This window comes from Falco cherrug, chromosome 11 (genome assembly GCF_023634085.1).
Source record: "Falco cherrug isolate bFalChe1 chromosome 11, bFalChe1.pri, whole genome shotgun sequence".
Classification (NCBI taxonomy): domain Eukaryota; kingdom Metazoa; phylum Chordata; class Aves; order Falconiformes; family Falconidae; genus Falco; species Falco cherrug.
In genome coordinates this window covers 30,074,487-30,146,575 of record NC_073707.1, presented here as the reverse complement: position 1 = coordinate 30,146,575, position 72,089 = coordinate 30,074,487, and the positions used below count along the sequence as shown (strand labels likewise).

Genomic DNA, 72,089 nt, shown 5'->3' with positions numbered 1-72,089 from the left:
ATCTTAACTTTTTACAGAGTCATCATATTATGAAAATAATATTCTTCATAGATGCTGGAAAGAATATTACAATATATTATGATTTTTATTATATGTATTATACGTTTAAAAAAGGAGTGTCTTTTGTCAAGTAAATAAGTATTTTCCTGTTGACTGCCGAATATGTAAATGCATGTCTCTGTGTGTAAATATTTATCATAATAGTCACATTCTGTATAGATATATGCTATATGTGAATGTGAAAGCTACGTTTCTAGCAGCTGAAAATATTTCCTCTCCAGGGTGTTGTTACTACACACCAACAACAAAAAGCATACCAGGATTCATTACCCAATATGTAAAGAACTTTGAGGCTATATATTTCCAACACAGACTGATTCAAAGTTTGACATTTTCAATGTGCAGTCATTAAAAAAAAGCTTTGTGTGGTTTTGCTCCCCCTTTATTTAAGGAAAAAATAATTTCCTTTTTGACCCATATATGTATCTGTATTCTCATAAATATGCCTTATGATATGGTGGAAAGTATATTCCCTATCTAACATCTATTAGTAATAAATAAAAAAAATCTCATAGGAATTATCTAGCAGTAGGTAGAGAATTCCAGCGTTTGTTCTTTTCTGGCAAGGAAATATTGAATAGAAGGAAAGTATGAATTATCTCTCCAGAACTGAAAGGGAAGACTCAATAAGAAGTACATTAAAATGCATTATGAGCGACAAAACGCCTGACCCAAGATTCTTCTCATAAGATATTAATGAAAGGTTCTATTTTCTAGGTACTGGGAGGCTATTTAAATAATCACTGGTCATGCATGTGCTGCTGCTAGGCACCGGCTGTTGGCAATATTCATTTTTTTTTAAAGTTGTAAAAGCATAAAAATGTCTGAAGAAATACCAAAACCTTAAGCTTGTTGGAGGTGAGTGTAACGGGGCAGGAGGTACATCCAGTAAGGGGAATGCTGGTCTGGAAAGTGTTCTCAGTATACAGGTGAGAACCAACAGGTTTGGGGAACAGTCAGAGTGGTTCACTGCTAGACAACGCATGGGCATCTTGTTCTGGTAGTTTTTTTCAGTGTCATTCCAGCGATTTTGGTGAAGTCTTACCTGACTTACACCCTATGAGAAAATCCAAGTCCAAAACGTGCTGAGCAAACGCAGTGAGGATTTTGCAGCTCTGCTGAGAGGCAAGCATTCGGCCGGTCTTGTGTTAACACCAGGGGATTTCAGTCACTGAGGCTTTGGGGAATCCCGGGGTTGCACGTTTGCTGCCTTTCCCCCGCCACCTTTCTGAGCTCCTCTTTGTGGGGCCAGTCCCGGGGCTCCGCCAGGGCAGCACACCGAGTTCCACAATATTCAGTGCTTTTACCACGGCAGCAGGTGTCTAACGTGCTATCAGCATAGCGGTGTAATACTTGGGTGGAGTAATAATGCTGATATATTTGTGTATCAGCGTGGGGTATGTGTGTGTATGTATATATGCATAATGTTTTTAAATTATGTGCAAATCAGTTTTTTAATGAAATGGTCAAAGCCAAAGAAAGTGCGCTGAGAATTACATTGTCTCATTAGTCTGAACTATGCAAATATTTGTTTTCTCTCATGGACATAATATCCAGTGCTATAAATTATTCTAATATGTTGAATGTTTCTGTGCTGCAGGTTTATTTGGTGGTTAGTCAGTTATCCAAGGGCAGAGGATCTGCTCTTTACTGGTTTGGCTGCCTCATACAAGAGCCGCACGTGATGCTCTGTGGCCGCTCTCTGATATGCATCGCAGCAAGGGGACACGCTGGTACCTCGTGGCCCAGAGGGCACCTCTTGGGTGCATCGGCACCAGCCCATGGCCCTGCCAGCACATGCGTGTGATGCCAGTGTAAGGCAGATCCCCCTTCTCAACATTCTTGTCCTGCCCTGTTCCTGGGGCATTCACGTAACTGGGAGAAAAAGCATTAAATAGCTTACTTTTCATCTTAGAGAATAAAGAAAAAAAAAATCTGAGGTATTCTTCATGCTCCCTGTTATAAACAAATATACAGGGACTCACAGCCTGGCTCATCTTAGCACATAACTTTTGTTTGAAACGAGCCTGGCTAAATTGTGTTTACAAGCATATCTGCAGGTGTAAAAATCACTGGGTCAGGTAAAATATTTTAATATTTTTATAACTGCAAATCCACATTCCTTACACTCTCACGTGCTTTTTACAGCCTTCAGTTCTATAGGCAGGTTCTTCTGACTGAGCTGTCACCCAGCGCTACCGTAGTTGGGCAGTGTTAGTATACTCGGTTCCTATTTAAAGCAGGCTGCAAAACATGCCTGAGCACAGAGGTGTTGTCCCAGTGAAATAAGGCACGTGAACAAGCAGCCTCTCGAGTCTCTGATGCGCAATAGAGCCAGCATAAAGATGCTCAAAGTAAAAGGATTTATCTGAACCTTGCGGTCCCAGGATCTCCCGAGTCTCACCTCACTTACCCCCTCAGCAGTATTATTTATCACAGGGTTTTAGTTTGGGTGAGGTGATTCATCTTTATGGTCATCTTGGTCATATTCTTTGGTTTCAGAAGTCATTTCATTTCAGATTATTTTATTCAAACCATTTCTTTTTGCTTTATTTGTTAGGTGCTGCCATGCGGAACATGCTGAGCCGAAGAGAGCCTGCCAGAAGCTGAGCATCCCCAGGACCCCAGTGGCGAGGACCCAGCGCAGCTTTCCTCGATGGCGAGTAACCTCTCCCACCGCTCATTAACGTTAGGTTTCCTTGTGAGCTTGCCACTCAGTAGAGGGAAATGTAGGTTAATCTGTGGGGAAACAGATCTCAAAGCGAACCAGGCTGTTGGGTTATTCCAGTAGCGAAACTTTTCCTCTGTGTTCCTGTTTTAAGGTTTGGAAACTTTGAAGTAAGGCTCTGTGGGTTAGTGCTGCATTAAGGAAGCGCTGCAGGGGGAATCCGTTGTCCTTGGGAGCGTTTCAGAGGCTGATACACATTTGTGTAAGTGAGGGAAAAGATACGCACTGAGAGAATGGTGCTGTCTCCAGCTATAGTCGGTGTACCTTTTGAAATTAAATATTTAGCTTTGCCTGTAAGAAAGTCAATGTCAAAAATACACGGTAACTTTTAACCAGTAGTTTCATTCCACATCATGCCATCCTTCCAGGTGTCGTGCCCTTCTGTGCAGCTCTACTCTGATTTTCTGAGACCACCCCCAATGTGGAAGGATTCCTGTGTAATTTTTAACCAGCTCTTTACTTAGTTCTATATGCACACTACGTAAGAAAATACTTACTCTTCATTTGGGATATGATAGTGAGAGAAGTGGGGTAGGATGTGTGATAAAAAATATTTCGAAAGGAAAAGAAACCCTTTGTACTTGTGCCAATTCTGCAAGTGCCATCTGCATTATAAATCGCTTGGATGTGTATAGTTCAAAACCGTTTGGGGAAAAGGGATTGATAACTGCTTGCTAGGCTGTGCATTATGGGTACAGAAATTCAATTCTCTCTTCTGAATTCATTCAGAGACAAGTATTAATAAGGAAGATCGTTACCTGCATCTATCCTGAAGCAAAACATTATTTAATGCAAACACTTTAAACAAGGTAATTAATAGTTTAGAACATTCTAAGTCATACACTGCTGATATTCAAAACCAAAACAGAACAATTGAAACCATGCCATGATTTTTAACAAGTTAATTTTTTGTTTATGTTATTTTTTTTAAAAAAAATATTATTTGTGTAACCACATATTCTTTTGAGTGCTACTATTAACTTGGGAGGATTTGACGGTATGTTTGCAAGTATATAAATTCAGAACTACGATATTTAAAATGTGCTAACAGAACCTCTTTTTAAGTGTCAGACGGGTAGTTTAGGTACCTACATCAAAAGTTGGGTGACTAAATGACCAAGTTGCATGTTGCCTTACTCCAGCTGTTTGAGCTGCATCAAAGCTGAGGTTCCCCCTCTCTGCAAGAGCAGTCAGTGCGCAGGAGCAGCTTGCCTCAGCTCTGTACGTAAAGGCTGCTGCAATCCAAAGGAACCCGCCTGGCACTTGCTTCCCTCCTGCATCACCGGAGATCATCTGCGTGATCAGAGGGAGGCAGAAAAGAGAGACACCAGCAGGTGTAATTCTGAAAAGAGTGCCAATCAAATTAAACAGAATGCAATTGCTTTCTTTGCACTTGTTATTGTTTATTTGTTTATTTTATCTTGACATTTCAGAACCCCAGCAGAAAAGTGGAGCATCCTGAAGGTTGTCTGTCACCTGGTGGGAGTAAGCTGCTCGCCCACAGAAAGCCATCCCTCTTGCCCCTTCCCAACCTCCTGCCCCAACTCCGAGGGGGAATCCCGTAAGTGACCATGGACTAGGTGGGGCAAAGGCCACCACAAAGATGACTTTTCAGATGTAATCTGGAATATCGGTATTAGATTCAAAGGGGGGTTTTGGTGGTTTTTTTTATATATATGTATAAAATATAATGTAAAACTGTACAAACATCCTACAGTATTATATCCCAGCTCTCTATAGTGGTTATATTCAAAACCAAAAGGACAAAGTGACTGAAACCATTCCTGTAGGGGAAAAAGAGAAAGAAAACAAAAAAAAAGCTATTTCACCAAAGAGAATTCTGTTTTGATTTATAGGGTGCAGTTACACAAGAGTTACAGGAGAAATGGGACGAGGATAACAAGAAGAGGGTGGCTCTCTGAGAGTTCAAAGGTAGGCAGCTGATCAAAGGTTAACTACAAGAAAAGGAATTATTCTATTCAAGTTAAAGATAGGACATTGTAACCTAAATAGATGTTTAGCTTCAATTAAAAGTCTTGGAAAAGGCTTTTGTGCTGTGTTTAAGTTCTCAAAGTCAGGCAAACTTTCTTTCTTTCTTTTTTTTTTTTTTTATATATATATATTGCTTGAAACATTTTGTGAGAAGAGAGAGAGATTAGGCTATCACTGAAGGATGGAATATCTCAATTTTCATTTGAAAATGTTTCTAGTTATAAAAGGTAGAGGGCAGAACCGATTAGATCCATTTAAAATTGCAGGCTGTAGAGGTGGCATGAAAATATTTCGTTTTCTAAAGTTAGAGATGGAATAGGTAGAACCCGTAAAAGCATTTTCTCGAGCCTGATAGCAGCACAGAGTGCTGAACAGAAGGCAAAGGGTGGCAGTGAAAATGAGAAAAGGAGTAGCTGAGGGGGAGATTAGCTCAATTGTGAGAGGTATTTCATTAAAGGAATCAGATGGAAACTTGTAGAGGAAGCAAGAGCTGCCTGGGATGAAAAATAACAAAACATGCTTCCCCAGCATCACTGCCTGCTGCAACGGAAAATTAATCCAGGAATATTGGATAGCAACAAATTAATCTGAGAGTTTGTATATGCAGTGCAGGAAATCCTATTTTCTTTTCATTCATTATTTAATACAAGGGAAATGTATCATTTTGAAATATCAAAAACTCCTTTGACTGGTGCCCCGCTGTAAGAAAGCGTGTAGCTGGGTTGCAGCTTTTGAATGTCAGGGCTTCTGCCAGCCCATGGACGGGGCTGCCTGTGTATCTGGACACGAGGCACCGGCCGAACCCATGTCTCACTCGGTCTCTGGAGATGTGGGGGGAGCCAGGGAAGCACGCGGCCATGGGGGTGAGGGCTGGGGAGTGGGGGACCACGGGGAATTGAGAGGAAGAGTTAGCAGGGGTGAGATGGGACAGAGGGAGGCGAGGGCAAAGCTCTCCCGCTGCTTGCCAGCAAAGGGGCTCTGGTTAGAGTGGGCCATGGGTTGCTTTCCACTTTTAAAGATTGAATCATCAGCAAGCAACTGAAGAACATCCCACTCTGCAGCCCCAAGACATGACTCTGGGGAATCTGGAGCCTGCTGCTGCCCGAAGCCAACAACCAGAACATGCCATAAGCCAAGAGGCAGAAAGAAACAGGAGTGGCGCAGGCAGGCACCCGCGCCCCTGCCACAGCGAAGGGCAGAAAAACGTGCGCATCAAAGGTGGCTCCTGTACTCATGGGGAGTTGTTTTAATGAGGGCTCCTGTTTCTCTTAGCATTGCAAACATTGTCAGAAAGTTGTTACCCGAGGAGATGTTATTTACTGGTATTAGCACAGAAGGCAAACCTTGCTTTGCCCTTCAGCAGTGTCTGGCCAGGTCCTTCGTCAGCTTCGCCTGTCTCCAGCAAGTGGCACCGGGCAGGGAGTGGAGCAGTATTAATCCCAACACGGCAGATAACAGTGTCATGATTAAACAGCAAACCCAACTGTATTTCCTAACAGGACAATCCTCCTGGAGCTTTCTTTTCTGTCTGTTGTAATCCAAACGTCCTAGCACAAATGATAAGATATAGGTGTCAGGATGCTGCGAGGAACTGTATAGATCAAATAGGAGACAACAGAGAGGAGAAAAGAGATTCTGCAGCTGTTATTTTAAGTGAATGCACTGGGTCGTGCAGTCTTTTCAGAGGAGGCAGACAGTGTCATTGCAGATAACATTTATTAAATACATATCTGACAGTGTAACTATTGTTAAGGAATGCTGTTTATTTTCTCACGAATCTATTAAAAATAATAACCACTAGAGTTACATATATTAGCAAAAGCAATAATGAAATGAACAGAGCAAAATGGTTGGGCTTGAGAAAGAGCACAGCTCTTTCTCAAATTTCCATTTGCTGGCTTCATTTCAAACACCACAATCTCAAGTCACAGCATGTTACTCCCCGTTACAGTCATATTCACGAGAAAATAACACAAGTCATCAAAGTTCTGTAAGGTTTAGTGCAGCAGCTCTTCTGGATTCCAAACATCAGACTGTACTCCTCAGTCTTAGACTTCTATCCAGCTATCAAAAGCAGATAGGAGGTTATTTTTTTAACAGGCTGTTTCAAAGTGAATTGAACTGTCCTCGTGACACCTTGTACAGGAACAGTCCACAAACACAGGGAATGGGAAGGCTGTTGGATCAACTCCTGTACACGTCTGATTTAACTCCAACTGCCGTGGCTGTGTCCTGCTGAGCCAAATTCAGATCTACATAGAATTTGAATATTTTCTCTGTTATGCAGCATATTCTCCAGCTCAGGTCTTTCCATGCTGCCAAAGCAAGCCACGGACCTGGAAGGACTCATCTAGACCAGATCCTTTGCTCTCCTCCATCCTCTTGGTATTTTTAAGAGGTAATTTATGACAAAAAATGTTTTTAACAGATACTTTTGGGCTATCCTGCTTGACCGTCGCTTTTATTTGCCTTTCTCACACTGAGTGCTCAATGCAAATTGCTTCAATTTTTAAAACAAGCTGGAATATATTACTATCAGCTACTTTATGGCCTGGCCCTGAATATAGGGTTTATATCAGTGGGAGTAAACGGTGCACTAATCTGCCTGAAAGGTCTCGTGACATTATTAAAAGGGAACCACTGGTCAGGGAGCATTTCTAAATTGCTTATTACATAATTACTGTAATGTGCATAATGCCTCACGTGCATTAAACATTCAACTGAATTGGCTTTGAATTTGAGAATAACCATATACTGTTGCCACACCCCTTGTTTTACATACTAAAATTTAAACTATATGTATAGTGTATGTATAAGTAAGTGTATACATGCACCTATGAATTACATATATTTAGCATATACCAAATACGTATTTAAACACTTAACCTTCCCACACAGGACAATCTGAAGTGTAATATTGCATTGGATTAATTTTTAATGTTTCAGTTTCAATTCATCAGCATTCATTATTAATATTCAAAAATTCATATTGCAATATAGCACTGGAAAAACCATGAATCTTGACTTAATTCTCAGAACGATATGAGGTTAGCATTTTCAGTAAATGTAAACAGGAACATACAAACTCTTCATTACCGGTGTAGCTTCTTACCACAATTTCCTGGTGTAGCTAAAGAAACCCCCAAAATTTTATCAACTGATAATAAAAAAAAAAAAAAGTATACAAAAAAGCAAGGTTTTTTAAAATTATTTTTATTAAGTAGAATTAATATGTTAGTCCTCGTGCCTATCACTGGAGTTGGCACAAGCTTTAAAATATATGGCCATGCTAGTTTGCTCACCACCTCAGGATAAACAAAACGGAAGGAAGGGATAACTTCTCATAAAGTGAAGACACCCTCCCCATGCTGTCCTGAATGGTGACATACTACTTGCTTTTCACAAGCCAGACCACAGTCCTGCGGTGTTGCCAGATGTTGCCATCCAGCTGCTACTTCCAGGCTCCAAGGAAAAAAAACCAATCCAATTAACCGTGCATGTGTGGCAGCTTCATTAGAACAAGCACAGCCAAGTGAGACAAGGTTTTGTCTTTTACATTAGCAGAATAGTAATTTCAGGGCCATCAGTGTCTAGCACAACAGTATATGCTCCTGCTCAACAGAGACACTCCACCCCCAGACAACCCATCCACCTACTCGTATACGTGGTACCAGAAGAAGTCCTTCAGAGTAAGTGCGAGCATCGTTTGGAAATCCTTTAGAGTCATGCTGAAGGCAAACGTGAGTTGATGCTTTAAAATTTCCTTCCCACACCAATTAGTGGCGGTTTTCTTTTAAGTTGGCATAAAAGGGCACTTCTTTTTAGTGGTGAAAGAACTGCTTTCAAAATTCAGTAGTTTCCTGGAGGAAAAGCTAAGCTAAAGGAGATCTTATATTGAAGAGCTCACTGTGAATATCCTTCAGCTGCAACATGAGACCGGAGGAAGGACAATCAAACAAGAGCATCTTCCTAAAAGGCAAGTAATGTAAGCATCCCAACTACTTTTTAGTCTGTGAGAACCAGAAATATTTATAAAATCTTCTATTTATGTAGCATATGCTATAACAAACCTACCACTGAAATCTGTAGCTTCTGTCATCCTCCCATAAAGCTGTAATATTAGGTGTGGGACAACAGGAATTCACCTTGCAGCCTGGGGAGCCGGGTGCTGACCCAAAAGCATGGTGGGAACCCCGCTATGTCATTATTGTTTCCATAGGTTTGGAGTCAGAATCTTTTTAAGGTAAGTCACTCTCTGGGTATTACAGGGCACTGCTCTGAAAACGTCCTCCAGCTGTGCGTCTGGCAATGATGTAATCTGCAGAGCTGTCATCTCGATAGTGCTCATCACGTTATGGTCCCTAGAAAGAAAGCTCCCAGCTATTTCCAGGCTTGCGTTTCACATGTTCTATTATTGAAGGATTCTTGGATCTTTCCACTTTTGAAGCATGAGAAAGTTAATTAGATCTAAATATTACACATTGCTACAGCCACATAACCATATTTGAAATACAAACGATTAAACGGCGCAGGAGCCTGCAGAGAGGTCTGGTGTACTCACTATTTGAGAAATAGGAAGGAAAAGGATTGAAGTGAAAACCCAGTTTTGCAGGTTTTCTGCTTTCTCTCTTTTTAAAATGAAAAGCAGAACTTTCTTAGCAGAGGCCAGGTGGGAAGTCACCCACCCCCTTGGCATTGCAACCCAAACAAGCCACATCCCATCAGAGCGTGTTCTCCTTCGGGTCGACTGCGTGGGCTCAGTGCATGAGGGCAAACACGGTGGTTGCCAGGCTGGCTGGTGAATTAATAATAATTGGATGTGAAATGCTTCTGTCTTGCAAGGTACTGAAGGTCATGCTACCTGTCATGGGAAATGTAATTTCCTCTTGATTTGTCGTGGAGATACAGATCTGGCCTCCAGCAGTCCCGTCACTGGCCTTGCTCTCAGGCTGATTTGGGGAGCTGGAGCGCAGCTCCAGCGTGTAACTACAATATTAACTGTTTGTTACATGGAAAAAAAAATATATTTTATATTCTTTAAAAGGGTCAGGGTTATCTGCTAGTACTTGAAAAGTTGTCATCATCTGGGAGGCGATTCATTGGGCATTTTCTCTGTATCCGCTGTTCTCTTACAGAAGTACGTTAGCCAGAGCCGGAGGGCTCTGCACAACCAACATTAGCTTTAAGTGCAGTTGCTGTACTATGATAACTTTCTCAAGTCCTTTGCATACCGAGGTTAGAGCAACTGGAATGACAAAGTTCTTGTTTGGTTGCAACTCCTAATTAGGTAGCTAGGCGAGACAGTTTTGTGAAGTTCATTAACCTGTTACTTGACCTTGATTTAATGTCTAGGCTGTGGTTTTGGTCTGCAACAATAGATTCAAAGGCCATTTTTGCTCTGGTGAATGAAGCTGCACCCGTGCCAGCAGCAGGAGGCACAGGTTTTAAAAAAAACAGACCTAAGCTTTCAGGAGTAGATCCAAAGCCAACAGAAAAAAACCCTCACCAGATGCCCATGAGGTTTGGATCAGCTCTGGAATGAGCTACTTAAACATTTCTTGAAGGAAAAAAAAGTATACTCATCAGGTCCTGTTTCCATCTGGCTGTTCACTGGTATAGGTCCCCTGAAACCTGAACATCATTAATATTTTTACAAAGTCTCAGTAAAGTAGAACATTTAATGGTGAAACAAACCACATGTATTTACATGTGCATATATATGTTTATGTATATATCAGAGATAAAGGTGTATATACATATTCCTGCATACTTATGTGTATATGTATATATATAGTGGTGTGTGTATATATTTATATAAAATACTCATATATATATACACACACGCGCATATACTGATGTATAAACACACACTTCTCAGTATATCCACCTGTCTCAAAGGCAGATTTCAGCTGTACATATGACATGAAGAACCCTGCTCAAAATGGTTGGGGTTAAACTTCCAGTTTGTTAAGGAATTAAAAACACAAGACATGGCATTAAGAAGTGGACTTTCCTTTTGTTCATCTGTCCAGATCACGATGCAGAACAGATGCTGGCTCAGCACAAAGAGCTACATCACCCAGCATCCTGCCACTGGCCATGCTTGGTACCAGTTTCAGACCAGGATGCATGTTTTCACCCTCCTGATTTCCAGCAGCCTCTTGGGTCTTTGACCCTATGTAGCTGCCTACCAGGGCTGACCCACAACAATATGCATAATGTAATTGGTAACTTCATACTAGGAAAAAAATAGCTGAAAATTTTAATATACCAAACAAATTTCTGACTTTTCACAAGTACTGGTTGTATGTTGTTTTTCCCTTTTTTTTTTATTTTTTCCCCTCAATTGCTGCCCAGGACAGTGGCCAATGAAGTTCAGGAAAAAAAGAATATTGAAAGCAGAACTTTATGGCTTTCAGGGAAGGTATTGTGTCTTCAGTGAGTATTTTCTGGTGCAATGGGCAGCAGGATTGCATCAAACCTCTGGATGTTGTTACACTATTTTACAAGTAATTTTTTTAAGTGCTAGAAAGTTAAACTGTGCAGAAAGCAATAGTCATAAAGTCCCATCCTCAACACAAGCAGTCTATTTTGCTGCTCAATTCTGTTGAAACTACTCAGGACAGCTCATGGACTTTGATGGGACTTCCTGCAGGAGTTTTTCACAACATATATGCATACTTGAACTAAAGAAAAGCATTGCATGAAGAGCTGCTACCAACCTGCAAAAAACAGCACCCAAGTTCAGCATATAGCTTCTTCTGTCTCCACCTAAGGATGTGATGCTGCACAGATGTTTCAGGAGTAAGCTGTGGGCCAGGCTCTGCTGGGTTGCACATGCGAACTGCAGGATGGAAGAGATATCTCCTAAAGATCAGTACCTCCCCAAGGTGGCCGATGTCTGTGCCAAAGCTCTGATTCTTAGTCTGTATGAGTTCCTCATATGTTATAATCTTGGGGACGTAGTAAAAGCCTTCCCCCATGGCTGAAATGCAGTTCCTTCAGCTGATGTGCTGAGCTTTTCAAAGCCAAGGAAACAGAACCATGAGATTCCCAAAATAAATCTAATAAGAAAAAATTATTAAAATAATCATTTGGAAGCCTTGGGCTGTGCCTAAGGTTTCACACGTCAGTCAGGCAGGTACAAAGCAGTAGGACATAATGTTGGAGGGAATGGTTGAAGGCTCGGAAACCCTCACCTCCCCTCGGCAGCGACAGGACGCGTCATTGCATCTGCTTACCTATGTAGCTGGTCATCACAGGCTCTGCAGAAACTGTTGTTTCTTCCTTCAGGCAAAAACTTTTGTCAAAATCAAATGTTTAGTTGTAAATGATCATTTTCTCTGGATTGTCAATTTAATTATTATTTTACAGGGAAGTTTCATTAAATTTAGCCCTGTAAATACATTGATCCACCTATGAGATGTTGGGTACTTAGCTGTTTTACCAGAAAATTTTAAAGCAGAGAGGAATCCTTTAAATGAACCTTAAGCATAGTCACTAGAGATTACTACCACCTTTGGACAGCCGTTTATTCCCATCAAATTTAATTATATACATTCTTTACCAATCTGTTTAGATCATATGCTGCACTCTTGGGATACAAAGAGTCTTTACTATAATAGTAAACATACAATAACATTTCCTTCAGTGAAATAAACACTCAGAGACCAACATTCATTAGTTAACCTTGAAACTTCAGGCTTAATTTTACAACTTCAGATCAAACCACTGGGGAACACAAATGTCTGGCTAAAGTCATAGACAAAAAGAACTTCAAATTTATTTTGCACATATCTTAGTATTTTATAGATCAACAACTTGAAACATTGTTTCATGCTAAAATCACGAATCTGAAAACATTTACTTTGGCTTAAATACTTCTCAGGATAGTGACTTACATAGGCATAATTAAAAATAAGATGAAAGTTAAATATAGGCAGAATTACAGCCCCAAATCCATGCAGGTAGCGCCAACCCTATCTTTTCAACAAAATCTGTCATGCATTAAGGCAGCCAGAAATTCTACTCTGAGAAAACACGGAGTTTTACATTGCTTTCTCAGTTTTGAAAGATGAAGTTACACTGAAGTGCCATACTGTTTAAAATACAGGTGTTTACAACATGCGGAGACGTCATATTTACTCTTCAAAAATACTGAAATGTGACTCCTTTATATGCATAATGCCTGAATATTAACTGACTGTAAGTCTTATGTTTTGATAGAAAAAAGTATTCAAGATGACAAAGAGGCACCTGGAAAACTGAAAGATTGTTTTAAAACAATGAGAAAATTCTTCAGTGTGGCCAATGCTATTCTGCAGGCAGTTTAGCTCCATTGCACAGTGTAGTTTTTGCCTAATTCAAGCTGAAGCTTCGTGATTATCAGCAACTGTGAATAGAACAGACAAAATGAACAATTAGTAACTCTGCCCTGAAGATACATTACTTTTTCTGTCTTCAACAGAGATAGTGGCTTCTCGGTTTAGGTTACAAGAATTTATTCCTCCTCTTTTACTTTTCTGTTTGTATCACTATAAACACAGTTCAAGCAGCATAAATTTTTGCATTTCTGATCATGAGGCTCTGATGCCTTCCCTGCATTCAGAAGCCCTTTTAGAGTTGATATTCTTCTTAAAAATAAAATAAAATAACAAAGGCAACAAAACATGAAACATACTCTAATTCAACTGTGCATATGAATTCCCATTCTTCTATCAAAAAGTGAACAGCACAATGAAACACTTCCATTCTCTTTTACATTTTTAACTCATCTTTTTGATTATGTACAGAGCTTACACAGTCCTGGCTCCCTACTGAAAGAGAGGAAGAACTAAGACTTAACAGAATACTGAATCTCAAAGGAAGGGTAGCAACACGCCAGCAGCAGGAGAGGTTGGGCAGTCTCCCTCTGCCAGAAGACTGGCTAGATTGAATGCCCCAGCAGCGCTGTTCGTGTTTGAAAGATGCTCCCTAGAAGTGCCATCTCGAAAGGCAGCACACTTTTATACATTTATTGCAGCTGCCTTTAGGAGTGCTTGACTGTATGGTCCGGGGAGGCAGGAGGGGGTAGTGCCCTGGATGGGCACAAACCATGCAGGCAGAAAGCCTGGTGGTCTGAAGCTGGCGGAAGGGGTGCCGGCAACTTTAGAAGAATTGAGATCTGACTTCTACATGTAGGAAGCCTGTGCTGCAATGCCTGCAGCCAAAATATGACATGACAGAATAAGAAATGGTGGTAGGCAAACAGGGCTGGGAAATGAAAATGTTGTCAGACAAGACTGACAACAACAGGGTCATGCAGAGACTATGAAAATACTTGTAGTTACTTTTCCTTCCTTCAAATCTCACAGGTTGCAAGTAAGCTGTTAGGAAGAGTGGAAACCAGACACAATCCGATATCCACCATTTTCTACTATCAGAAGTAGTTTGGGTTCTTTAACAGTAATTTCCAGGCTTAAAAGCTCTACCACACTTATGCACAATATTTACTATATATTAAACAGTGTATTATAGAATCATTACCTGATAGCATTCATTACCTGATGGCAGTTTGTGTACCTTGCTGAAATATATTTTCAATAGGGTATTACAGCTGGGAGCTGAATCGCCAAATGTTTAAGAGCACATATGCAGTTGTGAAAGTGGCATTATCCCCATAAACGGCATCTCACCTTCTTGGCATCGTAGTAGTTTGCAGTGTGAGCTGATGTGATCATCCCACCGTTCTGTGATATTGTCACCTGCTTAATGCTGGTGGGCACCCCCAGGACTTTAATGTCAGTAAATGTTAAGTTGTTTGGATCAGTGTAACCATGATGCAAAACCGTGATATTTAAAACATTCTGAAAGGAAAAGGAAAAAAGTAATATTAGAGATTGTCAGACTGCTACAAATCCACTTGAGCTATTCGCTTGCTGTCCTCTCTTCCTACTTATTTATTTATTTATTTTTAAATACCTGTATGTTGTTACTGATTTTCCAAATGTTGAAGGCTTCAGTTTTCTTCACATTGTTAGTCTGGCTAAATCCTGAGCTCTGCTGTGTCTTTAATTGCCACTCTGCTGATAGATGTCAGGAGGACACAACAGGATACTCTTAACCCCTGACATGAGCAGCCACTGCTGCATGGACAAACCCCCTCCTTCACTGTCACAGCCTTATCTGCTAGCGACCCTAAGGCCTGATCCAGGCTCTGCTCTCTCTGCACTGAGCCCTCCCAGAACAGCTCCTCCACCCCCGCCACCTCCCTCTGCACTCACAGGTCCCCTCCCTTTTCCAGGTGCTATGATTTTAAGATGGTAGGCACGTGGTTTCTTTGGGATGTACCCAGGTCCAGCAGGTCTCCAGGGAGCAAATGCCATGTTAAGCAGCCCAGACACAGTGCCAGCCCAGGTGTCATCCCCTGCAAATATAATTCTACACATTTAGTGTTTAGAAGGTATCACTTTCGGTGTGAGTATTTTTTATTGTTGGTTGATTCAAGACCTCTTCAATTAGGCTTTTCCTTACCAACTTTTTCTAAGAGCAGGAAAAGGTGAATTTATTTTATAATCTCCTTGCAAATACAAATACTGAATGTTAGAAAAATAAACTTCTCTTCCTTAGCAATTAACATTCCACAATTTGACAAAGACAGAATTAAATGACAACGGTGCATGTAAAATTAGAAGACGTTCTGTCACCCTGAAAAACTAATGAAATAAAGTGTGTTTTCTATTACCATAGAATCATATAGTTCATATAACTACAGACTAACTTAATTCCAGATATTTAACTGGTTATGATAAAAATTGAAACCCAACATCCTATAAATGCCAGTACTTAAAATAAACACTCCTGTTCACTGACTTCACTACCCAGGAATGCATGCCAGACGTGAATGGGCAGGCCTTGTGCCCCTCTTTTGCTACTTTAGAGAATGATTTATCTTGTGCTTGCCAATGACCATGTATTCTGCTGCTTCCTCCCAGAGCTCAGACTGCACACAATAAATACATTCTATGGTGAATATGGGCAAATGCATTACTAACATAGATGCCTTCCTGCTGACCGTGTGACCTTTTCCTTCCTTTTGGAGCTATGCCATAGCTTGAACAACAAGGTAGAGAATAGCAAGGAGGACCCTGACCTTGCCAAATGGATTAGGAACAATTTTAGGTGCCAGTTCTTGAGAAGAAACCCAAATTCTTTGCTGGGCAGTGATCTTTCTCTGTAGCTATAAAAGGGTCAAAGCCTTTTGTCCTGAAAGCTTCCCGGCTTCAGCCTCCGGCTACCTTCTCACCAGCAAGGGCTGTTTTTCCTGGCATGGCTGTTCTGGCCCATCTACGTGCTCCAGATATTCTATATTGGTATGTGTTTTCACTTTACAGAATTAATTTATGAAATAAACTTGTACTTTCAGAACTATGTGAGAAATTACAGTGCCATAAATGCACACACTATTTACCAATACAGAATAACTGATAACTTCAGAATGATTCTTAAATTTTTACCTAATAATTTAATCATATTTGTCGTAGTCTATTTGATTCTGAGCACAATTTATTGTTACAGTGGGTTCTCTAGACTTTATGAAGTCCCAAGTTAAAATACCCATAATTAAAAATACAATAATTATCACCCTACATGATGATTCAAAAAATGTGAGTGAAAACTACGTACCTGATTAGCGGTGAATGATGTTAGCAGATATACACTGTCTTCATATGCATCTGTTCAAAAGAAAGAATAAAATAAAATGTATTTACTACTCACCTTATTTAACACATTAACACAATTTCAGTTCAAGAATTGTGTCCATATACTATACACATATATATGGTAAGTATCGATACATAAATTTCTCTATTTCCAGACTTCACATGCTTTTAGGCATAAAGTACCTTCTTGTTGGTATGCGTGCTATTTAAATCAAGACAAAATTTTAAACAAAAAACATTTTAAAGCTAAGATACAAAAGGCGGCAAACAAACAGCATTAGGAAGATCGAGGGTGTTAAGACCAGTAAGAGGAAAACGTTTCTCATTGAAGAAGGCATGGGAATGCTTTCCCACATCCAGCTCGTTCACTGTCCAGTCACACATGGTCACAATAAATGCTGATGCTTCTTTGAAATCGCTGTCATCAATCCTATCCTTCAGCAATAAATGCACGCAAAGTAGTGCTGGTAATCACGGGCACTGCAAGTTCTTGCCTTTCTGCACTACCACAAGCAGATCACAGGCCTCCTGGCAAGATGCACCTTGGAATCTATGCTAATTTCATTTATCACTGGGCTTCCATAAACACAGCCATCATTTCTGAATGCCACTGCTAACAGGCAGCAGCGTATGAGCAGCCCCTCCAAGTACACAAACAGCATCCTGAAAACTTCCCTACACACCATTATGCTAAATGCCACCCTCTTCTGCATTACTTGCAGCCATCTCTGTGATAGCTTATTGCTGTTCCAAGGGTAATACATTCTGGATGGAAAGGATACATGACATTTAAGTATCTCGTACCTGAAGACAATTTAAATGTAGTAATGTTGAAGAAATTAGTTAAAGCTTCCCATATAATCCATGGTTCTGGTTCCCATAGGCTTGAGGAAAAATCTTTGTTATCTCTGTTGCCTTAGGTTCCAGGTCACAATTTCTTTTAAACGGCATATTGATTCTAGAAATCATAGTATTATGCGGTTTAAATTGGGATACTTATTTTTGTTTTACTCTAATGTTAACCTGAAGGTTTAAATTCAGTTTTGCCTCTGAAGGCATGTTCAGGTATGTTCTCCAGAAATGTGATTGCTTTGGCCAGGATCCATCGTTTCCCTGTGCTCCCAAAGCTCCTCCTCCAACACCCCTCGCTACACTGAAAGCTTCTAAGGCAGAAGCAGCCACCAGCGCTTCTTTTCCAAAGCGATGCCTAAGCAATGCACTCTCCTACAGCTTGGAGTTCCCACTCTGAAATTGCTAGACAATCCTCACAGCAAAAAAGGATTTCATGAAGGCTAGAAGCACCATACATACCAATGCGAACCCCATCATCCCAATAAAGCTGTCCTTCTGCAAACAGGGCGTCATTCAAAGCCACAGTGAGTCCCATCGGGTTTTTTCGGCTACGGAAAACACAACGATTCTTCCTCAGTTTCCTTAGTTAATCACATTACATATTCATCCAATGTTAGAATGTTTTTAAAAGTATTGTGTACCACGCAATTGATCTCCCATGGTCAACTTCCCAAATCTACACTATTCAATTTAAAGGAGACCATTAGGAGGAAACTAAAAAGTAAAACCAGCCATAAGGATCCAGTGCTATCATACATATAGGTGATCTGAAGACTGGCAGCATTTATACAGTAATTATTCAAACTTAAATCTAACATTTCAGCTAATCTTACCTGTAAAAAGTTGTATTAGCAGGTCTTTGCCAAGCAAGGATGTATCCACCTCGGATATGCAGGTTGATATGGTCCAAAGGAGCTGGTAAAATTTGGAATTGTCCCCTAAAGCCAATCTCTTCATCCTATGTATGAAAAATAAAATGGCCTTCTACTGAATTACTCTCGCCTTACTGGGTTTTTTTTAGACTGAAATTATTTTGTTTTGCTAGCCAGATTAATTAGGAGTTCCTACTGCTTGAGTAACTACTCAATGCTTTTAAGAGAAACTAACATTCTGGATCTATGAAAGACTGGCTTGATTGTAGGTGACAACAGCAGAACCAAAAGGGCCAGCCAGGTGAAATACATACTTGTGATTAACGAAGTGAGTTTTGATGCCTGCCCTTCTTATTACCAAATCTTTTCTTATTTTCTGTGAAAGATGATGCAGCTAAACCCGTTTTGTCTTTCCGCATTACAGCATTTCATACAAAGGTATTAAGTATATCATTTGAGGTTTAAAAAAGTCAAGAGAAGGACTTCAGATTAAAGGTATTTATTTAACCTTTGACTTTACTGTAAATGTGCTAATTTTGTTTTACATTATTATACCAGAATTTAAAAATTCTTATCAACTAAGTAGATGTTATATTGCTAAGAAGTGATACCGAATGCAGGTTTGTAAAAGGGAGAGAGAGGGTTCACACCTCACCACCACTCTCAGCACCCCCTGCTGCTGTCTGAACTGCACTTTGAAGAAGACATATAAAATAGAATTTTAAAAATTACTTACTGTGTAGTAATCATACCAGCGGGCATTGGGTAAGTAAGCAATCACTGTTACAGCATTCTGGAATTAAACATGCACATTTTAGATACCTTAAATAAAAAACCCGAAGTTTAGCTAAAGTGACTTTGTTATTTCCATAAGTGCTTAAAAATATACCTGTTGCATCACAGGGCTGATGAGCAGTGCAGGTCCCCAAAGGAATTGCTCATATATTTCCCAGGTGGTTCTGTCTTCTACAAACCTGTAAGTTAATAGACTATTGATTAGATATTGGGTGCTGAACTTCTCCAAAGTGTTCCTTCTGAAAGTCATTTTTGTCAGTAATTGAATCCACTATTCCCAGTATCTACTATTTCCTCCTTTTTATTCTGCAATTAATAATTCATAGATCAATTAATGCTTGCCAAAGATGCATAAAGATCCTAATGTGAAACTCATTAGAGAAATACAAGGTAATACTTAACTTTCTATTTTTGCCGTTTCAGGGTATTTAGATCACAAATCTTAGAAGGTCTTTTGAGCTCAGCCAGTATTAGCAATAATAAGATTAGTTAGTGGACAGACTGAGAACAACTTTCTAATTTGTGTTGCTTTGTTCATAGTTGCTTTCAGAAAAGCAAGTCAATATATGCAAACAACTCTGCTCCTCAGCCAAGACATTCAGGTAGATACTAGACCACATCTAATTCCACAACACAAGGAGTTAAAGCTTTTGCAGGTACTGCCCTACCTGACAAGGAACAAAGGCGGCTTTGTGTGTCTAACACTTGTTTTAAAAATCTGCTCTATTAGCTTGGACACACACCAAAAAAGCCATTTTCCCCTGTAAAACTCTCATGATTCCTGGCAGAATTCCCTCTTTTTTTGTTATTTTCATTCTACAGATGCCCAGCATTTTGTTCCTTCACCCCAAAGAGATTTACAATTTAAGTATTACTCCTGGAGAAGAAAATATTCAAATGTTCATAGTGAAAAATGGAGAACTACTGCTATTCAAAGTGAGACTTGATAATGAAAGCTCATAGTCTCAATCTCATGCTTTTTTTGTTGGTAGGAAAATTGCTGTAACTTAGAGAAGACTTGCTAGGAAGGTTGTAACTATAGAAGTTTTAGTGGAAATTCCTGGTAAGGAGACCAAAAGAGTAAGTTCCACTTACTCATGGAGCATGGGGCGGACCACAGTGCTGCCATGGGCATGGGCATCATACATTAACGTGTACAGATAAGGTAACAGGGTATATCTTATATTCAGCACATTCCTGGAAACCTCCTCAAAAGTTGAGTTCCACGAAACAGGATCTTGCCTCTGAAAGAAAAGAGACGGCAGTTAGTCAAACTGGATTGTTTCGTTCAGAAAAAATAAAATAAAATAAAGTTCTCCACCGAACTAGGGCACCTTCATTTATATAGTCTTTAATTAAATGACACAGTGACACAGAAAACAGTAGGTATCACTGTCAGCCCTAAGAGGGGAACGAGAAAGAGGAAAGGAGAGAAAAACCTCGGGGTGGGGGGTGGGGAAGTAGCGTAAAACATGTTTAATGCAAAACGTCCCAGAGGCGTGACACATCCCAGCGTACATAATTTATTACCCTTCTTTTCTGCAGGGCAGCACTCAGGACTTGCAAGAAGAGACCGAAGCATTAATGACTGATTTCAGGGAGCACTTCCAATCTTTATTAAATGTATTGAACAATACCTTGGCAAATTGGGTAAGACTGGAAACAACATGATAACCCTGAATCTGCATTTTTAAAGGCTTTAAAAGTCCTATCGAAAGGTGTGCCGCTGCAAGATAAAGCACACAGTTTTTAAAAAGGAGACTTTAATCCATTAGATAGACGCCATATAAATAGCTCAACTCTGCTAGACCAGAAGCTTTAACTGGAACAGAAGTGCTCGTTCCATTTTTTTTTATTTTTCCAGTTATCTTGTTTTACAGCTTTCTACACTAGGGTCCTTAGCCAGCACAGACCTATATTTAGGCAATTATTTTCCTTTACTCTTAAAAGAAGTACAATATCTGATGGTGGCAAATTTGCAAAGTACAGACATTGCCGAGTCTTACTCCAGAATCTTATTACACTGCTCCATTTTCTCGTCTCTTGTATAATGATGGACAATTAGGACTGAGAGCACCAAGGTCAGTTTTGTTCCTTTAAGTATGCTTGCCGTAAAAGCACTCTATTTTAGTCTTGTCAGTGTAGTGCATTGAAATAAAAATGCCACACTGGGAAAAATACGGAGGAGTTTGATTCAGTCAAAGGAAACTTAGCACATGCTTCCTCCAAGTGGCCCAAATCCCCGAGCAGCCCCTCTGTGGGCACAAAACCTCCCAGGTGAGGGGGAGCCCTACAGCACAGCCAGCCTATGAATAAAGGCAATTTTTGTTTGATAAAGAGCCAAACATGTTTCTGTCTTGTCCATTTTGCTCGGAATGTACATTCTTTTGAGCCAGGCCAGCTTGTGCGATGTTCTGGCTGCTCTATACGTGTGTGTTGCCAAGGCCCAGCTGTTGACAACCATTAAAAAATTGTGACTCACCCGTGTTCCTTTCTGATTGTGATTCCTCGAATATGGATAAAACGCGCCCAGCTGCATCCAGCGAAGACACAGCTCATACTCCGAGTCTTTGAAGAAGCCACAGATATCAGCTCCTGTCTGAAATTTTTAAAATGATCCAATTGGAATAGTATAAAATCATGTACAACATCAAGATAATTAAATGTAGGGTAATAACTCATTAGCTTACATAAGATATTCCAAAGAGACTGAACTCCATCATACCTGAAAGGAAAAACAAGTCAACATTAGCAGCTGGGGTTTCTCCCCCACCTTTGGTGTGCTTATGATTACATAGAATACATATTATAATATTTATTTATTTACATATTATATATGTGTGTATATATGTATTATGTATACATAATACATAATAATGCTGAATGAGAAGGAAAAGAACCACCCAAACACACACAAACCCCATGATTTCTCTACTGTTTCATGGTTTTCTGCTACAGGAGTTGATGGGAGGTGGGTGGTCAGGACTAGAGAAATCAGTGGCAGGACACAGGGCATGAAGGTGCCCAATGGAATGAAAGAGCTCTCAGGACCTGGTGCAGAAGCAAAGAAGATGTAGTGAAAAAGGAATTGACCATGAATTCTGGTTCCTAAACTAAAGTGGTTATTTTAGCTAAAACCACAGGAATGCTAAAAGGAAGTAAATGAAGGAAAAGAAGTAGCTGCACATTGTAAATTGAATACAGATCTTTTTCCTTTTACATACCGATAACAGATTTAGCTAGCTGATCCCAAGCTGCAGTGTTATCACCAAGCCAGTGTCCTGCCCATTTTCCACTACTGGGATATGTGGAACGGGTGATAACGATCCCACGCTCCTTGGTAGCACTCTGCAAACCACTGACATTGAAAATAGACAAACAAACAAAAAAATTACATGAGAAATATTACTTACTTTTTTACATCAGATCCTCTGAAAATAAATTTAAGGGTTTATATTTTCATAGCAAATGAACATGCATACATCCAATGCAGATGTGCTTTTTACAGCAATTCACTACTATTCACACATACACAGAAACTCGGCTGTGTCAGCCAAGCTGTAGTTAGAAAGAAAACTGGCAAACAAGGAGGTGTTAGAATAAAGATTTCCAGCTCAGTCCAATTATTGTGTGGGAAAATACCAATATAACACAACTTGCACATTTTCTAAGGGCTCTAAGATGCGTTCCAGGCATGTCACTCCTTTCTTTACTTACTGTACTTTAAGTACCTGAAAACTTGCACCAACAGTTAAAATAATTCAGCAAAACTCCTACCAGAAAGATCATAAGGGGGAAAAGAGAGGTGCCAGGAATATTCCACCTGTCAGTATAACTAGTTACTGAAAAGGTATTGAAACAAAAAATAAGTCATCTGTAGGCACTTCAGAAACACCGAGATGGCAGGATTCAATATGAAATGAATGACATGGATTTGTCTAGGAACAAACGTATTAAACCAGATGTAGTGTCCTTGGAGCAGGTAATAGGCCTTACAGCTATGGAGTGACTACCAATGTGCGTGTCTACCTTGGCGTTGGCTGACACCTTGGGCTGATCATGTTTGGCTTTCTCATAGGCAGAAGAGATTTCGACCAGAGGTTATTAACCTTTTGAGGATGATGGAACTTATTTGTCTTTTCCAAATTAGAGGCAAAAACCTACAGAGTGGAAAACATACAGATGCTTGGGTTTGTGGTATAGAAGGGAACAGCTAGCACCAGGCGAGAACTGTCACGGACTTCTCGGGATGCTCTGGCACTAAAACCCAGTGGTGTTACTTGGGATCATTATTACAGGGAGCGGAGACTGTGGTTTGGTGATGATACAGGAGCACAACCCCTGTGGCCACAGAGGTGTGGGCATGAATGAGCTGGATGGAGAACCGATTCACCAATTGACCTCATTCCTCAAGTAATAATAAAAATTAAAAATTATCATCATTTTCTTAAATAAAGCCTTGGTCATTGCCACAAAGCACCTGCAAGGCAACCAAGTAAGTTTTAGGGCCAATAAAAAAAAAAAACCTTGCTGAATTCAGGGGGAGTTATGCTTCCTAGCTGCTCCACCAAGGATACAAGCACCGTTCTCTGCAGCGTATGTGGCTGGTCTATCCATGTGACCAGCATGGATGCGTTACTGCTCCGCTTTCTCAGAACAATTCCTTTGCAGCCATGCACACGTACTGTAAATCATTACAGCAAAATCCAAAACCACAATACTAGTTAGAAAGCTCCACTGATTAAATCGCACTCTCTCCAGTGCTGGCTCCACAATAATTGCCTAAACAGCTGCTTCAATAAGGCACGATTTATTTATTTTTCTACAGGATTTGCAGCTTTGGTGACACTGTAATTACAGCAAAAATACACAAGTCACTTAAATTACCGTACTAATTAAACTAGACTAATGTGCTGTAATTATTTCTTCCAAGACAAACAGTAAGTTTTCTAGTATCTTTTATTTCTTTGCCACGTACTATCAAGTATTTTTGGCCTCCGCTTGGTTTACCCTACTTCAACAATGCTTTGGAAATTGCAGCCAAAATTCCAAACGTAAAGCAAGAGCATGAGGGCTCTGCTCCCAGGAGGTGCCAGCTCTCTGCTCCAGGACTGTGCCCATGAAAAGCAACTACTACCGTCACAAAGCCCAAATTTACCTCCCAACGGTCACACTACTCACCACTTTTCAGGTCTGTGCAAAGGCCTCACTACAAAATAAGAGCGTTAAGCCAATATCCAGAAGCTCCCTCTGCCTAACGGATGGAGAAGCTAAATCAAGTTACATTAGAAAATTGCTGTTCACCTAAGTTACAGGCATTTGCCAGTTTTGTGCACAAACGATCTTCCTGTTTGGCTGGATTGACATTAGAATAAAGGATCGCTACAATATGTCTTCAGTTGCACAAGTACTCCCTCACCGAATTCCAAAGAATAAATTGGGAGATGACATACATAAATATTTGTTTACCTAAGCTCTCATTTTTCTGTAAATTGGAACTGCAAGAATATCTGCATAACCCGTGTAATTTATTGTAGTCACTGCTGTTACGGTGCCTCTCAAAACAGAGGAAATATTTCACTACATGTCAGTTCATACTTAATACACAGGAAAGATGGTACTATCCTCCTACTGTCAAACGACTGTCTACTCCCAGCGCCTAGACAGACGTGATTCGGCTGGCAGCAGGGGGATCCAACCTGCCTTCTGCCCTGTCAGCAACTCCGCTCCTGCCTTGACTGGCAGCGCTGCAATGGCCCACTGCCAGATGTAACATCCACTCCATCAGAAATTCAAGCAGCCTTGATATTTTCTTTCTTTATGGTAGTATCAAGGTTACCAAGGGCTTTAAGGTCGTTAAGACCTATAAAGCAACACTCTCCCTTGCTTACTCCTTGAATTGGAAATGAAACAGCACAGATTCATTATCGTTAGATCAGACGTTATCTAAAGCAGGCTGGGGGACTATTCAGAAAGGAACAGATAACGACAGTTGCCTTGGCACTGAAGAAATAAATTCTTAAAAGCAAAGCTTTATGCACAAGGTTTGCATAATAAAAGTCACTGTTTCCCCTTTTCACTACTGCTCATTTCTTTCAAACAGAGGACATAAATGAGCCCTTAAATTTGCGTTGTTAAGAAGCTATGTTCATTTTCCCTCACCGGGTGTATAACGTAAGGCTAAAACAGCAGCGTCAGCCCTGGGAATAAACCAGGCTATCCCAGCAAAGCCTAGCCACAAAAAGTATTCTATAGCTTAATTACAGTAAGTATGGGAGGCTATCATTGAGTAATTACTGTTCCCAAAGGCTGATCAAAACGTTCAGACCTGTTCTCCATTCTGCCTTGCGAGGGAACACCCGCGCGGTGCCTTTGGGTTGACAGCTCTCGGTTACAACGCACAGCATCGCCCTGGGGTGGCCTTGGCGCTGCCTCATGATAGAAATCTCTGCTGAGAAGGCAACATGTTGTGTCTGAAGGTGCTGAGACAAGGAAGCGCTCGATGGTGAGTAATTACATCCAAATTAAACTATATGAGAAACAGCACCGTGGCCACCTCACTTTGTAACACAGGTCACCAGTTCAGCTCGCGCAACAGAACATTTCTATGGATGAAGCCCTCGGGACCAGTGTACCCAGAGCTGCTCCGCAGCTCGGGGAGCAATAAGTTTCTTTAGCACCACGCTTGGGTAAGCTGTCTTTAAATCGTACCTTGAAAATTGTGTCTCTGCTCAGGGTCAGTGGTTTTAAAGCTGCTAAACTCAAGAGACCTTGCCTGCTTGTCCCGAGACAGTCAGTGATGAAGCTGCAGGAGCAGACGTGCCTGGGCAGGTGTGGTTTCCCTTCTAGGTGGCTCCAAGTGCAGAAGGTATTTATGGCAGTGAAGGCAGGGAAGCACAGCTTCAGCTCAGACCTGCGCAGACCCCCCTCCCCTGCAGCAGCTCAGGTTCATGTCACCCTGCTTGTACCACAGGTGAGATCACTGCGCTGAGCAGTAGCGGGACTGAAATGATAACAACTGCCAGAGCTCAGCGCTACTGCTCAAAAGGTTTTGAGTATCCAGCTCCACTTCTGGCTGAGTTGAAGATTCAAAGACATTTGAATAAGAAGAAAGATTTCTCAGGCATATTAGATAAACTGATGAAAGTTTGGGCTCTAAGAATGTAGGCACACAGTATTCATTTGCTACATGTTTTGGAGACAGCAAGAATGCATGCAAACGTCACTTACTCCAGGGTAGGTTTGGTTTGTGACCATCCATAAAGATTGTGCACATCATAGTGTCTAACTGGGGTACCATCTGGCAGATATTGTTGACCTTCCATGCATAGAGTTTTGACATTTAATCCATCTGACCGGTATCCCAAATCTAACAGAGAGGGAACAAAAAAAAAATATTTATATATATATAAATAGCTTTTTAAAAATAGAGTATTTCTAATATTCATATGTAGGCATTTGGGTCTGTAGGTTACAGATGCTTTTACTGAAAAGGCTCAGAGAGTGAACAGACTATATTCAAATTCAGAAGATATTGAGAATCTTTGTAAACCCTGTCATATCATCCATATAAACAGAAAAATGTGTGGGGTGGGCGATATGGTCTGTGTGTGAATATTAACTTCCTGACAATTCCTGAGAAACTATTCATAATAACTAAGACAACTGTAAGAAACAGGAGTATGCTAATAAACCATTAATAAATAATTGCTAATTAGTACTACTTTACACCAATGCTTAAGTAAAGCCAAGCTAAGAAAGTGAAGTATTTTAAGTGTTTGACTGTATAGATAAATGGTAACAAGAGGTATCACAAGAATATTTTCTAAATGTTTAATTAATTGCAGTATTCATCTGAGAAAACTGCAAATCAGAGAGCTACATTCTCTAACATGCCTAAAGCAAAGCACCTAAATATAAAATAGGTATCAAAATCCATATACAGGCAAGGAGCTGAAAATTACTTTATTCTTAAAAACAAGTGCCACGTAGTTACTGCTCCCAATGAAATAGATGACGTTGAAGTGTGCCCATAATCTCAGAAATAAAGGGCCACTTTCAGTTAGGAGTTGTGGGTTTACATACCTAACTTCAGGCATTTATGCCACGTATACCATAGAAGAAATAACATAATAATCAGAATGACCTAAAACTGTTTTAAGGAGTGATCAGACTTACCAGGTATGTATGGTGGCATATTTAGGAGGTCATTTCTACATCCGCCAATGGCACCATTCAGAAAAGCTGCTGGTTCATTCATGTCCTAAAATCATAGAGTAAAACCTGTTCGTATTTGCTTCAAACCTACTAAACACAGTAAACTACAAGCAAGCAGCATTGTAGAAGTTCTCCAGAGCCCTTACAGCTGCAGGCTGTCTGCTGTTCCATGTTTTCCCGACACATTCACATGTGGCACAATGCAGGGACAGGGAGCCATGAAGTGTTTCAAGGGAAGAACAATGACTCTGGGCTCCATTTTCCCAGTGCAAACAGTGTCATAGCGGAGGAAGAAAGTCACAATATACTGAAGCAGTGCAGTGTATAATCTAGAACCAAAGTGGTGTCTTTGGCTGGGGGCTGAGGTTCTGCCTGGTGCTCTGCTTTCCCTCCAGCCTATTTTTTATTTTACTTAATAGTTTAGATACCCTCTGCCTCTACTAGTGTCTGGCAGAGAAAAAAAAAATCCAGTAATCAAATACCTTTCCATACTTACAATCCACAAGCCATCAAACTTGACACTGCTGGAGGGGTTGGTGGGATTGTTGTAGAACTCCAGGATTTCATTCTTCCACCACCCCACAGTGGAATTGCGGAAGAAGTCTGGGAAAGCAACATGTGCTCCATAGATCTGTAAAATAGTAGGAAAACAAAACAGATAGAGGATTGAAAGCATCCTGCTGTTAAAATGTTGGTGTTTGTTTAAAAAAAAAATGGGGAAAAAAATTAAAAATTACTTGTTCACTAACTTTTTTGGCTCTTTCAAAACTAGCCAATTTCTGCACCTTATTCCTCCCGTAAGATTTGTCAACAAGCATACTGCTATTTTCCTTAATTAATGTGCTGGTCTGTCTGTATTTGAGTCCATAACCAAACCATATCAACATTACCTGTATTTGGGTTTGCTCAGGCAGTGACTCATTGATTTGTACATTGGGAAGAAATGGCCAGACCTAACAGGACAAAGAACATTTTAAAATAATCAAACCACACTGAATATAAACTGAGCATAAACAGACAGATATAACAATTCTTCCCTGATACCTATGGGAATGACAGCACAAACCGAAGACATTCCAGTTTGTAGTATTTATTCAGTGTGTCATCTACAGCAGGCATGACTATACCATTAGCAGACTTTCCCACTATGGATAGCATGTAAAGTCAAGCATGCCTCTACTGTCATTAATTTTTAAGAACAGTACCTTGGAATATATAATGTTATCAGTATTGGGCCATTTTATGAAGACATCATTCCGCAGACCTCTTGAGAAAGTAGGATAATTGGTTTCATTTCCAGAGATGGCTGGATCCTACAATGAAAAACAGTTTTACCCTTATGCTTAAAAAAACAAGTTTAGAAATGCTGTTGAATATATTCTGCGTTCTGCAATGATATATGGAAATTTAAAAGCAGTATTCAAAACTGACCAGGATAATTATAAATCGCATTCCTTCTTCTTTTATTCTGTTGATCAGAGCTGGTAATCCAGCAAAGCGTGTGCCTATGGTGAAGTCCAGTTGCCTTTCCATATAGTCAACATCTGCATATTGGACATCCTGCAGTTCACAATAACAATGTAAAATTATTTTTTCTCTTTTTTTTTTTCCCCCAAATATATATTTATTGAAAATCTGCCAAAATAAGTAAACTACTGAACTCTTGAACTGTAAAATTGCAAGCAGATGTGACTTTAAGCTAAAGCTATTAAATGAATATTACACAACCTATCAAAAAGTCCATACAAAATAAACCTTTCACTACTGCATCTAGTCTGAGGGTAGAAATCAATAGATAATAGAGAAAAGAGTCCTGGATTAGTATATATGTGTAGGTACACAGAAACTGCACACGTTACCATATCTATAAGGAAACTGAAAACAGTTCTGTATTGAAATAACAATGTTAATTACATTTAAAATGAAAAGTCACATTTCATTTACAGTATAATTTTGTTAGACCTATGTGCTATTCCAACTTTCCCAACAGCCACCTATGCCAAATCATAGCTGACTTGACACAGGGCAATGTACCATCAAAATAATGCTGCCTCATTTTCTTTCCTGCTTGTTTCTCTTGCTGATCTTTTCTCCTTCATGGCAAGAGCCCATGAATGACTAAAGGCATCTGGTTACCTCTCTGGTATGAACGTTAAAGCAAATGAAGCAGCCTAAGGCCTACATTTAAGATGGTCCAGGGTGTGCAGAGATGTTCAGCTCTGGCATAAAACTGTCTGCTCTGCTCTACCATGGTGGTGGGTTTTTTTGATTAGTTTTTGATTTCTTATTTAAATGGTCTTAGTTAATATGGTGAAGCCAAAAGTTCAGGCATGAGCTCAAATGTTAACTGCTACCAGCGTACATGGGGAATTCCAGCTGCCTTCATGCCCTCCACCAGCTGGGCGATTTCTGAGTCATTCCTGTATCCATAGCGGCACAAGTGGAATCCCAAAGACCAGTAAGGTGGCATGACTGGTCGTCCAATCAGCTAAAAATAAGAAATTTATGGTGAGAAGGTGAAGAAAACCCAAACCAACCAACCAACCAACCAAAACCCAGGATTAGTTTGTCATAGAGTAAGGATCCTACTGCAGTGTACTCCTGAACAACAAGTTCTGGCGTTGGGCCCAAAACCATGTAGAAGTCAAGAATTCCACCAGTGGTGCGATATGTCAGGGCGGGGGTTGGCTGGAATGTCACATCTGGAAATGGAGGAAGTGAAATGAGAAAATGATACCTGGATTTGCCACTATTGTAAAACACTGACCATAAATATAAAACACATTGAGAAAATAAAGTGAAGGATTTCTTACCCATTGCATTGCTGTTAAGCAAAAGAACTCCATGGGCATTGCCATCTTCTTCAAGAGCCATGTAAAATGGCTGATAACCATAGGAATTCAACTTGTACTGCAAACAAAATAAATAAATTTACTGGGGAAATATTGCATGCATTTGCTTATTTAAATTTATTAATAAGTTTAATAAAAGGTGGTTAGTCTTGTTGAGGCTGACCAGACAAGGAAGGAAAGCAAAGGTATTACTGCCTTTAAAACTTCCAAATGAGAAAGTGCTTCCCCCAGAACAAAACTCTCCCTTCTTTTCAAACAGTGGCAGGTGTCTATATGTTCAGAAGATGCTGGTGGCATTCTGTGATCTTTAATTTACTCAAAAATATATTCAGACCTGAACTGGAAATTAGAGTTATAATTAACTGCCACTATTTCGTCGGTCATTCCCTGCAAACTGAATACATTGTGCTATCTCATAGGAAATAACACAAGTTCACACATATACCTAAGATTTCTGATTTACCTCTGTAAGTACTAAATTAATCCCAGAGCAGTAGGAGTTGTCCTGACTCATGTCTAGCTTTCAGAATAATTAGCTGAAAAGAATAATATAAAAAGGAGGAATATGCAGTTATTTCTAAGCCGTTTGTTGTCTTCCAACATCTGGCTCAGGACATGAGCTCCACACCTTAGTCTTGCTGGTCACAAAGAAGAGGTTTAGAGAAACCATTGCCATTGAGACACCATCGAAATTATAAACCACAATAAATACAATCAAAGCCAATAGGTGCGTCCAGTACCAGCAGACATCCACTGTACTTTGAAATCCTGCTGCACATTAGGTTCATTGGTCCAAACCCCACATTTGCTTCTACTTACAGTAGGAGGCTGGTCCCTTGTGAACATTCCCCAGGTATGCCAGCTCATGTTATGTCGAAATGTATTGTGCTCAGTTTCTCCAAATCCATATATATACTGGGATGCTAAGCGGGTAGAAATCTGAATGAACATGTCACTGAATGTGAAGGTGGGCAGCTGTGAATCCCAGCTAAAATGGAAAAGAGAAAATAAAAACAAGAATACAGTGTCTTCAGTGCTGTGTTTAGCCGGCAGACACTTTTTTTAGGCTACTCTCTCTGAAAATCTCACTCTTGAGTAAAGGTGCAATAAAACTGTTATGGTTATTGAGAAAACTTAAAGCATATGAAATGGGAATGTCTAAGAATTTGATACATGATTTAGAGACAGAAAGTCCTCCATATGTCTCAAAGACACAGGCATCATGCCCCGCAAGTTGCATCATATTTCGGCAATTTAGCGAGAAAATGTATTTCAGGAGAGTATGCTTGGATTTTTGTCACAGACTGATCCTTGATGCCACATGAAATACAGAAAATAAGTTGCTTGTTACAATTTTCTGGACTTTTTGTGCAGATTACATTGAAAGTATATTCATAGGTCTCATTTATTTTAAATCACCATCTTTACAGTTGGAAAACAAACTACAACATGATGGTGCTCTGCCAAAGAATTACCTCATTCCAGGAGGCTGAATTGCAGTTTGAATTATTACTCTGCTTGGCAAAAAGGACTTCAGCTTGCAATTAAATTTTAAGTACTTAAAATAATGACCTAAGAATGTGTTTTGAATAACAAATGTAACACAGAGACTGCTAGCATTGTTGTTCTCTGTTTTCTAGCTCTGACTTAGGCTAAATCAAGGAAAGAAATGCGGAAGCTCCTGTCATACTTATTAGCTGTGATGTTACCAAAACCTATCTGGAAGTTAGTTGTGACACTATTTTCGTCTACTTTTTCTTTTTCCTAAATTGAACCAAATGATCAATCCTTAATGATCAGTGCTGTGGTCACACCTAAGGAAAATTTTAGGAAGTGTAGAAAATCATTGTATCTCTCAAAGACTTGGAAACTACACAAAACACTGCCTTTGGAGCTTTCTGTGTTCAACACTTCAAATGTTGCAGAAGGCTTTTTGCAAGTGTCAGACTATGAAGTGACAGCGGAGAAACCTTAGATAATTATGAGAAAAATTCGGACGTTGTTCATGTCAGCTTCTCCACCCTCCCCATGATCAGTGCTTGCATACAATGCAGTGGTGAAGCCACCTCCACTGAAGCAGCACCAGTCATTTCATGGGAAGGATGCAAAAGCCAGTCTTAAGGTATTTACAACATAGTTCACAAGAAAGTACATAGCACACAAGGTTTTACTTGAAAAGAGCTAACAAAGCCAAGTGAAATAAAACAAAGTGGCTATGGCTTACATGACTGTTCCTGTGCTTTTGCGCCAAACTTGTATACCAAATGGTTTTTTCTGAACTGATACTTCATAGAGTCGTTCCGTATCAGTGCTTGTTGGGGAGCTCGGGAGATTTAGTGGTACCGGAACCTCATATCGTGTGTTTTGATAATCATAAATCTGTGAAGTAATAATCAATTAATTTCAATGAATGAGTTGTTTGTATTCTTATCTATAGTGATAGAAAACTGAAACTGATAGAAAAATTGTTGAAAACATTTGCTGAGATGAATATTTTCTTTCAATATATATTATTCAACAAATTCTTTCACAATTTTTGGTTTGAGGGAAAAAAATCCCAAACCTTAAGGATTTATTTTGGATCAGGAATGGATTGTCTAAGTATTTATATGAATTTAAAGTATATACTTATATTTAAAATATAGGCGTATATGTATGTGTATGGCAAATATCCTTCTGATTCATGTTTTAGCAAGCTTTGAGGGATTCTTTTTTAAGCTTTCCATGTTCTGAAAGCTGACAGAAGTTAGTTCTTGATGCCTGAAAATTTTAAAGCATCACATTTATATCACTATTATTAGATGCACAGTAATAAATTATAATCTAAACAATTTTAGAAGTAGAATAATTAACGTAAACATAAGCTGTACCTTCATCATAAAGTTTATCTATAAATTCTATAATTAGATAAATTAACTTGTATGTTAATAACATGTCTTCAGTTCCAGTTTGTAGTTGACATTACACATATACAATGACATTATATCTTTGATTCATATAATTGCATTGTAAAACCAAGCACAAAATTCTAGGACAAAAAAAGATGCAAGATAAACTGCTTGGTTAGAAGGAGAAACATATTTAGGCAAGGGTGCTACTGTCTGTCATATAGAATTGACTATAAAAAGCCCGTGTAATTTCCATGAATAAGACTATTTTTAACAATGGGACATTACGTATACTTATAGATTCTGGAATGGCATTACCTTAAATTGCAGCATGTGGTTGAGATGATATTTCACCTCCAAGCGTAGTGTACTAATCGGTGTAGTGAAATTGTCATTGGCCCTGGTCCTGGCACTGTTTAAGGTGAGGCTGGCTGCCAAACCTGACGAGGTGTATTCTATTTTGTCTACAGAGTAAGCATTGCTGGAGTTGTAATAGCAGGGTGGAATATCCAAGCCTGATGTTACTTGCTGCAAACAGAAATACGTTACAGGTTAGTGAGCTACACTGCCCTGCTGTATTTTGTGTTGGTTATTAGCACAGAATCCAAAGCTCCCATTTTTATCAGATATCTGTCAAATGTATAATTTTGGGGAAAACTTAATGCAACTAGTGAACAATAAAGAAGTAACACCGAACCCATTGATCTCTACACTAAATCAGACATACTCAAACAATCCAGTGAAGGCTGTACAAATAGTTCAGTCAGGAAACTGAATCCTTGCACAGTGAAGGTGGATTTACTTTCCCTATATCTGTGATATTCACCTCAATCCCACAACATAGCTTCGTCTTGGCCTGTTGAAATTCCTAAAGCTTCCCCCCTTTAAATCTTATTACTCTCTGGTCTCTGGCTGCCTTCAAGGGGATGTGTCCAAAACCATTAGATATTCAGGTAACATCAGATGAGACCTTTCCATTGGTTTTATTCACATGTATTACCTTTAAAATATCCACTGAGAATTACATCCTATTTATCGAAGATCTCTTGACAACAAAATTACTTTCAGTTCCCTGCTACAGTGCAGCAGAAACACTCGGACTAGGTGCCCTGAGGTTAGATGAGCTGATGTAGGTTAATGCATTAGCCTCCCACCTCTGGATACTTACCATCAATCCTGCCTAGCTGTTCAGATGAAACCAGGCCTGCTCTGCACATCTTAATTGCTCATGAATATTCATTCAACTGCCGTCACCAAAATCAAAGCGCCTTTTCACTTAGTAAGTGTTCAAAACACACGCAAGTCCAGAACAGGACCAGAGTTCAATTGCACATGAAAAGTCATTTCCAAATGTCCAAAAGTACAGAAAATATTCCTAACTCACCTTAGCTGTAGCTGGCTCAAGAGAAGCTAGCAGAGAATTTGGGTCTTCATGCCTAAGAGATATGTCTAAGTCGCAAATTTTAGACTTAGAGGAGCGTGGAGTCTTTTCAGCTGGAGAGAGCTTCTATCAGTTCAACCTTGCCAAAGCATGCTGCTCCCATTTGGTTACGGCCACGGGAGAGTCATGAATGAATCCAGGTGGTAAAGAACTGCATGTTGGAGACTATGATTTGGAAATACCTCCTCAATATAGGTATAAACAATTGAGTTCACATACGAACCAAAACTTCTGGGGGCTTCAAGGATTTCCTCCCAAACTGAGGTCCAGAGGAATCTGATGCTTCTATGACCACGAGGGCGAAACAAAGGGGTTAAGCCCTTCAGGCCCACGGCGCCAGTGAAGCAGAAGAGGGAGCTGAAGATGCAGATATCTAGCCTACTCTATATTTTCATAACTAACATTATTTCTTTCCATCTTTCAAAAAGACCACATTTTTCCTTGATTTCTGGCATACTTTGGAAGAGCTTACACAGTTGCCAACTACCATGTATTGGTCAGGTAAATAAAACCTGCTAGCACCGGCCAGCTGATGTCTGTGCCTCATTTTCTCAGAGTCTGACAAATCTGCCAGACTACTTTTTACACTATAACAGCTATAAAGAGCAAGCTGTGATTCTGGAAATGTTTCTGTCTCATTAGTTTAGGGAAATTATTTTTGCTTACTTCCCAAGCACAGCCAAGTTGTTCACATTTTTCTTGTGTTGGGTCAGGACTGGGGTAACAATTAAACCTTTCATTGACACTCAGTTGTTGAGTCCATGTTATTGTGTAAGATTTTCCCAGTTCAAGCTGAAGTCCTGTTATATGAGCAACCTATAAATATTAAGAAATCAGCAGTTATTAAATCTCACATCACATCCATCTTTCCTTCAGTCAGCAGAGATGAGAGTCCTCAGGTGTAATACATTTTGCTACATGACAACTCAAAGAAACCCCTGTCCCGTAGGTTTTGATACAGTGTCACTTTTACAAACACACACAACTGATATTCTTGCAGATAAAAATCTGAAAAATCTAAAAAAGTTTTACTTCATCCCATAGCTTCCTTGGAAGCAAACAGAAATAAAGATAAAGGTACAGTTCCTTTGTGTTTTGAAATATGAATGCAAGAGGTAAGAAAAAATTAAAATATTTTGTTTCAGTAACTGAAATAACAGGTAACTCAGCTGCTTGTAATAATAAAAGAGGGTGTACAATGCAAGTTCAAAGCAATGTCAGCACTATCGTTAGTGTTGGAAACTACTTGTATGAAAGCTTCCCACTAGCAGCAGCACGTTTGCTTGCCTTGCACATAAATGCACTGTGTTGCTGCTTTCCTGTATTCATCCTGTGAAAAACTCTGTATAAGTGATAAAGGAGGTTTAAACATTGTGCTTGGTTTTGTTTTACAGATTAGTGCAAAAAGAAACATCTAAAACATAAGTATTTGTTTCCTTCCTCTAATATCAAACAAAATCACAAAGCTAGTCCTCCTCTTAAAAATTACATGTTGCAACATAAATAACTGCTTAACTATATTTTCTGTTGCACTGAGGGTCTGAGAGCAAAACTTAGATGAACTTTCTATGCAGTTGAGATTAATGCAATTGTACTTTTTTCTGTAATAAAATACACAATGTGTTTTGTTGAAACAACATTATTACTGAATACTGTCCTTTGCAACATATAAAATAAAGGTGATGCAATTTCAAAGATGTTTATCTCCCAAAGAAAGATGTTTCCTTTTAATGTTTACCTTTTCTAAAGGATAATAGGTGATATTAAGCAGAGAACTTTCCACAACATTTTTCTGAGATACAGTAACTGCTGTTATTTCCTGGAGCGCTCCCAGTATCTTGATTTCTTCAAATTTCAGATTGTTTGGATCAGTATAATTGCTGTTTATAGCATCCATTTGTAGAACATTCTGAAAAATAAGGCATTGATCACATTCTTATTAAAAAATCTACCTAAAATCCTCCTGATTTAACTTTTTCTAATTAGAACTTCTTACTGTAGCATAAGGTAAGCCAATACCTTGTTCATAATATTAATTATTGTTTGTTATTACAATAATACTTCTCCACCATGTATGTAATATGCTTCCTAGTTGTGTTTCATCTCCATATTTTTTTTTTTTTTGCTTGTTTTAGAAATAGCAAAAGTCTGACACATGTCTGCAACAAGGCAGATAACCTCTACTTGACTGGGATCTTGCCAGGTGCTAACAAGTGACGGTTCATATTCACTTTTCCTGATATAAAAATGCCAGTTCTAGTTCAATCACATTACTTACATTAAGAGTTCAAACAGTGGAAGTGTACCATGGCTGTCACATATGCCAGTGTATAACTTCCTTATTACTCTTATTATATTTCCTTATACTTCTTAAATTTCTTCCTTATTAATTTTTAATTCAACATCATTACAGTCAGCTGACGATTTGGCTACAAGGGTTCCAAACTCCAACAGTAACTGAGGTTTCTTATCTGTATATGAATATATGATTACATATGATTACAAAAAAACCCACAAAACCTAATGTGTGTGCTTCCGATTTTTATTCCTTTGCTTTCACTCCCACGTTCCTACACATTCTCTCTCAGTTCCTGCCCTGCTGTTTCACCATGGCAAAGGAAATTAGCAGACATTATTATTGTTGTACTAAAAATATGATATTATTTTTCTTGGAAACCTTGTCATAGGATAGCTCTGGTTAATATTGAACAGGAATGCTATCTGGACTCCAGCTTGACATAAATTCACTTTGCCAAAGCACTTTAAAAAAAAATTAAAAAGTAAACAGTCATGAAGTAGATTTGTTGGGTTCAGACTAGGCATAGATTTTCATCACTCTTTGGAAGCATTTAGCTATATTTTTGTAGCATACAAAGATTTTTTCAAATTCTCAGTATTTTGAGTATCACAAACATTACATTCACCTCCTCTCTGACTCGGTTTTAACTGCCACTGATGTTTTATAGCTGTCTTGCTCAATAAACATTGCTCCTGAGTTTGTTATGTGAAAGGAAACAGGACAACAGGACACTTATATTAACTAGGAGGTTAAGAACAGGTGTTCTTCAGACACTTATATTAACTAGGAGAAGAAAAGACAAACACCAGATTTTCACTTCTGTTAAATTACTGTAATTTGAACATGACTCCGCTTTGACTTTGCAGTCAAATATATTGCTTCGTAGCAAATCTTTTAGGAGAATAAGGAGGGACAAAAGAATGTTCTTTTGAAGATATGATTGATAAAAATAATAAATCAAAATATGATTGTTAGAAATAAAAAAACTTACATTGGAAACTGTAAACTTGTAGTAAATGTAGGCTTTACTCTCAACTGTACCTAAAAGGTAAAGAAAGAAGTTACACTTGCAGTGCAGAAGCAGCATTAAAAACAGGATGTGCCACTGCTGGGCACCAATAAATTGTTAATTATTATCATTAATGCATTCAGAGACTTCACGGAACATCTCAAATTTTTACTAATGTTTCTTTGAGGAACTGAAATTTCTGTTTTTTCCATAGCCCAGTCTCCCAGGAGACCTATCTCTCCAACTTTTTCAATTTTTTTTTTAAATCAGCTCTTCTAAAACGTGCAAATTTTTACTGTTATTTTTTCTTATCTTCTCTTACATATGGATGTATGGCTTAAAGTTAATCCTTTAAAATACCCTAAATAAGCACTTTTCATGCAAAAATGACAACAATATTAATAATCTTTGCTACAGAACCATAAGAGAGGAAATAACATGCATCTGGGGAGAAGAAATACAAAAGTTGAGTCAATCTAACATTTTTTCCCATGTACAAAAAGAAAAATACTGTCATTGCAAGCAAATTGTAAAGTTTCCCTGAAAAGACTGCAACCTATACGTTTTGAACAGGAAATAAAATCACAAGATGTTTTATTGTTTTGTTTCTTAACAGAAGTGAGTACAATGATATAGCTTCATTATTTTAGGCCTTGACAAAGGAGTGCATATAGCTGTCACCCATACGTATTGCAACCACCCAAGGCCTTCAAAATTTATGGCAGCAATAATCAGCTGAATCACAGCTCTGTTTCTTAAAAGCATCCCTAACATCCATAAAATTTAGAAAAAGTAAAGGCTTGAAAGTTTTTCTGGAAGATATGTTTGGTGTAATTCAAAGACCAGAAGAGAGTTCGACAGTTGGATGCATGGTGTGGAGGACAAGGTAGCTATGCAATTAGGAAAGGTGGAGGCAATTTTGAACACCAAAAGTTGTTTGCTTTTGTGGAAGTTGTGGCAGAGACCTGGCCCCTGCCCAAGTGAAACAAATAGATTGTGACCAAGGATAAAGGCAGCTTTTAGGAACTGGAGGATAAGCCAGAGAAACTGGACACTTTGGTATCTAGAAGAGGTGATTAGCTGTATTAGAAGACAGAGGTAAGAACGCACTAATTCAGATACCGGTCTGTGGACCTGCATGGCTAGACAAAATATGTCCATAAACAACTGCCTGAAGGATTTGGACCTAACTGTCAAGATCATATATTAATCTTGTGCAAAATATGGTAGCATTATTTATTTTTACCTCAATCGTAATACCACTCTGACTTCATTCTCATCTGTCCATTCTTAAGGTTGCAGTTTTTCCTGTTTTCTAACCTACATTCTGTTCCAGTGTAGCTAAAGAAAGCTCTGACGCTTTTGCCACTGACAGCAGTCTACAGATACGGTAGGACATGAATCAGAGATCAGGTCTACTTGAAATGTAACGATAGAAGCTGGCATACGCCATAAACCAAAGTCCTTAGCTCTGAACGTTATGGCTCACTGCAAATAAAACAATAACATCTGCAAAATACAAGCCCTTAAATCATTTTAACGCAAGCTTGAGTATTTGGTAGAAGTTCTTCCAAAAATCATTTCAGAATAACCCTTTGAACGGCTTGCTGACTTTCAGAAACACACGTAAGGAGGACAAAGGCTAGTAAAGCAGCCTAAAGGATTTAAAGTTCCCCAAATACTTTTAGTTTAATGGAAACAGGGTGCCTAACTAAAGCTTCAGAAACCTCACAGAAAATCCCACAGTTCAAGATACTTCATCTTTCAAAACTTCCTTCATCTCAAGATTAAAATAAACAATGTATCTATGGATATATAATGGAAAGGTTCTTTCCATTGCTCTAGAACAAACTCTGCTTTCCTTAGTCATACATGTATTCCAAAATTATTAACTTTACAGAATGCCTGAACAACCTTAACCTTATATTAAGGTTTGTGTTGTGGTTGTTTTGTTGTTATTGTTAGCTTTGGGGTTTTGGTTTGGTTTGGTTTGGTTGTTTTTCTTTTTTTAATTTTAACTTCAGTTGAACAGTGCCTTTAATCTTACCCTAAGCAAAAGAGGTACGTGGTGATATAAATTGTTTGACAGAAAAAACTGGTGAGGTAAGTAGTATCGATGCCAGTTTGTTGCAAGAGATGAGGTTGACAGGCCTGGGCATAATCATAGGGACTGTCCCAGGGGAAACAAGTTCTCCAGAAGCTTTGCTAACAGCGAGGTTGGCAATGTGACAAATGTATCCCATACGCGCTTACTCACGTGCTCGTGCACCAGAATGCTGTGGAAACCCACATGGCATAAAAAATGTTGGCTCCAATATCATATGTTTGACTTAACAACATTCCTACTGTTTTCACGAGCAATTTCGATAAACCCAGAGAGTTAATAACAGGGCTAGTTATTCCTCTTCTACCAATTCTTAGTATCAATCACCAACCATGTGCATTCTTGCACCCAAGGCAACCAATTTGGGTATGTGTAACAGAATATATATCAGTCTTGACAGCATGGTTGACAGTCAGCGCACTAACATACCAAACCTTTGCAGCTTTAAGGCTATAATGAAACCTGATCAAGAAAAACCTCTAAGTTAAAATCACTACAGATTTCCACCTAAAAGCGATGAAAACCAACTGACATACAAGCAAGTATTAGTATCACATTACAACAATGCCGCCTTCTTGCTCCGTGAGAGCGGCAGGAAGAGCAACACTTGTACGTATTGATGCTTTGCTAACCCTGCTTATTTCAGTACTGGTAACTGCGCACCTGTAGATTCTCCATCATCCCAGAACAAGTCCCCAGAAGCTGCACTGTTGTCATCCAGGGCAATTATCAGTCCCATGGGATTCTTGCGGCTGTGGAAAGAGAGACTTTCCGTCTGACACGTGTAACAACTACCGAAGCAGGCCCACTAAAGCCTTCCTCTTCATGGTAAGAACGTGACACTCAACAGGGTTGCAATACTCTGAGAATTGCCTTAGATGTGCCCTTGGTTGCCTTTCATTTTCATGCAAACAGAGGAAAATACATGGCAAATTTACAACACGCTATGCAAATAAACCTGTGATTAATCACTGAACCTGTAATGTAAGCAGTTGGGGAAGTGAGGTGTGGCTCACAGTTATTCCCAGACTTCTTCAAGGTGAAAATGTTAAATACAAGGGGCTGCTACTGATTTGGAACGTGAAAGTCCTCAGCCCGGTCTTGAAAAAAAGCCACCATAAAAGCATCCCCTTTTGAAGCTTACCTTGCAACTGTTGTGTTAGCTGGTTGTTGAGTAGGGTAAATATAGCCACCTCTCAGGTGGAGTCCCAGTTTGTCGGCTGGCAGGAACATACTGGTCCATTGTTTTCTCATTGGGATTTTTGCCCCCTTATTGACAGGGATGTAAAAGGGAACGGGCATGTTGCATTACTCACTTTTGTCCTTTTTCACCAATCAAACTTATTACCACAGTAGCGGGAAACTTATTTGTGGAAAAGAGATTTGTAACTTATACTTTTATTATTAATTACTAGAATTATAATTTACCACTTTTGTGTAGCATAATTGCAATTATTCTATTTCATTTGATTTCAAATATGGTCTTTGTTAAAGTTTCCACTCAATCTGTCTTCCCATCTCCTGTGCTTTATTCCATAGCTGTGTCCGCTCTTGCTTCAGGCACTTACCCCACCACCCTTCACCCCTGGCCTCGCTGTTTCCTTCCTGTGGGCTTTACTTTAGGTCTCTGTCACCAGAGCAAGCTGGAAAGTTCATCACAGAGCCATTTAGAAAATCCCCCCAAAGTATCCTATGCATTTACATACCTTATCATACTCATACCACACAGCATCAGGAATATATGCTTGAATTCTGTCCACACCCTGAAAGGTGAACAAAGAATCAATGTCCATATTTGAAGACAATCTGTTCCAAGAAACTGAATTTTCCAGTAAAATTCACACTTTAAAGATAATTGATACTCCCCCTCTTTGCTGCTTTCTTTCATGGTTTTCATGAGGATGCTGACAGAAAGGAAGAGAACAACCCAAACACAATTCCTGCAAAGCTACTGGGAGACAACTGAATCCCCACTCCACAATGTGGCAGCTCGTTGTACGCAGCCAAGAGTCAGAAGGCAGTGCTTCAAATCCACTGGCTCAGATCGTGGCCTCAAGTATCTTCTTGATTTTCAAATTTTTCCTGGCTGGCATCTTCCAGATTCTTACTTTCTTTTGATGTATTTAACAAGTGTTTTGTGTTTCTCCATGGCATGTGTTGCTGGCATGAACTATTATTTACATGATTCTGCCACAGAATAAGCCATGATCTACCTGCTTTCTTGTTGCACCACAGACAAGCTGAAACGCAGCAAGAGAAGCCAATTCTGAAGAAAATCCAGAGATGGTACACAGGTGAAGTGAATCACAATATCGGACTACATGACCCTGACTCCCAAGGGGACTGGAAAATACCAGTGGGATTTAATAGCACAAAGGGCAAGATTTTCCATTTCAACCCTGATAAAAATATTCTGTGGGCTCTCCCACTGGAAGCAATCAAGGAAAGGAGGGGGGAAAACCCAATCAAACCCTAGGCTTCTTAGAAATCCATCTTCAGCCACAAGCCAGTAATGTGGGGAACCCATGCAAAAATAAATATGATCTAAGGATCTAACAACAACATCATCAACAAAAGATATTTGCACTGGAGATAGATCTGTGTTGATGCTAATTAACAAGGCCCTCTGCAATTGCTTTGCCAATAGAGCTGACAGGTCTGGTCAAGACAGAAACATCCTGACAAGAACGGGGCCAGAGCAGATTTCCTGGGAGCCGCAGGGAAACGGCAGAGCCTGCTTCTGCACCTCAGCACATTCAGCATAAAAAAGCAGCAGTGGGTCGGGGGTGTGTGTGTGTGATTTCAGCAGGAAACACATGCATAGGAGAGGAGCTATAACCTCCAGCCGGAATAATAGAATTGTCACAAGGCTGAACAGCAAAGCCTCAGAAGTGGAAGGTGGTGTCTAATCAGAGCAATAAAGGAGTGACAGGAATGGTGTCACCTGGGCATTTCAGGCTGCACTTCCCTGCCAGAGAAAAGAGTTGGAAATGGTGTCTCAGCGTGTCCCTGCACCCCCCCCCCCCCCAAGGGTTATGAGATAGGTACTCAACCAGCCAAACCTACCGGGTCAAGTACAGGGGAAATAAGCAGCCCAGGACCCCACAGGAACTGCCTGTCAACACTCCACGTCACTTCATCGGAGTAGAACCTGAGCAAGTGTGAAGGATATAGCAGTAAACTGGTTAGTTTAGGAACTACACCATCACCAGCAATCCCAATATTTCAGGGTACGGGTTCTCTAGAAACACGATTGAAGAGTGTCATCTCTCATCTCAAAAGTCCCCTTTTTTTTTTTTTCTCTCCTATGTTGTTTTTTTTTGTTAAATGTGAGGCAACCTGAAGAAGGTAAGGTCTTACTAGTTTAGGTAGCGTTCTCTACATGTGTCTGAAAGTGTAGGTGTGCATGTGCTCTTAACACAGTTTATTCAAGAGTTTCCAGGCAAGGAAGCATATATTCTTACATAAATATATATATATATACACACACACAGAGGATGATTCTTACACACACACACACATATATATGATGATGGTGGAGAATAATTTGATTAGCTGACAATAACATCTCATAGCAACTCTTAAGAGTGACTGACAATAATATATGCGTACATGCAGAAATTACAGATGGTTTCTGATTGCTCTTCTGATTGCTCCAAAATGGTATTTCATGAATTGAGAAGTTGTCTATATATATTCCAACGTACATTTCCACAGACTACATCAGTGTTTAGAAAGCCCCTAACAACATTCAAGTGTCTGATTTTTTTGTTCCTCATAAAACTCACCAAAGGCAATGACTAAACTTACTCATGCAAAACCGGCCGCACAACTGTATCTCCTTGAGTATGAGCTTTATAGAAGAGTGTATACAGGTAGGGCAGCAAAGTGTAGCGAATGTTCAAGTAATGCTTGGAGCTTTTCACCAAGATGGAATCAGGTCCAAACACAGCTGGATCCTGAGGCTGAAAAGAAATATCAGATAATAATAATAATAATTATTATTTTCACCATGCAGAAACCGCTCTGCCAAACATGGGAAAAGTGGCTGCATTTTCAGAGAGGCTGAAATTCAGTGGTGGACATCTGTGTGGTGTTGGCCTTTCAGAGGTGTGACCTGAGGTCCTGCTCCTCCAGGCTCACCATATGTTGCACTCCACATCCCTCCTTGCCCATCTTCAAGGAGAGTGCATCAGGGTCAGCCTGGGTTTCATCCTGGCATGCAGTCAGGTGCATGTTAAAGGGCTGCCAGGAGTCAGTCTGGTGGGTCACATAACAGTTAGTATTTGCCCTTAGTGGTATGCACAACCAATGGTGATGAAACTGTTGGCAAAAATGTGTAGTCTGAATTAACCCTTATGGAGCCTAACCTCTCAAATCTAAGATTTCATAAAGAGAGCTTAAAGTTCTGCTGTTTTCAAACTGGTCATCTGTATAACTGTCAGTGACAGTAATGACTATTAGTGATACTAGTAAAGGCAATATGGTAGTGTAACAAAACATGTGGTAAGAGAAAGCACAACTTACTATGAGATCTTTAGAGTTGTGATTCCTGGAGAATGGGTAAAATGCTCCTACTTGCATCCATCTTCTACAAAGTTCTTCTGTGGTGTGGTCAAAGAAACCACAAATATCTGCTCCAACCTTTAAATAAAAACAGAATGTGTTGTATGTACAGTATGCTGCACCTCTAATCTGTACATAAAACTTCTCGTTTTCAGATATACATTAATTCAAACTTAATTGCTAGCCAGAGTGACTGAGCCATTCAACATATTTGTACCTCTTTTCTTTCAAATTTAGCTATGTTGTACAAAAAATTATACCGAGTAGTAACTAACACTGCTCATTGTTCTATTATTCCAAACCTTTACCTTCCTGTTTGATGCCAATATGCCTACATTAGGAAAAAAGCTCCAGAGTCATACAAATTTAAATCATGGAAAGGAGATTGGCTATTTCCCTTATAAACAGATGCCTCTATTTAATCAGAAAAGGTAAGAAAAACAGCAAGTGCTTCTTATCTATCACTAGTGTTTAAAAATTACTAGAAGTAACAGGTAATTTGGGATATATAAGATAATATGTTACCCATATTTATCTCACCATACAGACACAGCAATCAAAATAAGTGGCCTAAACTCAAAATCAATGATTAGGGAAAAAAAGTCTAAATCAAATTCCTAAAGGGGATTAATCTGGAGTTGAAAATATAAGATGGTTATCTAGATAGCACTTGATTAGATAATTTGTTATCACAGAGATGGAGATACTGTTCATCCATATATTTTGAAAGGATGTCACAAAGTAATGTGATACATAGGGAATTCCAAAGAGGTTGAAGTCCAGCATTCCAGGTATCGCCCACTTTATGTGATCCCATGTTGCTGCATTATCTCCCAGCCAGTGTCCTGTGTGCTTTCCTGATCCAGCAAAAGTAGACCGTGAAATAAGGAAGCTTCGTTTTCCAGGAAACAGTGTATTGATGACTCTTGAAAGGAAATAAGACTGGAATTATGTAAACTGAAAAAGACAATTTGGACATCAATGTTTTTTTATACGGCAGATTTACACTGACTGATTTACAATAATTACTCGTACCAGATATGTGAACTCCTTTACAGTTAAGCAGGTGTATTTTAGCGAAGTTCAATACATTAATGTTAAATAATCCTTCCATACAGATTTTACAAGCAATATGTAGCTTTTAAAAGCAACATGTGGCTTTTACTATCAGCTTTAGTTAGTAGATTTTGCCTTAGCTGCATTGTCTTAAATATAATACAGTGTTTTCTAGGAACTGGTTCCCTTTAGAAGTGAAGTCTCTTGCTGTTTTTCAAAACGCAGGCCATGCACTGTTCTGAAACCTTTTTGTAAAGATTTTAGGATACATTCCTTACTTCTGTGTTGATATGGCCATGGAATATCCATAAAGATTGTGGACATCATAATGTTTCCCCCACTTCTGTACTGCATCCATACAAAGTGTCTTAGAAAACATGAGATTATCAAGAATACCTTCAATAAAGGAAGACAAATATAATTTTTAAGGTACATTTTCAGTATGAATATTTCCAATCTTTTCTTTAATGCACATTCATGACATTCAAGCCCTTTTCTGTTTGCACTAAGGCCAGTATTACTACTGTAAAAACAAAATGTTATTCTTGGCTGCTGGTTTGATTTGTCTGTGACCTTTTCCACCCATACAAAGAACAACTGAGACCTACATTCTACAATTGTGAATCATCATCTGAGAACATGTTGGCAATGGTTACATAAACCTACTATTTAATACAAACTGTGAGTTCCATTTTAGCTCTGCCTACATCTCAAAAAGTACTGATAGTGAAAGAAGATCATTATATTATCCGACATAATTAAGGCAAGGACAATATTAAGTAATACTTTGAAAATGGAACAAAGCCAGTTATATGAACTACAGCTTCAGTATATTGGTGTTTTCTATCACTAGTAATGTTCAAACCTCACCCGTAAGAATGAAACTAAAATCACTTTACATCCTTGTAGCCAATTGCACAGTAATTCATACATTTTTTGATATTTTGCTTTCTAATTAAAGTAAATGGACTTACGGGGAGTGAAAGGAGGATAGTTTAAGTCATTCTGCGCACAACCATTTTTTGAGCCTTTAACAAAGTTGGCTACTTCATTCATATCCTGAAAAGGTAAGACACAGAATGTAAAATTTTTTCCTCAAGTACATTTTCTTAACAAAGTCTTACATTCTATTCTCTTAGCCTTTAATGAATAATTACTTAGAACTAGTACCATACAACTAGGCAAGAATAATATAACTCAGATAGTGACCTGGTTCATTCCTGTATTAACATAGCTCTCTGTTGGACAGACTTCTATATGCAGGCGAACATTATGTCGCAAGAGCTACATCTTATCCCTCCACCGAAAGAAACTGCAAGAGATGCTTATGTATACGTTGTCCCTGCCTATGACCTACTCCACACATCTCTCAAGGCAATATCTTTGGTATGGAGGGCTTGTTTAGAGAGAAATGCTGAACCAGTAAATGTACATTGATGCTTCCTCTCAAAATACACAAGATACCTAGATATTCTTAAACATCTCTTTTATAATACTTTCCAAGCCATTATACTTTCAAACTTTGCTGCCTCCTTCCATGAATATTTTATTTGGCAATTCTGTCAGTGTATTTCTACGTGCATCCCTGAATATGCTACAGGAAAAGCATGTATGGAAGAAGAGAGCAAATTCATCATGGAGGCACCACAGTCTAGTGACCAATTTGCTTCACTCAAAGTACTTGCTCTCCGTAAAGAGCGCTGTGCAGTCTTAACACTTAATAGCTTGACTTGATGGAACACAGAATCAGCAAAAATAAGTGAGAAAAATTCATTTTATCAAATTGTATTGGGTTTGCACGGCCAGTGTTTGGTGCCGGGTGTGAAGGTGCCTGTAAAGCTGTCCCCGTGCCCGGTGGAGCCCGTGCCAGCCAGTGCCACCGGGCCCAGCACTGCCCATGGCCCAGCCCGGCCACAATGGGGGTAATGTGCGGGGGTTTTCTCCCTTCTGAAGTACAACTGCAGCGGGGGAGAGGAGTGAGGGTATGTGACAGCAGCAGCCCTGCGGGCACCAGGGCAGCACAGGAGGAGGCGGGGAGGCTCCAGGCATAGAGCAGAGATGCCCCCCCAGCCCGTGGCGAAGCCTCTGGCTGGGCAGGCTGTGCCCCCAGCCCATGGAGCCCATAGGGGAGCAGATCCCCCCCCCACAGCCCAGGGAAAGGCCCAAGCTGGGGCAGGGGGTGCCTGCTGGGGCAGGACTGGAGGCAGGCTGGGGACCCCGAAGGGACCCCTCGTGGCGGGCTGTGCCCGAGGGGTGCCCCCATGGGGGGAGCCCATGCCAGGGCAGGGCAGAGTGGGAGCAGAAAGGAGCAGCAGAGGCAGTATGTGATGGACTGACCATAACCGCCATTCCCCATCCCTGGTACTGCTGGCAGGGAGCAGGGAGGGAAATCAGGAGTGAGGTTGAGCCTCGGAAGAAGGGAGGGGTGGGGGGAAGGTTTTTTGCGAATTGCTTTATTTCTTACTGCCCTACTCTGATTCAATTGGTAATAAATGAAATATTTTTTTTTCCCCAAATCAAGTCCATTTTGCCTGTGATGGTAACTGCTGAGAGAGCTCCCTGTCCTCACCCCAGCCCATGAGCCCTTCGTTATATTTCCTCTGCCCTGCCCAGCTGAGGAGGGGACCGGCAGAGCAGCTCTGGTGGGCACACGTGTCCAGCCAGGGTCAACCCACCACACACACAGCAGCTGAAGGGCTGTATTTTGCCACAAAGATTAATTTAAAATGGTTACAGCTTTTTAAAATGCTTGGCAAAATATTCAGCAGATTCTTGTCTTCTTTCAAAATATTTATTTATTTTTAAATAAAAGGAAGTAGGAAAATGACAAAAAGAATAAAGGGAAGAAGGCACTGAGACAGGGATTGAGAAGTTTAAGTACAGATTTCCTTCAGACACCTTCTTTAAGAAGCTTCATTGCAGTATATTCCTTAAAAAAACTAATCTGGTCAGCCAAAATGGTTCTTAATTTCATCTGATTCCCATGAATTGTATGTGAAATCTGCTTTGCAAGACTGTATTTTAGCCCTTTTGTGGGAGAACCTGTCTAGAGAGCCTGGTTTTTCCAAATCCTTATCTGGAACAGCAACTGGAGATTCACTAACCAGAAAATCCATGAGCTACTTGGAGCTCATAAATATATATTTTACACTATATTCAGAGCCTGTTTAGCACACATTCACTGAGCAGGTATGCAGGTCTGCAAATATTACCATTCTGAGTACAGGAGTGTGCTAGCATTTGCCATTAGCAATGGTTCATCAATTGAAGCATTTTAAAGTGTCACTGAAGATTCAAAAAACAGTACACTGATCATTTAAATGCCATGATTAATGATTCAAATTAAAATTTAAAATTAAAATTTGAATTGCAAATTCAACACCAGAAGACATACACATACTGCACTGATTTCAGGTTCATAATAGTAAACATCCCTTTCAAATTCAATGCAAATTGAATTTGATAAACATCAATGCTTGTCTATTTTTAAAAATAAAAATAAAAATGAAAGTTCTGAATTACTTACAATCCAGATCCCATCGTATGGCACTATGCTATAAAACAGTTTGCATTCTTCCACCCACCAGCTAGTGCAGTCTGGGTTGGTGAAGTCTGGGAACACAGTTTCCCCTGGCCACACCTGAAATATGAAAAGGGAAATAATTAATTTAACTTTTAATGATATTTATAAGAGTTTATAGAATCATAGAACAGACCAGGTTGGAAGGGACATTGACAGATCATCTGGTCCCACCTTTCTTGGCAAAGGGACTGGGATGAGATCATTAGTATCCTGTCCAATTGCAAGTTGAAAACCTCCAGTAATGGGGACTCTACCATGTCCCTGGGGAGGTTGTTCCAGTGATCAGTTGTTCTCAAGTGTGAAAAATTTCTGGTGCAACTTGCACCCGTTATCCCTCCTATTCCCCATGGGGCTCCTTGTGAAGAGACAGCCTTTGCTCTCTCTGTAGCTGATTTTCAAGGACTGGAACACTGTGATGAAGTAACCCCTGAGCCTTCCCTTCTCTAGGGAAGAAAGACCCAATTCCATCCAGTCTTTCCTAGTAGAGCAGGTTCTCCACCCCTTTGATCACCTTCATGACCCTCCTTTGGATCATCTCCAGTCTGTCTGCATGTTTTTTGAATTACTGGGGCCAGAACTGGACATAGCTCTCAGGTGCAGCCTGAAAAGGATTGAGTAGAGTGGGATGATCACATCACCATCATTGCTAGTAATGCCACCGTGGGTGAAGCCCAGAGTCCAATTTGCCTTTGTTGCTGCAGTGGCAAACTGCTGACTCCTGTTCAGCCTGTTGTCCAGCAGGACCCCGTAGTTAGCCATCATGGCCAGTCTCCATACAGAGCTCCGATGAAGACTTTTGAACAACAAACTGCTAAAGTGACAATAGCTTGCATGCAGAAAGAAAGCAGGAAGAATATGAGTTTCTTAACTTTGAGGTTTTCAGTTACTTTTAAGTCATACAAGAAACTATACACACCAGAAAAAATTCTCAACAGAATTTAAAATCATAAATTAAAAGGATAATGTGGGAACTGGCTTTTCAGTCACTACTGAAAATAAATAGGAGCTGGCTGATGAATTGTCCCTTGAGCCTTCAAACTACCTGAGTTTTCCTTTTTGTTTAACGTAAAAAATTGCTAAAAAATAAAATAATCAAGAAAGGTTGAGAAGTATCATATCTTTAGTGAGTCCTTATAAACTTAGTTCTCACTGGCAGGGAATTTTACTGAAAGAAGAAACTTAGAAAATTACACTTCAAGAGGAGCTCTCTGACCTAAAGTAAACCATAACAGTGACAACAGATCAAGTTCAAATGCATAAAAATTCAATTACCTCCCCAAGTAATGCTGTTACTCCATTCGATTCATTAACCCAGACTTTTTTACTCTCTCCTCTGACATAGCTTTCATATGAACTACCGTTCACTAGATTTTTTATGCTAATAGCAGGATCCTAAAAAAAAATAAATTGGAAAACAAAGAATAAGAAACCAGGATACACTCCATCAATTATTAAAGGCCACTAGAATGTTAGGCAATAAATGTAATAATTATGTAGAATAAGCAGAGTATAATAATCAATAGTTATAATGATAGTATTTACAAGGGAAAAAGAAATAGTGAAATGCTTACCAATATGATAATATATTTTTGTCCATAGTCATGCATATAAGATGCAAAATAAGGGAGATCTTGAAACTTCACTTTGTCATATGTAAAATCTTTCTTTTCCTCCATATAGTCAATATCAGTGATCTGAGCATCCTGAAAGAGAAGTGAGTTCAACTTTAAAATTAGAAGCGATATGTAAAGATTTTGTATATTAGTTCCATACAACTTCTGCTGACAATTCCTGTTTATCTTATAGTGAATGTACTGCTGGGACTTTACAGCAACCTGGCAGAAAGTATGCTGTCAGGAGCACTTGCAAACAATGTGCACCTCATCACGTACTTACAGCCCTAATTAATGGTACTGACACGTCTTTTGTCCTATAAAGAGCTGCATTTAACATTAACATGATTTAAATTAATGTGTATATTGGCATCCTTTCAAATAACCCCTGGATGCGTGGCTATTTCATTGCAATTGCCTGACTTCAACATCTATCCCCTTAAATCCTACTCAACTCTTGGTTTACCATTACAGTATTTTTATTCTATTTGAACCAAACCATCAGGCTAATCTAATCTGAAATCTAATTTTTAAAGTTTATTATACTTTACCTTTGGATGTCAATTAAGAGTAACATATGGTTCCCTAAATTTTCACAAGAGAATTAAAAAAAAAAATTCACGGATTAGGTAATATGAGAAGATAAATCAATACAGATGAAAAGTATAACTGAAGAAATGTCAAAGTGCTCAAATAAAACTTACTGTAATTAAGTCCCACCACGTCCCACATTCTGATAATGGGTCTACTGTTAAAATGCACAAAAACCTTTGACACCAGAAGCCTATATATTGGAAATTTGCTAATTTAAATTGATGTGAAATGATCCAGTTGCAGAACACAATGTTCAGGATCTCCTGGTCATTCCTCCTGCAGAAGTCTGCCTTCACAGCGTTGCTTTTTCCTCCTCAGACCCCATACTTACATAAGGGAGCCCAATCGCCCTGTTCCTCTCCACAACTCGCTTCACCTCATCCAGAGACCCATAACCGAAGCGGCTGAGCTGGAAGCCCAGGCTCCAGTAGGATGGCAATGCTGGCAGTCCCACAAGCTGCAAGTTGAGAGCAAAAATCCCATACATCATCAGTGCATACTGTGTGTCACCTTGGTGCCCGTTCCTAGATCCCTACTCCTCAAATCTATTTGAATAATATACGCTAAGCTTGAGTATGTGAAATGAGCAGATCACTCCCAAATGATATATTTTTCTATGGCTTTTGTCGGTTTATTTTAAGAAATACAAATATTTTGGAACACTGCCCATTCTTTAAAATGTCACTGAAACATAAGTGGATCTCAAGAAGTACAAAAGATATCAGCAATATCTTATGACCTTAAAATCATGACATACCTGTAAGCACATTGTCTAGCCTATAATACTACCACGGGAAGAGGAATTTGTCCTTATAACAAGAGAGCCCCAGCAAACAAGTTATTACATGTAGAACATCTCTAGCTCCAGTGTCTGCTGCACATCAGTCAAGCCATACAGACTGAAGAATTTAGCAGCTACAGACTCGAGCCTTGAGCTACTGCATGGTGTCTGCTCCAGCATAGCTAGTACAAGTAGTACTTAAGTTTCAGCTGCCTGTAACAGGGCAGCTAAAAATATCTACACCCCACCTTAACCCCAGCTACCTATTACTAATGACAGCAGTCACATTGGGGACATACTAACAGTTATTCTTAGTTAAATATATATTGAGACATATTTTCAGTTAATAGGTAACATAGAGAAGGCTTCCTGTTGTATAAGGGGGAGGGGGGAGGGGGGAGGGGAGGGGCTGGGGATCACCAATAAATCCCAAGCACTTTAAAAAGTCTGTTCAACACATCACGTCTCTAGCTGAAGGTACCTTCACATACTCCTGGACTACTTGCTCTGGAGTGTTCCCCAAGAAGATATAGAAATCAAGGATCCCACCAATGGTTCTGTAGGTCACTGCTGGAGTGGGCTGCACTGCAAACTCTGACAGACAAGAGTGCACAAAGCCAATTTTGAATAACAGCTAAATCTAAAATAACTGAAATATTCTAAATGATGATTATAAGTTTTACTTATAAAAAAACACAAACCAAAAATACTTCAGGAACCCAAAACCATTAGTTGAACTTACAAAGGGGAAATGTATTCAGATGACACTTATAACTGTCCATATTTCCATTCCTTTACATGCTAGGGAAAAGAATCAAAAGAAATCCAGTGGCTCAATCTTTTATCTTCAAATTTTTAGTACATTTTCCCATCTTCAAGAGATGTGTAGAGCTCTGTAAAGTATACATGTATGCAGGCTTATCTAAAGAGACTAAAGGGCATATACTTTCAAGTATTGCTCACTCCAAATTTAAGCTCTGATTCCAGTGTCCTGCACATCTGCAAAGACCTGCACAGGCTTCAGAGAGGTTTCTGATCCATGAGTTTACAACACAGTCTTCGTGTTAACTGTGTGCTACTTGCTGCTTACGTCATGTATGCTAAACACTACAGTTTTGATCCCAATCCCACAGGTCATCTAAAAAGGCATTTAACTACAATGGTCAGAGCTGCAGAGAAAGCTTTCTTACCCATGGCATTACTGTTCATTAGGAAAACACCAAAGGAGGCTCCGGAGCTGTCTTCCAAGCACAAGAAGAAAGTTTGAACTCCATATAAGTTATGCATTTCCTTCAAGGACAAAAAGAATAAGTCAGCTGAGTAAATTCTAACAAAAGCATCCGTTCTGGGATGTCTCAAAATACATCACAGGTAGAACTTGAAACTTCTCAAAATATAGCAAACAACCAAAATAAAAATCCTAACACCTTCCTACAGTTCTCTTTTCTCTTTCCTGGCATCCTTCTCCTTTATTTTCCATTAAAACAAAAGTTTCTCCAAATATAGAGATAAATAAGCAAGCAGGTATGACGGATCTTCAGGCAAGTCCGCATATATTACGCTACTGTTTCTGGGTAATACGTATGCACAGCAAGCAAAGAAGAGGATTTTAAAGGTGCCTTCGTCACCTTTCACCATAGATTAGGTTTTGCATCTAATCTGTACTTCTATTAACCCCGGAAGGTAATCATACTTATGTCTATCTATGGAAATAACAGAATGCCTTGCTTCTTTTTTATTTCCTTTCTGGTGTTTTCTTCCATTATTATTAGCAACAAAAAGCTTAGAAATTTTAACAATTGCTGTAATAGTTGTGCTTCTTCCCCTGCAAAACAAAATTCAGAACAAATTAACAAGAAACAAAACTTGAGCAATCTAAAATAAAACTAATTAGATTCTTTTCATTGTTGATTTTGCTTAATGAGTCTACACTCAATAGAGCCATTCAGGTAAGAACTAATAAAGAGGACAGTGAGAAGGTGTCTTAAAGTAAGTGATACACATTCAAAATTAATAGTTAATTACATATCGTGATCTCACCCTCTAGTTTCTGTTAGCATAACTCGCATTTCAGCAAGACACTGAGATGCTCTCTCAAAGTAAAGCACGTTGTTTTTTCTTTAGAAAACTGAGGTATTAGCATCAAATAGTCTTACAATTATCACAAAATGGGTGCCCTGGAAATCGTTTCATAAAGAGACAGCCATACCGACTATAGAAACTAATAACAGCTAAGAGACGTATTTTATCTTGGGAAGAGGCAGCTGTTAAAGAAAACGTTTCCATCGTGTCCCAAGCAACAAGGATGTTAACTGGAGAAGCATGTGTCATCTGTACTGAATGCTGCACACAGCAATGCATTAGTACAAACTTTTATTTATTTTCCTTACCAGTAGAAACTGAAAACTAATATATTAGTGTTTAACAACCGGTTTTCAACTGCACATCAGCACAAAAATCAGAAAACTGTGAAAGTTCATCAGTACCATCTACCTTTTAGTAAGGCACCTGCAGTGCCTGAAACATCTTTAGGGAAAACCTCATTGATACTGCTAATGTGTCAGCTGCAGAACACGCTTGGATTTCAGAAATCATCTGCAAAGAATGAAGCGGAAGAAAACCAGTCCTTACTCCAGAGGGGCCAACATCCCTGCTGAACATGGGCCAGGTTTTCCAGTTAACATCGTGTCGGTATTGCTTATGCACGTGCTCTCCCACACCGTAAATGTTGCTGCTAGGTAGTTTGATTGACAGCTGTAAAAACTGGTCAGCGTACTGCAGTGGTCCAATGGTAGTATCAAATCTGATGAAACAGTTTAAAAAACAAAACCAATATTTAACCAAGACTTGTTGTAACAACTGTTGCCACTGCTTTCCGTTAGAGCTGGGAGGCAGGTTCCCGTGTCCATCCAGGGACCTGAAAGGAGAGGGGGGAAGGATGGTGCGGGGCTGGAGCAGAGCGACCCTTGCACTGACGACGAGGTGAGCGGAGCCTGTTGATCCTGCAGAAACGTCTCATACCCACGGCCCATCTACTTTCAGGGGTACATCTGCACTCCCCTCTTCCACCTCAGCTTCCCACCCCACACCTGTTGCGCTGCATCCTGAATCCGCTCCCTGAACAAGCTCACAGTAAGGGGTAGAAATGGGCTCACTCTCAAACAACCTGAGCACAGATGAGCGCAGGTTAAAAGTAATAACATCGTCCTTAGCATGGATCAAGTCCCATTTGAGGGCTATCGCACCTCCTGCAGCAAATTCTGCATAAAGCCACCGCGAGGCTTTTCAAGGAGTGTGAAGTTGCTGGTGTTGAAAATAGACACGGAGACTACTGTGTGTATCTGTACAAACAGAACAAGCCGAGATCAATATTCCTCCTTTACATCCATTAGCAAAGCACACAGGACAAGTCCATTTCAGTAATACAGTTTTTTCTCTTCATTTAGTTTTGCACCTTCCTCTATTCCTTTCATTGCAGACAAACAACTCCTCTTCCAAATAAGGATCATGACAACTTTAAATACTTCAGCAGAACCTAACGTCACTCCCTGTTTCTATGGAAAGGACATGAGAAACGGTGGGGAAGCCTGGTTGTCACTGCTGAGGCAGGGAGGGGCAGGAGGCAGCCCAATTCCTGCCATGGGATGCCCCAAGCAGCAGCTCGCTGCAGGGCAATGGACTCTGTGATTTCCTCTCGTTCCTTTAGCTTGCCGTAACGGTGAACCAGAGCCTCGGCTCCCTTGGCCAGCGAAGCTTCAGGTTTCGCTCCTTCCTGCAGACCCTGATGGTGCCAAAGAGGCTTCATCAGGCATCTGCAAGTAGACACTCAGAGTCAAGCACCGCTGTGATTTTTTTCTTTAGGAGACAGAAGTACAGCCATAAGCATCCTCCCTCCCGATGGACAGAGGAGACCATCCATTGGGATCTTTTTTTACAGGTCTGTGTCCACATCATCACCAAAATGTGGTCCTTTTTTGTCATGTGACAATAATGCTGTTATTTTGGTCATGTTTATCTTAGCAATACAATTAAATATCTCCCTCAGAAACCAGGTGCACCAGGGTGGTTTCCGAAGCTACAGCAAATACCACCCTGGGCGAGTTCATGGATCAGTCAAAACATTAAGGAAAACAGGAATGAAATTCAATCATGTCCACTGTCCTCTTTCATTCCTCTAACATACTGAACATTTCTAACCGGCAAATGTGTCACAACTGACCCCTCCCCAGAACTAGTTGGAGTTTCCACCACTCATCACTTTCTAAATGATACAATCATAAAGAGAATGAAATTGTGAGTTGAACCAGATGTAAAACCGAGAGCATCTGGAATGAAGCTGATTCTCAGATTTGAAGGTTACCTTCAGCTTCATTAAACCAAAAGCTTAGAGGGATATGCAGAAACGCAGTCTTTCCCTGAAATCTGAGAAAGTGACTGGCCTTCAGACAGCAAGCTACCTCGATGTATATTAAAATCATACACAATTCCGAAGGAATATGCTTTTCCCCACTCTATGTAGTTTTAATTAGAAACTCTTTTTACAACTGTATTTTCTGTGGTATCTGTGACATTTGACAGTCATCACATGCATACGGAGTAGAGCAAGGTAACTTTCTCTTGGCTTTACGCAAACACAGCCACATTAATTTTAAGGGACTTCAGGTGTATTAGTGTACTGTAACTACATATATGACTATGTCACCATCAGAAAATCCTTTTATGCATAAAGAGGTCTTCAAACTATTAAATACACAGTGCATTAGCAACTGCAAACACTGCACAAAGAAGCAACCAAACCAGCAGAGTCTAGATTTGCTAAAATTTTAATCTGCTCATTTACATATATATATTTTTTTTAAGTTAAAAATACTAACACATGAGACGGGCTTCATAGGTCAAATCCTCACCTGATTTATTTCTATCCAGTTTTAATAATTCCAAGCCTAGCATGCCCATCTGCTCACAAACTGTACTGAAACCTGCTTTCTTGGAGGGGGGTGGGGGGTGCGCGCGCGCCCCTGTGTTTCCAGTGAAACTATGGCAATCTCAGGGTTTCTTGCAAATGATGACAGTCATAGTTCAGTCAGGACTCTAACTCTTGGCTGGGGGGGGGGTGGGATCTCAAGTGTAACAAACAGTGATGGAGGGTTGAAGGCTTCATAACAACCTGGATAATCAGGACTTTTGTAATGAACTGTAATGACAACTTGGTCCCCACTCTTCCAAAGAGGCCTCCCTTTCCTTTGGTGGTTTAGGAGCTGTGGAAAAGCACTCATCTTGTGTAGACAAACTTGTCAAAGATTCCTCTCCCAGGGGCTGCCTTACCCCACGCTAACAACAGCTTGCTTTCAGATGCTCAGAGTCAAGCACCGCTGTGATTTTTTTCTTTAGGAGACAGAAGTGCAGCCACTTCTACCAAATTAAAGAAAGGCCTAAGGGAAAGACAGACAATCTTCCAGAGCGCTCTTTCAACATGGTTCTATTGGACTAGGCTCTGTATTCCCTCTCCATATACCTGCCTAATCAGTCACGCACTACCGAACACCAAGTCCATCTTTTGTGCTCTCTCTGTAATTGCAAATCAATCATTAGAGAGGATTCTAAGCAAGAAAACAATACTAATAAGAGCACAAAAGTAACCGCTAATTCATTAAACTTGAAGCGTTAATAATCCAACTGCTCTAGCACTCCCACAGGTAATCATTCTTGGACTGATTTAATAAACATGTTTGTCCTGACACTTCCCCTTTCTAATGGTTCTTTAAGCCATGCTGTTAGATTTCTAGGTTTGCTTTATGTATCTCTTTTTAGAACCCAAATGGCACGAAAGCATTCAATGTGGAAGTCCACCAAGTATTTTACTCACAGCAGGACCTGCCTGGCTGATCAGTGGCCTGCACCAGCTGTGCTTGGATATCACACCGGTCTGAAGGGCAACCTGGTTTTGGTGATTCAGAGCTTCAGCATGATTGTGAGAAATAAAAGATGCAATGAAGAGTGTTCCCATGTGATTTGAAGCACTGGAAAGGAATACTTTGGAAAACAGAAATTCCCCAAATTAAAGGAACGAAGAAGCTGTAAAGGTTTCTCTGGTATTGGGAGAAAGTGAACAGAGCACCGGTCCTAAAACCTTTTAGACAGAGCTCTCCATATCACAGAATTCTTTTCCAAAGGCCTTGCAAGAGTCCTTGCAGAATATCCATCACTCAGAAGAGGAAAAATAGATTGCAATCTTTAAGGTCAGTTGCAACCCAAACCTTTCTATGATTCCTTGTCCAAGAGGGCACATTGCACGTGGCATCTTGGACATATATTTTTTGTGTGGCAACGTCGGCTTTCAAAGAAAACCAATGACATCCCTGTCGTTCAGAAAAAGCAGTAGTATTACTTACAGCACTCTACCGTTGCTTATCCTGGTCACCACGATGCCAAAGGGATTCTGCTTGACATCCACTTTGTAGTTTAAATTGGAGGCTGCGGATCCAGTGAAAGGTTGCACATGCTCATGAGGGACTTCAAACCTTTGCGTTTTAGGATCAGTGATCTGCACATGTTTAAACAACAGAAGTGTTGAGCTTTTAAAAATTATTGCCTAATTCAAATATTCTACAATATTAGCATACAGTTCTGGCTAAGGATATTCCTAACCCGTCCCAGACTCCTGCCTTCATCGTTATTCACTTCCAATTTTCATCACTCGTTTTTCAGCCATTACCATCAAAATACTTTACTTTTTTTCCCTGGCTCAGCAGGAGCCCACTTCAAGAAGAAAATCTCCCACAGAAGCCCTGCTTAACACCAGAACCCGTTGCTACTCTACATTCATGCATGGACTGTTGAGTTTTCCATAGTAAACAAATCATTGGAGGTATTAATGTTGTCTGTTAAAATGATTGAGAGATCTGGCCAGGCCATAAATAAAAAGTAAACAAATATATTTATCTGCAAAATTTTCCTAGGATGGGGAAAAAGCATAGATAATATAAAAGCTGAGCTTTTCAAAATTCTCAGTAATTTTTCATGCAGAAATCTGGCTGTGCTAAACGCTCATTAACCTGATGCATTGCAACAGCAGAGGATGAAGAAGAGAGGAGCCAAACACTTCAATGGGAGTCTTAAGACTGTATCAGAGGAATTAGTCCAGCCCTTCTAACCTCACTGCAGAGTTACAACCCACCTAAAATCTTGCACAGAACATGAACCTTAAAACAGCAGAAAAGAAAGATTAACCTTGAACCGGAAGCGATTTGGTGTCTGATACTCTCCTGTGAGGAGAACAGTGTTGATATCATTTCCAAAGAGGGAAGGTGATGGCAGCCTTGTTAACGTAGCCTCGAATCCTTTGGAAAAAAACATGTGTTGCAATGTTACTGTACTGAATTGAACATTGGCACGTACATAAATTGGGGAGCTCAGCCTGAAGCTTACCTGCCTGTGTTGATCTTGTTGACCCATCCACTTTGTACCCATGGTTTGAAGGGAAAAAACACCAGGGCACACTGGTATCACTGCTGGGACTCCAGCAGCAGCCACGCAGGATGCAGGTGAGCTGATTCAAGGAAATGAGGGGCACATGTGAGCTGATTTTAAACCATATAAATATATATATAGCTATACTAAAACATTTAAAATGCACATGGAGTTCATTTTATCCCAAACATCAGAAACCTTAATAATATCTGCAATCAGATCTACTCATTCTCTAAAACTCTATTGAATGAACTCAATGGCACAGAACACACTAAATGGAAAGGATTTTTTTTCTGCATTCAGAGCAGAAATTTGCTTAGTAGCCATTCATTCTTTCTTAAAACCATGAGGTCCACAGGCAACATAAGCATTTTAAAATAATTATATGAAACATTTGAGGTGTGGTAGATACAGTACAGTCTGACCAAAAGTCACTCACTGGAGAGGGGGTGAAAGTTATAGTTGGCTTAATATCTTGTAAACAACTGGTTAAACATATACATAACTGATTGCCATGTATAATATCTACATTTTAGTGTAATATTCCAAAAAGCAGAAATGTTCATATTAATTTTGCAGAACTTCAAATTGAGGTAAATTAACTTCCCCACCCAAAAGAAAAACAAACAAAATCCCAAACAAATAAACCTGTTGTTTAAAGCATGTATCTCAGTGTAGTGGCACCAACCCTTACACTACTTTTCTGTAGTCTAATAAGCTACAAAACGATTCTATCTTTGTTTTTTGTTAGAAATTAATTTATTCATGTGCTGTTTCCTTAAGTTTTATGTTTGAAGATAAGATCTGGGTAATACGATAAGATATGGGTAATACACCCCTAAGATTCCACACATTTTCTCACCTTAAGAACCTCAATTCATTACTTAGGGCAAAGAGCAGTAGTAGTAATACAAATTTCACTGTGGGCAAAGGGCAGTGTCCATAACTAATCTCAGATATCCAATTCCAACATACAGCTCTTCAAGACCTCCCTCCACCTTGCACACTAACAGAAGCTGTTTCTGCCTCTATCTGATCATGCCCAAGTATTTTTGTTGTTTGTGCCATTCTTATTTAAAGTATTCTGCCTCTTGATATGGTCCAAAATCTCTATTGCTGCTGTCTTTGGGAGCACTTGGTTTTGGGTTATAGAGGCCAAACTGGTCCGTACAGGTCAAAAATTTTTAGCAGCCTCTGAACAGAGCAAAGACAAGCCACCTCCAGCCCGAGTCGTGCAAGTGCTGAAGGAAAGCATGGAGCCAGCTCACAGACGCACTGGCTTGGGAGGTCTTAGTGCATTTATTCAGTAGTGATTGCACAGAGCACAGAAATCTCTGCAAACCCACCCAAGATAAAACTCAGATTAATGGAGAAGATATTTGTCTCTCTGTCATGGAATCATCACATCAGAAAACATTTCTGCTGTCATTTTCATTATCTTCCAAGCAAAAACGACAGTTGGAGGAGAGATGTAGTGACTCATTTTCCCCCACATCGATCCACAAATCAATGTGCTTTCTAAGGCTGTGAAAACCCCATGCTCACTTTCCACCTTCCCAACTCTACCATGAGACTCCCTGTTTACCGTTTTATAAACTATTTCAGAGTAAATGACAAAAAGCACTGATCCCTTCCATGACTGCAGAGATCGCAGCTTTACTCCCTTACTTCTTTTCATTCATAGACAGGGGAAGATCCCAAACACATAAGAACTGAGTTGCTGCCTCTGTCCTCTTATCCCTTCCTAGAGTAGTGACTATCCCATGCAATGCAGAATAGCTCAAACACATTTTCCTAAAGCCTGGTAGTTTAAGCATCTGCATTCCCAACTTCATAAGCATGCTTTTCTTTTTCTCCAGTTACTTCTCATGAATACTTGTTGACTGTTTTCAGCAGTTGCTTGCCATTCCAGTGATATTCATCTAGCTAGATCTTGTTCTAGTGGATTTGTAAGCTATAGCTCTGTATTTTCATGGTACATTGAGCATGCTGCATAAGGAAATAAATACAGAAGTGCAAGACTGGTTATACAGCTGACACAGGGAAAGGAGCAGAGTTCATCCCAAGACACCAGAGATGTTGTTATAAAAGCTATCATTTAGTGTAAATAAAGATGTGAGCTGATCACAGCTTCTGAGCTATAAAACCAGCATAACAGATACTAATACCCAAGAAAGCCAAAACTTAATTAGAACTAATCCTGGATATGAGGAAATAATTTATGCTGGGGTACAGTATGAGATAGCTTCTGAACATTGAACTGAGCACCAAGGATTAAAAGAATAGCTTGTCTATGTGCTGAACTAAAATGTCTCTCTTACGTGTATCCAAACAAACCTCTACCAGCAGGCTATTTTGGGAAAAAAACCACACAAATTAGAACAAAAACAATACCCCCTCCCCTAAGCTTTCAGAGGTATGAGTCCAATAATGGACTATTACTAGCTCTGCTCATGGTAGTTCATTTTTTACCGGTGCATTATTGTCTAATCAAACTTCATGGCAATTTTCCACAGCAGTGAACAGCTAATACACATCTACTTTCTTTCAGCATGTCTATCTTCATCAGCCCTGTGATCAGTTAATAAATATCTATTTGCTTTCCATACTTCTATCCCCTGCAATCCTACTTATTTTTTGGCATCATCTAGGACATCTTCAGTGAATAAAGAAATCAAGACAGACGCTAACCTGCCATAAGACCTTAAGCAAATCATAATTTTCCTAGCTGCTGTTTATTCTGAAAACCACTAATGGAAACCACTACAGAAGAGTTATGTTATTCTAAGCAGGTACCTGCAGTTTTGCAGCTCTGCTGGTTGCTGTATTAGAATAGCCTAAAGGACAATCAAAATGCTTCCAGCAGAAAATTTATACAAGAATGAACAGACACACTGGGGTGGGACTGGATTGTGTCAGGCAAGGACCTAACAGCTTTCATCAGGGCACAGGTCAAAGGTGATGTTTGTCTCTAATGCTGTGAAATCTGCTGCCTGGTCTTCACTAATGAAAAAAAACAGATTTAGAAATAATTCAGAACAGAATATTCCAGAGCAAGTACCCCAATGTTCAAACCTGCATCTGGCCTTACATTTCTGCTGTTATCTATCATTTCATTCTTTTTAATTCTTTCTGATCACTGATGGTAAAAAGCAAGGACAGACTTACAATAAGGCTTACACCTGCAACCAGAGCAAAACTACTTCCCTAAGTGCTGCAGTTATCATACAGTGAATGTGGGGTGACTGGTTCAAAGGTAGTAATTCAAGATTAAAGTGATCTGCATGAGTGCTCCTACTGTGGTATGCTTGCTTCTGGGGGTGGGGGTGGGGTAAGGGATGGGGGTGGGGTGAAGGAACAAAAAGAGTAGAGGAACAGACTGTGTTCTGAGCTTTTACAAACCTGTTCACTCACAGGACTTTATTGAACTATATATTGTAACAAAACCCATGGCATGACAGAAGCTTTAACAACTGTCATTTCCAGAATTAGATGGAATTTCCTTAGAGATTGAGACAGCTGGTTAAGAATTTTTTATACCTCTGTGAATGACAAACACCACACATCATAAATATATTCACTGTTTTATCTCCTAAGCTGCACACACACACCCCCCAAAGAAAGATGCCAGGCATTCACCAGCTTCCAACAGAAAATGACAACATCCATCATAAAGATGAAAAATAATTATGATAATACAAATAATAATAGCCTTTCAAGACCAACCACTACACAAATGTTCTGAATGTGAGAGCACTGAAAAATTCAGATGATTCTTTTCACTGGGAATCTTAACTCATAGATCCTTAAGACAAAACGTCATTTCTAAACTCTGCACTCTCCCAAATGAGAGACACCACAACCAAGCAAGATTCCCTGAGATTCAAATGGGTTCTGAAAGGAAACTGCTACAATGTCTCATATTATAAAAGTCTTGTGCATCTGGGTAAAGGGCATCCTCACCTGCTATTTCTGATCTATTATAAATGCTAGTACTTGACCATCAGACAAAAGGAAACTCTTCAGGCAAACTTGTTAAAAGAGTGGCTTTTTTCAGCTGCCTGCTGTCTGATGAATTTTATTCCCACCTATCCCAAAACCACACTGCTAGGGAGTACTTTGCCAGTGGTCTTCAACCTTTGACAGCAAATGGCTACAGTGGCTAGAAAAATGAGACCTGTCAATGGGCTGAAACAGGTTATACAGGAGTTACACTACCCTGCAAAGCATTCAGGCAATCACAGATTAAAAAAATAAAAATAAAAATTAAGTAAACAACTGTTATAGTAGAGACAATTTACATTTTTGCAATTAAGCACAAGGCTTTATGGGATAAGTCTTATTTTCTATTTTTTTCTTAAATGTTTTCAGACCTTTGTTGATATTTGATCTGGGATGCAGTCAATTCTCTCTGCTATTAATATGTTTGGACATTCTGGTGAAAATTCTGTTAGGGAAATAAAATAACAGGTTATTACCAGCATTTCTAAAATGTAGGAATAACTTGATCACCTCTTAACTCAATGACTACTTCTGCTGTTTCTAACCATATTGAAACCCTAACCATTAATATAGATTCAAATGAGTGTAAGTTACAGCTAGTGTGATTCATTTTTACCTTTGAAAAATTGCATGCAATTATTTCAGATAAAGTTAGGACAACTTCACTTTAGGGTTCTTGAACATATGGGTGACTGATAATTTTATTTCTTAAGGTATACCTTAATCCAGTTTTCAGTACATCCTGTAGCTCAATATGCATTGCTTCTCATGAAAACACATGCCAAATAGAAATTGGAAGGACTTTTTTCTTAAGGTGTACTGTGCCACTGCTCTCAGAGGTGTTCCTTCCCCTGAAATACTGCTCTTCACAGGGGCTTGAAGTACAGCATCAGGCCAAAGCACCTTAAAGCTCCATTAGGATGCTCTTTTAGATCTCAGGTTTGTCAGATTGAATTTAAGGTGATCTCTCGGCAACTTTAGCTGCAAAAAGGGCACCTGATGGCTCGTTTCAGTTTCTTCCAACACGGAAAGTCACTTTACATATATGTTGGAACACTGTGTATGTTTGGAATGAGAACTGTGAAGTGTAGAAATCTTGTCTCAGGCCAAGATGCACACAAATACATGGACACACCCGTTTATGTTATCTGCCATATATGCACTTGTGCTTTTTGCTCAGGCAGATTCCTACTTGTCTTGAAACTGAAACAAGCAGAAAAGATGGAGGCATTAGCCTGTATAGGCAGTTTTACTAAAACACCAAAGTGTTTGTTTTGTATAAGCACTTATTTATATTTACTGCCATTTTCACTTTCAAGCTTTTCACTTCAATCCCCATGTGTAAATGGGGTTACTCAGACAAAATGGGACTGTAAGCCGGATGCTCTATATCACATCGCTGTAAGACAAGTGGTTTCTAATGACCAACACATTAGCAGGAAACAGTATATGGTTTCTTCAGTTACAATTTATGTTCCACACAATGTGGCCACTCCCACATAGTCTCCTGATCCTTTTTCTTTTTTTTTTTCAGTGTTCTTTTTTTATATTCAAAAATTATAAACATATAACTAGCATGATAAAAAACAAGTCCAGCCTTGAGAGAAAGGGATAAAAGTTGCTACCATGACGATAAATTCTGGGTTACACTATTTATTATGTTCATAACTGATAACTTCACATATATTATCTGAAGGAAGGAATGACCAATATTCACCTTCGGGTAATGATAAGAACATCATAGTAACACTAAGAGTCATAAATCTACTTTTTTTTTGTTGTTTTACGGTGCTTAGAGTGATTTTTTTTTTTTCCTCACATGAACGTCCATGTACTTGCAAAGTCTGAATCAGTGACAGAAATGATGACAACAGGTAGTTCCTGATCTCTGCAACATTTACAACAACCTCACCAAGCAGAGCTGAGCAGTTCCCACCCAGGGTTTTTGCTCTGGTCCTACACCAGCAGCAGCTACTTACCTGCAGTTTTGACACCGGATTCTCCTGATGCTAAAAGCCCAATGAGGACACAGGCTATGACTGTCACCAGGCAGACGATGACGATCAGTGTGATTTCCAGCCCACTGAACTTCCTCTTGCCCATCTAGACCCAGGGAAACACCGTTAGTCAAAGGAAAACACAAGGAACAGCTTTGAAAACTCATGAATTACAGTACCAATTTATTCAATTAGCAAAATTAATAAATGATTCAGGCTTTAAACCATGCCCCCTAATCCCTGCATTTAAACAAAACACTCCTCAAGGGCTACGTGCAATAAATCTCCTATTTATTCAACCATGTTTAACGATAAATTCAGAATAGTTCACACAGCACAGGTTACTGCAATGTTACACTAGTGGGCAATCACTGTGAAATGTATTTTCTTCCATGTAAACCCACTTTATACACAAAGATCAATTTTCTCCTGAGATTAACTATGGAGTTTCTTACATGCTACTGAAATGCCTGAAACAAAAAACAAACCTCTTTTTCTTTCTTTTATTTTCTTCTTTACAAGAACACAAACTATATTTTGTTTAATAAAGGAGGATGACAAAAGTATGACTTGACAAATACCTCTCATGAGCTTTAATAGCATGCCCATGACATTTGAGAAAAACAAGACATAGGTAACAGGCTAAGTTTCTTATTTGTGAAGAAGCAGAATATATCATGTGTATAAGCCCATGGGATTTCACGGGGGCTTCAGTGCAGTGAAAGCAGAACAAAATGCCATGAGAGCTACACTGATTGCTGCTGGAATCACAACTGAAATGAGGAAGCGTACGTCACTGGAGTCAGTGCCTTAAACTGCTCTGTAAAAGTCGTCTTTTTCCGGTATTACTTCTGTTTGTGAGGCACAGAGGAGCAAGGCACGCTGCGCCAAGGGGCTGCGCTGGCTGCACAGCCAGCTGCTCGGCCCCGTGAGACCAACGCCGTACCACGAACACTGAACTGCACACCAGCAATAAAACTAATTAAAACTAATCTCCAGCATCCAGATCAAGATACATTGACAGCTGCTACTGCATTTTGCATTTGGTTAAGAATATTTAACCTTATAAAACAACCTTAAATACATAGAAACGGTGGGGGTTTTTTAGTTAAAGCAAGAAAGTGTGGGAATACATGTGCATTGCACTGGTTTATCAAAATGCTTCTACATGTTTTAATGATGACCCAAAGGAATGAAAAATACTTTAGAAGAAACTTTTTTTTTTGTTGGTGCATGTGTGAAATAACAGTTTAAGTCTATTGTATATGCTTGCCTCCCATTTCCTCCAGGTGTAACTCATCAACCCACTTGCACCCCCCTGTTCATGGAGATCCCACAGCCACAGGAATGAAGGAAGAGTAAAAGCAACACTGGCTTGTCATGGTTTAACCCAGCAGGCAGCCAAACACGAGGCAGCTGCTCACTCACTTCCCCCACAGTGGGGTGGGGGAGAGAACTGGAAAAAACTCATGGGTTGAGATAGACTGTTTAATAGGACAGAAACGAAAGAACAAATAATAATAATACTGATAAAAGAACACACAAAAAAAGTGATGCATAATGCAGTTGCTCACCACCCACTGACTGATGCCCAGCCAGTCCCTAAGCAACGGGCTGTCACCCCCTAGCTAACTCCCCACAGTTCTATGGTTCGGCATGATGTCATATGGTATGGAATATCCCTTGGTCAGCAGGGGCCAGCTGTCCCAGCTTTTTGTACCCCCCCAGCCTACTCACTGGCAGGGCAGTATGAGAACCTGAAGTGTCCTTGATTTAGTCCAAGCATTGCTCAGCAACAACTAAAACGTTGTGTTAGCAACATCATTCTCATCCTAAATCCAAAACACAGAACTGTACCAGCTACTAGGAAGAAATTAACTCTATCCCAGCTGAAAGCACACCCACCCCTTATTCTATACCATCTAAGTCAAGCCCAGGTACCTCACTTTCCAATACAACCCAATTAATCACCACTGCCTTTCCTGTCTCTTGATATGTACACACAGATATCATTCTCCTAACCTATGGGCCATCCCTCTAAAATGTCTGCTGAGCTCATTTAGACTTTGGGCTCCATTTATCATAACAGTCCTGCAGGGCACAAGAGATGGTGTGCAGTGTTAGATTGTTGCATGCGGAAGCCAGTTGCGATTCCATCACCACTGCATTTATCTGGTTCTATCATTGCCGAACTTGGCTTGCTTTCATCAGAATTCATTCTTCAGCAATCTGGGTAATTCTTACTGTAATACCATAGATATCGTATATAGAAACCATAGTACTAATGGCATACAGTATTATATGGCAATTAACATCATGAATTCACATCATTGGATATTCTCACCCCAAACCAAATCCTCTTAAAGTACACATCAGACTTCCCAATCCTTTTGCATTACATAACAAGTGTGCCCAGGTCCTTGAGCAAAACCAGTCCCATGAATGGGTTTGCCTTTGCCTGATGCAGAAATAACCCACACTATCTTCCCCAGCGTACTTTTTGTGTGCACTGCAGGGGCTTTATCCTCTCCTATAGTATGTAAAGGTTTTGATGGGCAGGGCCAGCTTGATTGGCAGATCCCTTGAAGTACTGCCTAACCAGGTGGCTTTTGCTAAATCTGCACCCTGAGTTCCCAGCACCCATTGCTCTCAGCGCAGTCTTTAACAGTCCATTACATCATTCAATTTTCTCAGAAGCTGGTGCGTGAGAAAGGATGCCACTCAATGCCATGCGCTTTGGCCCCCAGTGCCTAAGGGTTTGATTTGGAAATTAACCCCATTAATTGACTCAAGTCTTTCCGGGGTGCCACGTCACCGTAAGACTTATTTTTCCAAGGCCCAGGATAGTGTTCTAGACAGTGGCATGGGGCACGGTATATATTTCCAGACATTTGGTGGTTGCTTCCACTGTTGTAAGCACACAGTGTTTAACTTGACAGGTCTGTGGGAGTGTGATATAGTCAGCCTGCCCAGCTTCCCCATATTTATGTTGAAGCCTTTGTCCTCCATACCAAAGAGGCTTTAATCACTTGGCTTGTTTGATTGCAGCATGTTTCACATGTGAATAACCTGTGCAATAGTGCCCATGGTTAAGACTGCAATTCAGAATATTCATTCTCCAAAAACCCACACCACCTAAGAAAGTTTGTGTTTCCTTTTTGCTAGTTAGTGGAGACATAGGTGTTATTTTATTGATTACATCCATTGGGATTTGATGACGTCCACATTGCCATTTTATTCCTAAAATATTGGATCTCCTCTGCAGGTCCCTTGACCTTTGCTTGTTTTCTGGCAAAACCAGCTTTCAGAAGGATTTGGACTAATTTTTTTTCCCATTTATCAAAAACCTCTTTGGCTGTGTTGCTTCATATGATGATGTCACCAACGTATTGCAGATGTTTCAGAGCTTCACCCTGTTCCAGTGCAGCCTGGTCCATGGCAAATGGTAGGGCTGTGTTTCCACCCCTGGGGCAGTTAATTCCAGGTGCATCAAGTGAAAGCAAACTGTGTCCTGCAGTCTGCTACCAAAGGGATTGAGAAAAATGCATTAGTGATATCAGCTGTGTCATATCACTTGGCTGCCTTTGACTCCAGTTCATAACAAAGCCTTAGCTTGTCCACTATGGCTGCACTCCATAGCAGCACGGCTTCATTCAGGCCACAGTAATCTACTGTCAGTTTTCACTCTCCATTAGACTTTTGAACTGGCCATATGGGACTGGGTGAGCGAGCCCTGCTGATCACTCCTTGCCTTTCCAGCCGATGAAAGGGTATCAGGGAGTCTCATTCATTGCAATATTGTCACTGATGTACTGTTGTGGTAGCAACCAGCACCTGTTCTTTGACCTTCAGCAACCCCACAACAAGAAGGGTCCTCTGGGAGACCAGACAAGGTAGACAGCTTCTTGATTTCCTCCATCTCCAAGGCCCACCAGTACCCTTTCAGATATCTGAAATGCCCCATCAACTTTCCCCAGAAAAGCGAAGCTAGTACTTCGATAACAGTGCTTTTCAGGCTAGTGATTAATAAAGAAGCTTTTGTACTTTCTCCATTAACATCAAAATTTGTAGCCATTTTTAATACTATGTTTACTGTTACTCCTCCAAGGAGTACTGTACTTAAAGCCTGCAACCACACTGCACATGGAAAAGCATACATCTTAAAGGCCTGGTCTTTATGAGGAGGAAATGATACTCCAGCAGTTCCTCCCCTGAGTTCCCTTTAACATTGGCTCAATGTGTGTCAGTTAATAGTCTTAAAAAGCAACGTTCATTGTTCTGAAAACCAGAATTTTACTACAGTTATTGTCACCAAGCCCCAACCCCTCCCAGCTATAATGTTGCATTTCAGTTCATTCCTTCTCATGGTCTCCCCTAAAACCTGTGGCTTTGAAAATAAGGCTTTATAATTTATAAAGGTAAGTTCTGTTTTGTAATATGTACTCAGCAGTGAGGCAAAAATCTCCAGAAACTTGGATGCAGTAGAAGGAATGACATACCTTAAAGCTCCTCTGCCTGCTTCATCTGCTGCTCTCGATTGTAATGCTCAACATTAAAACTGATGCTTTATCCTTTGCTGTTATCAGTTCATTGCATTGTTTGCTAACCAGTCTACCAATGGCAGGTACATACGTAATTACAGGCAGATTGCAGAAACTGTACGAAACAGATACTGTGGTTATTGTAGCCAAGGAGTGGCTGGTTAATTAATAATATTTTGGTTCAATATGATGCATCCGATTCTGCAAATGAGAGAAAAGCAGCCATAAAATGTCAATAACCTTATCTATGTTGCATGACTAAACATTTTTTATTGTCTTCTTTTTCATATCTTTGTTACTAGAACATTCATGGAACCTTCACATTCTTTGTCTACCATTTCTGCTTTTAGTACCACAAAAAATCATTAAATGTTCCTGAATGAGGAAAAGAGCTATTGAAATAGTTGCAGGAGAAAATTGAATTCATGACCATTCAAGCTTTTTTAGGAATGAATTAGAAGGTATTAATTTTAATATTAATATAAACAGATTTCATGAGATACTAAAAATAAATGTCAAAAGCAGAAGAAAGATGAAAGATTAATATAGAAAAGAGTTTATGAGGAAGAGGTTTCAATAATGATCTTAATATAAAATCTTCATACATAACTGGGTTTAGTCTTTTTCTCACAACAGATAGATTCTTATCATTAAATCCTTATTTTCCAAAGGAAAGCTTTCAATTCATACTATTGAAGTATTTACAAGTTATTTGTCAGTAATGACAAAAAAAAGCTCAGAAGGGCCACTTGTATACTTTGAACTGTTCATAAATTTATTCAGTTTCCTCAATATCTCACCTCCGACTGTGAAGTGCAGGAATGAGATGTGTCCTCTCTGAGCACAAAGGGAATGGTCCTCTATTCCTTAGTCAGCACTTGAAAGAAAGAAAATCAATCACACACATAGAGCACTAGGGCTTTCCTGTAACCATCCATCTCTACACAAATCAATGTCACCACTCTCAATGACTCTGTTTTTGAAAAGCAGCCTGTTATTTAGCTACCTCACCCTCTCCATTTCATTGTAACATCATGTATGTCTTCACGTGCGCAAGTAAACTCTGGAAATTTAATTCTAACATCCCTCTCAATATTGCCAAATATGATACGTTATGAGTGCATATTGAGAAATAATGGTTTCACATGGATTATGAAGGTATCAGTAGCTTGGGAGGCCTGGGGGTTTTGTTTGATATATGTCTGTTTTCCAAGTTTTATGTCTTCATTTAACTGTTCCAGGAAAGTATTCAGTCTGGCAAAGCATATGGCCATGTGTTTCATTTAAACATGTCTGCAATCACCCTGCCATCAATATAACCATTTGCTTAAGTGCTTTCCTGAATTCACAGTGCTACAAACATATTATCAATCACCTAGAGAACATTTTCTATGCAACTTGAGAGTGTAAAAGCACTGAACAAAAAGGTCTCACAAGAGGGTTAACCAGCAGGTTCCCTAGCTAAGTATATTTTCATTAGTCTACAAAGGATATCAACAACAGGGCTTTCAGGTCAAGATGTGATATCGAACTGCAAGGAGGAGGAATGGGGACGGCTCTTCAGTCAGGGACACTGAGAGACCATAAAGACAACCAAGAACTCTATTGAATCAAGAGCAGGAACAGCATGGTCTCTGCTGTGTCCTGCTTTGGTTTCCAGGAATTAAAAGCTGATTTGTTTCCAACAGCTGGTAAGAAGAATTACTAGAAGCCCAGGAGTATAAGCTAGACTGTAGAGAATAGTGTAGGAAAACAAGCTAGGAAGTTAGGTACTGTTCAAAATGTCATAATTTAAAAAGCGGCATTTATCTCTTAGCTTTTAACAGGTCCATTTTTAATTCACTTTCAACTTGAAAAACTTGTTAGCTTGTCATAGTTCGTATTCACTCAGGCAGTTGTGCTAATAATTGAGTTTTCAGCCAAGGGACCATGTTAGAAAAAAGAATTAGCTTATGTTTTTTCTACAGTTTCACAAGATTTGGGGTTTTAGTGTTTTGGTAGCAAACATTTACTTTAAGTTACGGTTTAGGTCCTTAATTCCTGCAAAAAGCTCCTTGTTGATTACCAGTTCAACC

The 72,089-nt window shown here is 39.7% G+C and overlaps 1 protein-coding gene across 2 annotated transcripts; it reads right to left on the bottom strand.

The window, feature by feature from the left end:
- Positions 1-12,375: 12,375 nt before the first annotated feature.
- SI (sucrase-isomaltase) lies at positions 12,376-65,579 on the bottom strand. 2 transcript variants are annotated; one of them, XM_055724072.1, is made up of 48 exons: positions 65,452-65,579; positions 63,987-63,988; positions 63,848-63,921; positions 59,433-59,553; positions 59,235-59,344; positions 58,397-58,548; positions 54,636-54,807; positions 53,195-53,294; positions 52,486-52,598; positions 51,555-51,680; positions 50,588-50,719; positions 50,289-50,408; positions 48,960-49,073; positions 46,408-46,492; positions 45,712-45,829; positions 45,131-45,302; positions 44,339-44,455; positions 43,622-43,776; positions 42,878-42,962; positions 41,518-41,574; positions 40,956-41,080; positions 40,475-40,563; positions 37,690-37,739; positions 36,138-36,308; positions 35,066-35,215; positions 33,277-33,486; positions 32,295-32,449; positions 30,890-31,058; positions 30,032-30,128; positions 29,808-29,920; positions 29,581-29,706; positions 28,650-28,778; positions 28,424-28,531; positions 28,109-28,171; positions 27,715-27,849; positions 27,180-27,264; positions 26,232-26,370; positions 22,226-22,359; positions 21,692-21,726; positions 21,484-21,600; positions 20,097-20,245; positions 19,096-19,180; positions 18,943-18,999; positions 18,168-18,292; positions 17,794-17,882; positions 16,445-16,494; positions 14,455-14,625; positions 12,376-13,172 (listed from the first exon to the last, which is right to left on the bottom strand). In XM_055724072.1, exons 1-48 carry the CDS (start codon positions 65,577-65,579, stop codon positions 13,110-13,112), a joined length of 5,442 nt encoding a protein of 1,813 aa, XP_055580047.1. In that variant the 3' UTR covers positions 12,376-13,109. The 2 variants fall into 2 exon arrangements, with proteins under 2 accessions (XP_055580047.1, XP_005440217.3); XM_005440160.4 differs by lacking the exon at positions 63,987-63,988 and having other exon boundaries at positions 65,456-65,579.
- Between the last annotated feature and the right edge of the window lie 6,510 nt (positions 65,580-72,089).

Coding starts and splice junctions, on each gene's coding strand:
- SI (XM_055724072.1), bottom strand. CDS start 65,579: ATGGGCAAGAGGAAGTTCAGTGGGCTGGAAATCACACTGATCGTCATC. Junction 53,295..54,635: donor GGGATGTTGGCCCCTCTGGA/GTAAGGACTGGT, acceptor TTGTCCTTGAAG/GAAATGCATAACTTATATGG. Junction 40,564..40,955: donor GCTAACACAACAGTTGCAAG/GTAAGCTTCAAA, acceptor CTCTTTCCACAG/CCGCAAGAATCCCATGGGAC.